This window comes from Amphiprion ocellaris, chromosome 19, assembly GCF_022539595.1.
Source record: "Amphiprion ocellaris isolate individual 3 ecotype Okinawa chromosome 19, ASM2253959v1, whole genome shotgun sequence".
Taxonomy (NCBI): Eukaryota; Metazoa; Chordata; class Actinopteri; family Pomacentridae; genus Amphiprion; species Amphiprion ocellaris.
This window is the reverse complement of record NC_072784.1, coordinates 9,453,320-9,516,349: the sequence shown is the minus strand read 5'-3', so window position 1 is coordinate 9,516,349 and position 63,030 is coordinate 9,453,320. Positions and strand designations below refer to the sequence as shown.

The following is a 63,030-nucleotide window of genomic DNA, read 5'->3' as shown; positions in this document are numbered from 1 at the left end:
TTAATTTTTCCTCACTGTGGGCTCATTTTTCCCAACTGTGGGCTTGTTTTTCTTCACTGTGGGCTCATTTTTTTCACTGTGGGCTCATTTTTTCTTACTGTGGGCTTATTTTTCTTCACTGTGGGTTAATTTTTCCTGTGGGCTCACTTTTTCTCACTGGGCTCATTTTTCTTCACTGTGGGCTCATTTTTTCACTGCAGACTAATTTTTCATCACTGTGGGATCATTTTTACTCACTATGGGCTCATTTTTACTCACTGTGGGCTCATATTTTTTCACTGCAGACTCATTTTTCATCACTGTGGGCTCGGTCTTCTTTACTGTGGGCTTATTTTTCCTTCATCATGGGCGCATTTTTTCTTCACTGTGGGCTCATTTTCCTTCACTATGGGCTCATTTTTTTCTCACTGTCGGCTCATTTTCCTTCCCTGGGGGCTAATCAGCTGTAGAAAGATGTTTCACCATGCTGAATGTATCTTCAACAACTTCCTCCTCTGTTCACTGTTCCTGAGCCATGCTGCGTTTATTTTATTGATATTGATACTTCTAAATCTTGAATTCGGTTGATTTTACTGATGGAAACTGAATTCAGCTGTCCTAAAGTTGTGTTTGATTCTCTTTGGATATCCATCTTTCTGTCTATTTTAATTTTCATATTCAGTTTTCAGTTCAAATCCAGTGATTGTTGTTGAAATTCAGCTTTGAACTATTCACATGCAGCAGTTCAAATTCAAGTATAAATGATTCAAACTGACTTTCTAGTGGCTCATAGACGTTTTCAACACAAACACCTTCAGCTGGGACTGAAGTGATGAGCTTCATGTTGAACCTGCAGGTCAGACTGTGATGTTTTACCGCCACCATGTGGAGAATGAAGGACATGACTCCAATAGAAACAACACTTAGTTTGCTGTTATTTCAAGGAAAAATTATGTATATTAAGGATTCCAAATGATCAGTCATTTTTAAACCTTTGTTTTTCAAATTACAGATAATATCATAAAATCACTGAGACAAAGGATTGATTTACATGTTGACTGTGAAAAACAAAAACAAAACAACAGCAAACAAAATACAAGTCAAAACTGTGAATAATGTCCACAATAAAAATCTGTATTTGTACAAATAATAATAATTTACTCCTTTGCAGAATTTGAACATAAAAAATTTTAAGCAAAAAAAAGTTAAAAAAATCTTTTTTTTTTTTTTTAACAGATATTTGCTGTTATGTTATAGAAAATTATGTGTATTTAGGAGGGAAAATGACAAATCATTTTTGAGAATGTATTTTACAGATTTTCACGGTTTTGGTTAATTACTGACAATAGCACATAAAATTATAAAAATAAGTAAAAATATACCTTCAAAAGAATGAATTTGAAAAAAGTTACTGTATTTATTTATTTATTTTGGAATAATTTACAGTTTGGGGATTTAAAAAATTTTTTTTCAGATAATTATTTTTTTTAGGTTCACCATAATAACAGGTCAAAATTATAAATAATAAGTAATAAAATCTGAATTTTTCCAACTAGAAATTAATCCTGTTTCAAAGTATGACTATATATGACCAGACTATTTTGTTCGATTTAAATCTACTATAAACATCATTATTTTACACGTTTGCTGTTATTCTCATAGTTTTTAATATTTTTTGTGGCACCAACACACAGAAATGTAAAATCAGAAAAATGAATCAATGTTCATTTTTGTAAACGTATTCAAAATTTTTGTCTCATCAAAGTAGCCACCTTTTGCAGATATAACAGCAGAACACACTCATGCGTTGTTTTCAGACCCTTTGAATTCTTTACTCTCAAATAAACCTGTGGAGCATTTTGAAGGTTCTCTAGAAATAAAACCAAGACAAAGTAGTTCCATCAGATCAGAATGATTGAATGGATCCAGCAGCGGATACATTTTTAATTATTAGACCTTGAAAATGGGAGAAAAAAAGTATGAAATGTTCACACCAGGCCGGCGTTGTGTCTCCAGAAGGAATTTAAAATAGTTTTTCATCTAAAGCTGCAGATGTTTCTGGTTTTCCTCATCTCTTCTTCTGTTCAATTCAGTCAGTTAAACTCAAAGAACCATTTCAGGTTTTCCTGCTAATACAGTGAATAGTGGAAAAAGGAGGAGGGAGGAGGAAGCCTGTTAGAATAAACTGCTGGTTTACAGGAATCAGTGAGAGCACCTCAGTTATTTTACTTCTTATTTTCACTTTCTGTTGCTTTATTTAGTTTGTTTTGCAGACACAGCAGCTGCTGGGACTCAGTGAGTCTGCACATATGAACCACCTGTTCTGATTCAGTCCATAGGACAGCAGAGGTGGTTCAACAAACAACTGTGAAGGCAAGACGCTGGTTTCGAAGAAATCAGTAACAATTTGTATGTGCAGTTCTCACTGCTGTTCCTGTCAGCTGCAAACACTTCACACTTTCACTACTATGAGCTTTAGAAACAGAGTAGGAGAAGAAAGTGGGTTCAGGACTAACTGGACAGAAAACGTCCTGCTGACCGCTGGCTGAGATCCCACTTTGTGTTGCTTTATTTAGTTTGTTGTGCAGATCCATCAGCTGCTCAGTGAGTCTATAAATACGAGCTGCTCTGGTCACTCAGTGGATTCTTCATCCTGATCAGTGCTGCTGCTGGATTCATATCATCACTGCTGTAAGTTTGATCTGATTCTAGCTGCACCTTCATCAAGTTCACTCATTAACATTGCTTCTTTCTCCATCTTTCTCTATTTTTAAAAAGTTGTATGTTTACAGTGCCATGAAACCGTATTTACAGAAATCTTCTATTTTTGCACATTTCTCACACTTAAATGTTACAGATTATCCACTTAATATTTATATTTATTTAATAATAGCTAACCCACAAAACAAAAAATGTGTTTTTTAAAGGATAATTTATTAAAGATTTATTGAAAATCTAAATCATCCCTGTGAACCTAATTTGGCAGCAATGTATTTGTATTCTATGAAAAAAAAGTGCAATAACAATTAAGAATAAAGAGCAGAACTCCAAAGTGCAACTACTAACATTTATGTCTGGAAATGGCTTAATTTGAGCTGTTTTTACACAACCCTCCTATTCCACATGACGTTTCAAGTAAGGTCCTGAAAAGACGCTGCCTCACCTACGCCTGACTCAGCAACATGTGACCTAATGAGATACCTGTGGCCTCCTCTGCTGCAATATTCTGAATGGCAATTTTTATGCTTCCAGTTTGCATGAGCTTGAATAGAGTTTCACATGTCAGCCTGTTTCTGTCTTTTGATTTAATGTGCTTCATAGTTGAAAAGCTGCTCTCACAGAGCGGGACTCGGGTAGCATTCTCCAGAATGAAATCCTCTTCTCATTCCTCTGTGAGAGAGAAGAGGGGGTCCGACTGTAGTTCGCAGTTCCAGCTGCAGCTCTGCGTGTTGCTCACTGAATAATGCAAGTCAGAGCTGCATGGAGTGGAAGTCTTAGAAGCGCTCATTGATCTGCTGCAGCGGAGTTTCTGTCAGCTCTGTCCTTTGGGAATATTTTCTCACATTCATAGACATTGTAGTATCTGACCTGAGACATGTGTTGCAGTTTTTCTCAACTGATAAGACACTGTTCCTGAAAAATAGCACACATTTCCCAACACACTGCACACTATTTTTTTTTATTTGAACACAATTCACAAAGCACTCCACACTTGTGTCAAAAGCGCACTTTACTATCAAAATCTGAATTTTGTTTTCAAAATTAAGACACACGAAGTAAAAGTAGGACACTGCACTGCTAAATACAACACACTGTGTTTTCACATGAAGTATAAAAAAATGATACAGTCCTCAAAAATGACAACTTAAACACAAATGCATCCTATAAATGACTCAGAGGGAGTCATTGCAGTGCCTGACTGTACATTACAAAATAAAAATAATGTTAGACAGAAAATACAGCACTGTATTGTACACAGTACAGTATGCAGATATTTACACCACGTCTGGATCAATTCTTTCAGCCTGGTCAGACCTCAGGACCTCATCAACATCACAAGCTATGTTTTCTCTGGAAAGAAGGACCTAGTGTGTCTGATCCATCCCTGACATGCATCAACAGAAACATCACCACATGCCAAGACCACTGATGGCAAGAGATTTTCCCAAAGTATGGCTGCTGCTCATATACCTTCCACCTCCATGTAGACAAGAATTCTTCTATAGGATTCAGAAAGGGAGAATATGGCAGCAGAAAAACCACAATAACCTGAGGGTTCATACTGAACAATTCCTGAATCAATAGTCCTCTAAGAAAACTAACATTGTCCTAGACAACAACAAAAACCGTGTCTTCTTACCAAACGTCCTGCTACATCCATGTCAGTCGACCCTCTAAGTCCATCTAGGAAAGTCAACAAATGCTGGGTGTTCTATGGGTCCAGAACTGTATGACGGTGAATTACTCCCAGATTGTTTATTGCAGCACAGAGGGTTATGTTGCCCCACGCTGACCTGGACGTTGACTATAGCCTGTTGTCCAATGATGTTTCTCCCTCTTCTCCTCCTCTTGGCCAGGTTGAAACCAGCCTCATCCACGTAGATGTATTCATGTGTATCATCAGAATCCAACTGAAAAACTCTCTGGAGCAAACACACACAAAGCACAGAAAAATTCAGTCATGTACACTTTCTGTAATTTTACTGGCACTTGTGAACCAGAATTATGCATTAGATTTTTTACAGTATTCTCAGAACATTTCTGACTGCTTGTATTGTTCCAGTAAAGACATGTCACTGAAGTGACAAACAACATTTACATACCATGTAAAGTAAACCACAATAAACCTGAAACAGTTTACTTGATGCACCATCTTTACCATCTGCTGACCTTAACAACAGATTGCATTCTGAACAGCTAATGCAGGTTTTATAGTGTGCATTTCATTGGCAAAAGTGTTTTCAGCTTTGACCTGTTGTGTCTTAATTGTGACAGCAGTGTTGGAACAGTGTCCCAACTCTGCTTCCATTTTTGACCTTCCCTGAAAATTTCATCCAAATCCGTTATTTCGTTTTTGAGTAATGTTGCGTGCAGACGAATAGACTAACAGACGGACAAACGTACGCCAATCATCACATTACTCCGCTGCGTTCCTTGGCGGAGTAATGAGTCCAAAACCCCGTCTAAAATCAAGACTTAAACAAAGTTTAGAACCAGGTTTAAAATTTAAAACTAATGTTGAAAACAGCCCAAATCCAATCAAAGAGCAACCTTGAAACTAGTTAAAAAGGAGTCCATAAGTACTTCACAGCTAACTTTCAAACACATCCTACACATGTATGGAACAAAGTTTGAAATCAGTCTCAAATTAAACAAAAGCATACTTTGACAACAGTCCAGATGTTGGCTGATGGTTTCTCTGCCTTCATCCTTCCAGGCTGCTGCTGTTCTTTGAGGCAGGAGGATCCAGAGGACATGGAAGCCTCCATCATGAGCACCGCTGACCAGCTGCTGCCGCTGATCTTCAGCTGGATCGAGAAGAGGGAGCGCTGTGCAGACCAGCTGATTAAACTGGCCAGAGAGTTGGAGTCTCTCAGAGAGAAATGCAACGCTGGTGAATGTGTTGGCAGCTCTGTAGCGGTGCTTGGAGCAGCATGTGTGATTGGCGCTGGTTTGGCAACACTGTTCACCGGCGGAGCTGCTGCTCCATTTTTAGGGATGGCGGGAGCTGCTTATACAGGCGTTGGCATCACAGTGTCAGTGGCTGCTAAAATCACAGAGAACTTCTTATCCAGCGACACCATGAAAGAGGCGAAGAAAATAGAAGAGAAAAGCAACAAAACTGCAGCTGAAATCCAGCAGCTGTTTGACAAACTGAGGGCCGAGGCGAAGGCAGAAAATCCCTCTGCAGATCCTGATGAACTGGATCGACACATCACATCTAAAATCCTGACTTCAATGGCGAGAAGAAGTGGAGTGAAGGGTGAAGTCAGCATTGGCTTCTTTAATGACAAGCCAGAAATCTTTCTGAATGGAAGACCAAGACGGTCAGGGGTCAACGACATACTCGCATCTCAAGCTATGTTTGGAGTTGCTGGTGTTTTATCATTTTTCACATTTCAACTTAGTGGGAAAGAATTTCAGCTGTTGTTTGCTGAAGGAGTTAAACAACTGGTCAAACAAATGTCCACAACCGCCTTTAAAACTGCCCTGAAAGGAGGCGCCAAGGTAAGATTCTAAAATAACATTTGTTAATTGATTCCTCAGAATTACTAACTAATGAACCTCTTTATTTCGGTGATGGTTCTTCATTATGTGGTTCTTTTAAAAGGTTCTTCATATTTATTAGAGTTCTTTGGTTTGATGGCAGGCAATGGTATTAAATTACAGCTGCAACTAACCATCATTTTCATTCTGGATGAATCATGGTTGATAAAACATCAGAAAATAGTGACAAATGTACATCACAGTTTTTGGAAAATCTCAAGGTGGCATCATTGGAAATATTTTTCTGTTCTCTTTGGAGGAAGTAGAGCCTAAAGACTCAGAGGAAGTCTTGCTCATATCCATGTAGAGGTTGCCAAGATAGTTAAGAAGCTCCTCGGTGACGAAGTGCCAGGTCTAAACGAGGTTTGACCTGGGATGCTGAAGGTTCTAGACATTGTTGGACTGTATTGACTGACTTCAGTCAATGAGCCGACTCCAGTGCTGCGTGATCATTCTGGACTGGGGTGGTAGTTCCTATTTTAAAAAAGGGGGACCGAATGGTGGGCTCCATTTGTCAGGGTATCACACTTCTCAGCCTCTCAGTCAGGCTCTGGCTTATTGTTGAATCTCGGAGCACCATTTATGGTTCCTAAAGGAATCATTGTGTGATGGTTCTTCAGGGCACCTTTAGGGGTTGTTTGAAGAACTGTTTGCAACTATTTGCAGGAATGAATCTGTAAACAAGCTCTTGCTAACAGTTAACAGAACTAAAATGAGGGATCATTTTGATAAATGTACATGTGTTTGACTTGAGGCAGTCTGATAATGATGAAGCTAAACCTTGTGTTGATCCATTTCTATCAATCATCAGGTCGTGGGAGGAGCTGTTGGAATGGTGTTTGCGCTTCAGGAAGCAATTGACAACTGGACAGATATGATCAAGAAGAATCACGTGACCGAAGCCAGCCAATCACTGAGAGACACGGCCAACAGTATCCGAAAGGCCACCCAGACTCTAAGGAAACAGCTGGACAGCATCAAGTAAGTTTTCTGTGAAATGTAATCAAACCTCCTCACATCCAATCAGAAACAGCAACATCTTGAAAGATGACAAACAAAATTGAGTGAATGTGACCAAAAAAAATCATACAAAATAAAACAACTGTTTACGACTTAAAGTTTCTCCAAAGTAGTAAAAATGTCCTAAATTGACTCAAAATGCATTCCAAATGATGAAAATCTTGTCCCAAATTACTTTAAATTTGTTCAGAACTATACCTACTTTTTGCAATAATCTACATCCATGCTCCTAAATCTCCTAAATTACCACTGTGGTGGCTAGAAATCAGACAGATTTCAGTGAAAAATACCACTGATAGCTTCAATCATGCTAACTGTACCTTCACTGGTTTTCCTCACAGGAAGATGTTGGATGAGATGGCAAAATATCAACAAGAGCAAGAGGAAAAGGAAAAGAAAAAGAAAAGAAAGGCAAAGGTTTTTTTTGTTGTGACTGTCCAGTCAAACAGCTCAGCCGACGATTCACATGGAAACAATGAGGCTCATCAACGTCGTCAAACAGACGAGAACTATCAAGAAGGTGGTCGATGTGAGCGGAGCAGCAGGAAGGAACAAGGAAGTGGACGAAGTGAAAAGCCTGGAGGCCAACAACCAGGAGGGGGCGATCCAGGAGGTAAGAAGAGTGACAGTGAGGATGAAGACGGCAGTCGGACAGATGAAGAAAACGACAGTGACGAAGACAGCAGTAATAAGAAGATCATCAAAAAACTTTCCAGATTCTTGAGGATGGGGCTGCTCAATGCTCGCTCCATTATGAACAAACTACTCCCAATCTCAGCCCTCATAAAAAAGTACAAGCTGCAGGTCTTGTTCCTGACAGAGACGTGGTTGCGACCCGACACTGGAGACGACATCCTGAGACGATCTTTTCCAGACTTCCAGTTTGAACAACAAGCCAGGGAGACTCCAGGAGGAGGAGTAGCCGTCCTGTCCTTAGGGAAGTTGAAGTTGAAGGCTAAACAAACTTCTTCAAGCTCAAACACGTCCTTTGAATATGTTGTCGCATCGATACACCATGAAACATGGAACCAACCCATCCTGACCATCACTCTGTACCGCCGACCAAGATACAATGTTACCAGGTTCCTGGAGGAGCTTAAGAGGCTCCTGAATAATTTTTCCAACTACAACAGCATCCTTGTGACTGGAGATTTCAACATCTGGGTCGATGTTCAAACCAAAAAACCTGTGAGGAGGTTTATAGAATTCTTAGAGAACAATGGTTTACTTCAACATGTAGAGGAGCCGACGTATTACTCAGGTCACACTCTGGATCTGGTCATCAGCAGAAACATCAAAATCTCTAATCTCTATGTCTCAGGCGAAAGAATATCAGATCATTACACCATTTTATTCAGTGTGAGGCCACTGTCAAGCGAAGAAGAAGAAGAAGGTAGGAAAAGGATCAAGACAATCAGGAAAAAAGAGGAAGACAAAAGACAAATCAAAAAGAGGGAGGAATAAAAAACATCACTGATTGAAGAACAAACGTGATCCAGTCACTTTAAATTTATTTCTAACACGTTTAAATGTTGCTCCTCTGACCTGAAACCAGATAACCAGAGGAAAATGGATGGAGCTTCTGGTGATGAATTGATTTGACTCACACTTGTCCAAAATTACAAGAAAGGAAAAAAATTGTCCAAAATGACTCAAGAATTTGTCAGATATGACAAAAACTGGCCAGTTTTCCCAAAAAAACCTCAAAATTGTGACTCAAAACTTGTTCTAAATTACTTGAAAATTGTCCACAATGACAAATATTTGTCCAAAATGATTTAAAACAATCTGACATTTCTCAGAATTGTTCAGAACGATTAAAAATACATACAACACATAATGATTTATCCTAATTGACTGAAATGTTTTCCTACACACCAAAATGTATTTAGAAGAGCTGAATAAACAAATGAACTGTAGCATTTCCTAAAAGTTTTCAGAATCATTTCTCTAAAATGACTCAAAGTTGTCCAAGACAAAGTCACATGTTCAGATGTGAAGAAGCGTTTGGATGAAGATGAACCACCTGGAGATCCTCAAACAAACATTCAGCTGATTTGGCTTCATGAATCCTCTTGATTCTGGGCTTGGATTAGTTTCTGATGTGTTGCTGTGGATTTCCCACTGGGACTGAGTGCCGTGAGCGCCCCCTGCTGGTCCTGTTGCAGAGGAAATGCTGAGCTTCTCCATGTTGTCTGTGATTTACAGCTGGATGTTTTAGTCTTTTATGGAGTTTTTTAACGACCAATGTAGTCGGTTGGAAATGCCGTATTTAAAGGTTATTATTTGAACAGACACCCCTTCTAATTTTTATTTTTAACTGAACTGCTTTAACAGTATGTTGAGGTCAATTCCACTTTTTCAGCAGTAGGTGGTGATCTGGTTCTGTTGTGGATCCATCAGAGAGACTATATCTGTAAGCTCTGCCCATGTAGCCCAGAAATGAATGCATGAGGCCTGAGGAAGACGCTAACTTGGTCCTCTCTCTGTTCATCCACAGGTAAAGCAAAACGTAGCTTTTCTAGCTTTATTTTGGTACCGTATCAACTATGTGAGTACAGTGTTAAGTGTTTATGTGATGTAAACAAGTGTTTTGAGGCGTGTATTAAGGTTAATGAGTGCTGGTTCAATGCCGAGAGGCTCGACGGCGTTGTGCTAAGAAACACTATAGTTTCCATTTAAGTGTAAGTGTTGTACAATGGCATTAACTGTGTTCAGTAAAATCAATGTGTTCTACATATTATCCAGTCTTAGCTTGCTAGAAGTGAGTAAATCTTATTTTTTTGGCAAGAAGCTCCATGTTATGCTAGTTGCTAGTAGTTTAGCACACTCCCGGGTAATGTAGCGCTTCTGGTAAAGTATACATGTGCGTGTGTGTGTGTGTGTGTGTGTGTGTGTGTGTGTGTGTGTGTACATGTGTGACAGCAAATGATGAGTAAATGTCTCAGTAAATATGAGTTGTTATTTTGGTGTATTTTGTGAGTTTAGCCCTTCTGAGTTTATGCTAAATCAGTGTAGATTCATGTGCTCTTATTTGGTTTGAGGAATCTCAAGACAACTCTCTTGAGGAATCCTATTAGTTTGTTACTCAGTTTGTCATTTTATTTTTGAAATGTTCTAAGTATGAGATGTAGAGAAGCCACACTTGAAAGCCTATTATGGGGAATGCAATTAATTGATTGTTGTTTGTTAATCGTTTATAATGATAATGATGTCACTATCTCAGTTTAGCTGAAGACGAAGTTCGTCATTGAAGAAGCTGCTGTTTCCATAGATGCATCATGTCTGCTGCTGGGTTGAGATTAGATTAGATTTTAATTTGTCACATGCATATAATAAAGAGATCTACCTTTGAAAAATATCAGTCTTCATTTTTTTACATTGTTTTACACCCAACATGTGAATCCACATTCCATACTTTTAATCACATTTTGGTCCACTGATAAATACTGAACATATGAACTTCAACTGTTTGACTATTTAACTATCTGTATTTTATGTATTTGCAAGAAATGTTGTTACATTTTAGTTTTTTTTTATATTCAAAACTATAACAGTAACAACCTGCTAATACTGTTTAAAATTGTGTAATTGTGCGGTTAAAAGATGAATTCTTGTAAAGTTCTAATACTTTGTACTTTCACACCAGATTTGTTTGAAATAAAAGAATTTTATTGTATTTTACAGATATAATCTTTTAATGTGAAAAATACAGAAAAAACTTGTATCTTCTTAGGAACCGTCTATAAAAATATTCTTTGAAAGTACAGATTTCCACTGTTTTTAACATTTTTCAACCTTCTATACTGTTTTTAACATACATAATCTTATTATAAAAAGATGAATTCTGTAATGGAAACTGATAAGAATTCTGTATTTACTTATGACAAACTTATTTTTTTAATTCTATTTTCAGAGTTTTTAATGATTTTTTTGAACAATGCAGTGTGTGTTTTACCATCAGTTTGTTTTCATGCACTAATGAAGGTTTGAGATCCTGGTGTTGTTTTAATCTTACCTCAATAAGTCAAACACAGCAGTGACGGTGAAAGTGAAGTTTTATTATTCAGCAAAATGCGGACAGAAGCTGGAAGCAGGAAAAGCTGGTTGGTGGTTTAAACTCTGTCCAGTCAGATCATAGTGAAGGAGGAGTTCAGCATTTACAGAAATCACATCACCCTGATTTTACATCCATACAATTCACTAACAGATTTGTTGATGTCACGTCTTTGAATAACTCTCAGATTTTCTTTCTCAGCTGAAGTTTGCAACAGAAGTGAATAAAGTTTTTAGATGTGAAGTAAATGGTCCCTCCAGTCTGAGGACAAAGGCTCTGTTCACTTTGCAGTTTGCGTTACAGCTCAGCTCCACCTTAGAACTGACAATGCATCAACTTCATATGTCTGTATGCAGACGATGCTGCTGCTTATATGTCCAAATCAACACGTGGCTCTAGGAGCCCACATTCTGATCTTTGGCTTCTTTCTGCAGAGATCTTTTAAAAATCATATGTTTCTGACCATTACAGCAGATAAATATTCTAGTCTAACCCCCCAAAACAATAACAAAGCTGTAAATGTGCATAATTTGCACATTTACTAAACATGATCGATTAATATTTTATGAATGATTATTTGTCTGGGAAATATCCAAAAACTTTAAAAAATGTCTGTTTGCTGGAGTCTGAGATGAAGAAATATACATTTACGATAAGATTAGACAAATTTTTTTTAGATTTATGTTCCAGCTTTTGTGTGCCTTTGAACCAAGGTTGATTAACTTATAAGTTGATGGACTTGGAGGTCGTCTCTGCATCGCCCTTACATGGACACTAATTCTATTGCTGCTGTTCTGAAGTGTATACATCATTAGTTGCAGAAATATTAATATGAAGCTAAAAAAAATTAAAGATATCAGGAGACCTCAGGACATTTCCACTGCAGGAACTTGTTTCAGGTGTGAGGAATTGTTGTTTCTGTTTCTGCTGTCGGATCAAGAGCTTCATGTTACCTCTGCTCTGACAGACCAGAACAAACAGCAGCTACTGGACAGAACTCTGGTTCTATGAAGGAAACACAACTATAAAGGTTGGTACCTGCAAGAGACACATTTCTGCCCCTGAAAATAGCAGTGAAAGAGCTTCTACATGGTTCGGTTAAAAGGTTCCCAAAAGCTCGTTTTGGGAGCCACACTAAAAAAGGCCTGACAGAGATTCTAAAGGGTGGATCTCAACATCAGAATCTACAGGGATACTTCTTGCAGTCAGAACAAATGCTATGTCCAACCTTAAACAGGCCTGATAGAGGTTCGATAAGGGCAGTTCTTGCAGTCTGAAAGGTTCAGCCACACCAAAATGGCCCTAAAACAACTTCCTGAAGTGGAAAACAGCCTTCAGACACCTAAGTGCATCAGAACCGAGGTCTGTTCCGGGTCCTGTGGTCCACCACTTGTAATCCACTCTGTTGCTCTAAGAAACTCTTGTAATCTACTAAGCTGCTCTCACAGTTGCGGCCGTAGAATGGCATCTTACAGCGACAGATCCCCACATTGATGCCCTGCACCTCGATACAGCGGCCTCTTTGGTTGCCTCCACAGTTGAGCTTGGCACAGGGATGTTTGTTGAATATTTCTTCGTTACTTTTAATCAAAACAGCAAACTTGCCACCTCGAATACCTTTGGATTTCTGACAGTCCCCTTCATAAATGAAGGGAGTCTGGCCTCGGCTTCTGCTGATGTCGACGTAGTAAGATGCTTTATTGGCTTTGAAGCTGTCGTGGGGTTCGCTGGTGTAGGCATGAACTGCTGTGATGGCATCAGACACTGGAATACCTTGACCCACACCTTGTCGACACACTCTGAGTTCCTCTGCCACCTTGTAGCACACAGGTTGCTTTGGGAAGCATCTCCTGATGGCCTCTACAATGTTGTTAAACATGGTATGAGTGCCCTTCACCTGCCTGGCTACAGCGACGCTAATTCCCTGTCTCTGAGCAAAAGTATAGAAATCTGTCATGGTGTGTTTGTTCAGGGTTTCAAGTATTTTATGACCTGAATTTTTGGTTATGTAGGCGACCACCATCCAGTCATACCTGTCGTAAGTTTTCTCCAGAAAAGCTTGCACTTCGTTTGCCAGGACATCACGCTTTTTGGTTTTGTCAATGAGCGCCTCTATGTCCTTTTTAACGTAGTCCTCGCTGTTCTCCATGCAGGCCATCTGGACCTGGAACATGACGTCGGCGGCTTCGTATGCGATCCTAGCTGCTTCTTCATCCTTAGCTGGAGAGCCTGTGCCCTTCATTTTGTAGAAGAACTGATTCATGGTGTTGCCCTTGCAGATAAGTTGATTAATGAATACGGTGTATTCTCGGATTTCCCTGTCATGACATTTAACGTGTTGAGCCAACAAGTCTCCCAGGTTGTAAACGAAGGTCGCACCTTTAGCTGTCAGCAGCCTGCGCAAAGTGTTGGTGGCATCCAGGTACTTTTCGTAGTAGTTAACAAACTCACTGATATGTCTCTTGTTTTCACTGTCACTTCTTGCCTGCAGCAGAGATCTTGCTAGCGTTAAGTAACGGTCCCAGGCCAGGTTAATGTCCATCTCAGGTTTGTGGTAAGCTCCGGCCGCCCAGGTGTCCCATTTATGCTCCAGGTGATGCTCCTTCATCGTGGATCTGATACTGTCTAATTCAGATATGATTGCTTCGAGTATCGGTTTGTTATTGACGTTGTTGTTGATCACTGACACTCCCACCAGACCCATGTTGACCATGGCACTGATCAGCGGTCCCCAAACAGGAATCAACGCCAGAAAAGGGGTCAGCGTGAACCTGAGTTCACTGATGCTCTGAAGGATAAACTTGCCCACAGCTTTAGCACCTTCTTTGGCTTTGTTGATTTTCTGTGGAGAACCTCTGGCCAGCTGGTTCCGAGGGGGTGGCTGAGAGAAGGTGGAGATGAAGAGGGAGGACGACATCAACAGCAGGAACAGCAAACTAGTGGACGCCATGACCTGCAACACACAATGACACAAACACGCAAACTCTGGAATGTTAATTACTTGTTTATTACAAACAAGCAGCAGCCTGCAAGGCTGAAAAGTGAAGCCAATCATGAAGTAACCGTCAGTTAACTGAATGTCCACTTGAGGCTCCAACAGCGAATGAATCCCAAGAGTCCCCTGTCTTAAACTGTCCAACTTTACAGTAGAAATAAACATGTTTACAGCCTGCTATAAAAGTGATTTTGGTCTCTATGGTGAGTTTTCCGATTCATGAATTGTTCTTTAACTCATCGATTTAAATCAAGCTAAGGCTCAAATATGATTTAATAATAAATAAGGGTGTGGATACTGACCCTGTTACATCATTAGGCTGTTACCTTGTTATCCTGTTAGATCATTAGCCCATTAGCTTGTTACCTTGTTGGTCTATTAGCTTGTTACCCTTTTATGTCATTAGTCAGTTAGCCTGTTACTGTGTTAGATTGTTTTTCTATTAGCCTGTTACTCTATTAGATTGTTTGTCTATTAACCTGTTACCCTGTAAGATTGCTAGCCTGTTAGCCTGTTATATCATTAGCCCATTAGCCTGTTAGATCGTTAGCTTATTACCCTGTTAGATTGTTGGTCTGTTAGTTTATCCTGTTAGTTTGTTGGTCTGTTGGCTTGTTACCCTGTTCAATCACAGCCTGCTAGCTTGTTAGTCCATTAGCTTACTCTTAGTCTGATTGCATTAACCTGTTTGCTTGTTAGCTTGTAAACAGATTAACTTGCTAGCCGTTTAGTCATGTCATTTGTTAGCCTTTCAGCGTTTTAAAATGGTAGCTGGTGGGTATGTTAGCCTGTTAGTTGTTTATGTTGGTAACCTGTTAGCTTATTAATTTGTTCACTTATTGCTCTGTCAGTTTGTTAGCCTGTTAACTTGCTAGTCCATTACCTTGTTAGCCTGTTAGTCTATTAGCCTCTTCTTTTTATTATTATTATTATTACTATTATTATTATTATATCAAATGGTTTGTTAGCCTTTAGGCTGATGAATTTCTTAATTAGCCACATTCTTTCAGCATGTCCGCTGATCCACTTGGCGGTCTGGTGGGTTTCTCCCCTCAAATGCAGCAGCGTTTACTAAATTAGCGCCCCTCCTGGTGGCAGGAGATACTGCAGAAATCCTCCAACATACAAACAGCAGCTGATCATGATTTTTTGAATGGCTGCTTGCTGCTGCTCCCTGGGCCTAGTTCTGCACTTTGTTCATCAGGAGGAATTTCATGTTTTAAAAACTCAGAGAGTGACTTCATTTATACATGAGCAAGTGTACAGTTGATCTCCTTCTTTTATCGTTCAGTTGGAATTGCTGCATGTTATTATAGACTCTTTCTTATACTCTGTAAAACCACACAGTAACAAAGCTCCGTTGACAGAAAAAATCTAACAAAAATTAATACATTAAAAAATGGTTAAAAAAAAGAAGAAAGAAAGAAAAAAGCTGAAAATCTGACAAGAAGGGTGTCATAAAAAAATAATGACAATATTCAAAAACTGCAAAAACATTGAACATCTGCTAAACAACTGTATTTTAGCAATTTCATGAAGTAAACAGTGAAAATTTGCTGGCATAAACACATTAAAATGCTTCATTTAAAAGAACAACATTAAAGAACTCTTCAAATACAGTATATAGTTATTATAAACTTACTTATTCATTTATTGCAGCTTAATGAAAAAATAAATGAATAAGCCTAAAAGGAAAGCTTCTGCAACAGTAACCACCCTTAAACTACAGAAATATAATATAAAGTTGCATGAGAATTTGCATTTTAAATAGAAAACATTTATAATTCCTTATTATAAAGTCCCTTCAGTAGACAAATGGTAGCAAAGTTACTGCAAAATAAAACGTGATCAAAATTAATTGTATAACAGAAATTACACTGAGGAAGAAATGAGACATTAAAAAAAATACTTGTACAGCAGCACTTATTGTGGATATGTAGCCCATTTTCTAGGTTAGTATGTAAATTAAATCACAACAATCTAAAAGTTCTGCTTTTCTGATGACTTTTTATTTTTTCATTTCCATTATTGCACCCAATAAAGAACAATAAACCTCAGTAAAGTAAATTTCTTTCATTTCTCTTTATTCTCAAATTAAAGTTGTGAATATCAGTCAGTCAACAATAAATGCAGAATAACAGAATGCGTAATTTTGTTATTTTTGGTCAATTATTTACTGCATTAATTTTCATTTTAAAGTTGAAAAACAAAGTCAACCTCTGGAAAAATACATGAATATTTATATTTTTCAATGATAAAATAGTATATTGACAGATTCCTAATACTTTACTAGATATTATCTGTAATTTAACAAAACATGGAAAAGCTGTAAAATAACAGTAAATAGGTTTTTAAAAACTGCATTGGAAAGCTGTTTGAACAATTCTATGGTGTATTTTGATGTGAAAAAGAAATGATTTTGGTTCACAAATGGCAATCAAAAGGTTATATCCTCTGAAAGATTAAAAATTTGTTTGAGTTTGATTTGAGCTTTTTGTAATTATGTCATTATAATTCATGTGTATTTCCAAAATATAGAAAAAAACAGTACAATAAACCTGAAGACTTTCATAAAAGTAGAGTTGTTGATAAAATGTTTTGACAGTAAATGACATGAATCGCTGTTTCTTGTTCTGCATTTTCACTCACTTGTGAGTTAAATTTTGTTATTTTAAGCCAAAGTGGTCCCAGAAGGAATTAATACTGTGAAAAATGTAAAAACTCTGACAAGCTCAAAGACAAACCTGAAGATGGAGACGCCTGATTGGCTGCTGGTTGGTTGGATGGTTGGTTGGTTGGTTGGTTGGATGGTTGATTGGTTGGTTGGATGGATGGTTGCTGGCTGGTTGCTGGATATGTTGTCTGCAGGCTTATCAGAAGAAGCTCAGATCTCTGAGCTCAGTGGATTTTATAGGAACTTTTCTGGCCCCCGCCTCCTCATTAGCTGCTGCAGTAAAGAGCTGCAGTGAATCAGAAATTAACCTTTTAAGGTGAAACACAAGAAGAGGAGGCAGGAAGGAGGCCTCTGTGATCTCCTGTGTCCCACTTATTCATGTCTGCGTGTTAATATCCAGGTTTCTTACACTTTTGTGTGTTAATATCCAGGTTTTGTACACTCCTGTGCATTAATATCCAGGTTTCTTACACTTTTGTGCATTAATATCCAGATGTCTTACACTTCTGTGCATTAATATCCAGGTTTCTTACACTTTTGTGCATTAAAACTCAGGTTTTGTACACTCTTGTGTCTTAATATTCAAGTTTTTTTACACTTTCATGTGTTAATATCCAGATTTCTTACACTTTGTGCATTAATATAAAATTATATATAATTTTATCATTATACTTCTGTGCGTTACTGTTCAAGTTATTGACACTTTTGTGTGTCAGTACTTATGCAAGTTACATTTCTTGGTTGTTTTGTCTTTTTGTGGTGTTTTAGTGTGCATTATTCAGTATTTCAATGATTCTTCGCTTTCGTGGTTTCATGTTCTGTCAATGTTGTTTAAAGGTTTTGTAGAAAACCAAGAATTTAAATTGAGTTTTCTGCAGCATCTGGCACAGTCCTGTTGTATTTCTGAAAAGACAGAAGTGCTGGAATATTAATATTCATATTTCACAACAGTTGCATTGTTCAGCATCGTCTTCGTCATCCTGGTTTTGACAGTGAAGCTTCAGGGATGATGCAGCATCACGGACGAGGGTTCAGTGTTTCTGCATGTTCCAGACACACAAAGTATTCACAGCACTTCACTGAGGAATAAATTAACGCATGAATAAAAAATAAATAAATAAAAAATTCTGCCAACACTAGAAAAAAAAACATGTTCTCCATGTTTTTAGGAAAAACATGGTGAAGAAATCAGGCTGTGAATGGACTCTGAATAAATTCTGAGAATACAGACAGAAATGAACCAGGAGAGTTCAGGTGATATCCAGGTGTGTGTCTGTCTGAAATCTGTCCAATCAGTGGAGTTTATTTGTCTCAGGTGGACTGCAGTCATTAATCATGGAAACAACATGGATGAACTTCTTGGATCAACAGTGAGTGTAACAGCAAAGGAGACAAAGGACTTTATCAGTATCACTGTATTTATGTTTGTTGAGCTTTTACTGGTGGTTTTAAGAATCTCCCTGGTGGTTTAGTTATTTCATTGGTGGTTTGAAGTACTTCACTAGTGGTTTGAAGTATTTCACTGGTGGCTTTAAATGCTTCACTGGTGGTTTTAGTTGTTAAATGATGGTTTTAGATGTTTCACTGGTGGTTTAGTTATTTCATTGGTGGTTTTAAGTATCTCACTCGTAGATTTAGCGATTTTACTGGTGGATTTCAATGTTTAACTGGTGATTTTAGTAGTTAAATGGTGGTTTTAGTTGTTTCACTGGTGGTTTTAAATGTTTGACTGGTTTCACTGAGGCCTGTTGTGGAAATCTGGATGAGCTATAATACAGCAATCAAAGTACAACAGCATTTGTCCTTTGTATTTTATTCAAATATAATAAAGTGGAGAAATGCAGAGTATACATTTAAGCAGCGCTCATACATCAGGACTGATCAAGAATCAAACAACAAACCCCACAGCTTCAGCTTGTCATGGAGATAGAGGAACTCCTCAGCCCAGGAATGCAGATAAAGCTGGAATGTCTAGATCAAGGTCATGATCGATTGTGCTTCAACAATGGTTTTAGTTGTATCATTGATATTTTTCTTCTTTATCTGGTTTGTTTTCTTCCACTGATGTTTTTTGGTGTTTCTGCAGCATCACTTCTGCTTCACGCAGCCAGAAACAAAAGCAGAAGTTCAATTGCAGTATATCATGTTCTGTCATCTGCACATTTCCCTTTTCTTGCCTTATCTGCTGTTGCTCATCATGACTGTTTTCTAGCATCATGCTGTGTGCCGAAACTGAGCTTTAAAGGTGGTAATCTTTGTGTCCTGGAGTCTACTGAGCAGCTTGAGAGATTCATCTTGAAGATTGTTCCACAATCAGCAGAGTGCAATGAGCTGCATTTAAAGCTTCTCTTCAGCTGAACACCGTCTCTGGTTGTTGTCAGTAAAAGTTACAGCAACAAGAAACAACTGGAGTACAAGTTGTTACAAGTGTAGCATTAAAAAAAACATCTGCAGGAACATGGGACAGCTGACCTGATGGAGAAGAAACCTTCAGAATAAAGTTTCATCATTTAAGGTTCAGAGAATCTAAACACTTTTCTCATTACTGTCTGCAGCTGAAATAATCTGGAAACTCCTGAAAAGTAACTGCTTAAAACATGATTTACCTTTTTTTCTGTTCTTTTTTCTTTTTTTCCCCAAATAACACCAAACATCTGCAAAAGAAGGATGTTTTAGCAGATTTAAATACAGTAAAACGGTTTAGTTCTATGGCAGTTAATAAAATTGTAGTAAGTAAAAATACAGATTACTGATGTGGACGTTCAGTCTTTTTACAGTCAACATGTAAATGAAATGTAAAACAAAAAGTCATTTGCATATCATTGACAGCTTTGTCTTTACAGATTAACATTAAATTAATACTTTCATTATATGATTATTCCACATATCTGTAATTTAATAAAATAGTAAAAATCTATAAAATATCAGTTAATTGTTTTTAAAAAATTGCAGTTAAAATGTTAAAAACATGATTTTTTTTTACAGTGCAGCTTGTGATTGTTAAACGGTGATTTAATTCAGCTGATCTTCATGGTTTTGGATCTTTTCTTGTAGACTGATGGAGGCCTGTTGGTTCTCTGTAGAACTCCTCAGAACCATCAGGGGTTCCTTTATGCTTTTGATGCTGCACAGAACGCTGGTTAAAAAAAAAAAAAAAAAAGATTCTAAAAGGAACCATTTTCAGGGTAGGTTTTTTTGAGTCATTTGAGACACATTCCAAGTCATGTTAGACAATTTCAGAGTTAAAATATGGTCAGTTTTAGACAAAACTTTGCCATTTTTTAAAAACATTTTCTGTACTTTCTTCTTCTGTCTTTGTTTATTCTTCCCTGTCTTTAGATTGTTTGCTCTGCGGGTCTGGAGACTTTTTGTGTTTTCTTTTTCCTATGTTTGGACACGCCCTGAACATTACTGCATAATGATCTGATATTGTGGTCTTTGTCTTGATTTCCTCGGTCTCCTTATCGATCTTGGTCTTAGTCTTGGTCTTGGGCTTTTTCACATGGAGGTTGGAGATTTTGACGTTTCTGGTGATGACCAGATCCAGAATGTTATGTTTGTGCATCTTTTCCTTTACATGCTGACGGAAGCCATTGTCCTTTAAGAGTTTTTTAAACCTCGTCGCAAATTTATGTTGCTGTGGATTTTCCGTTGCGGAGTTCTCATTGACCCAGATGTTGAAATCTACGGTTATGATACTATTATATATTATCTTTAGGGCACTTGTTCAGGAGGTTCTGAAACTCCTCCAGGAACTTGTCTATGTCGTTGTCCTGTTGTCCTGGTGGATGGTAAACAGTGATGGTCCACATGGATTGGGGCCACTTAAAATAGTTCAGATCTGCGGCCACGTACTGAAAGGGCTCGGAGGACTTGTCTTCTGGAACCCTTCTTCACTGCAGGTCATTTAAGAACAGAATGGTGACTCCTCCTCCTCTCTTTTTGATTTCCCCTCCTTGTCTACCCTTGGCTGCTGAAAGAATTTGAACTTTTCTGGCAAAATTTTACCCAGGCGTTGGTCTCCGTTTCCCGGTTTCACCCACGTCTCAGTCAGTGTTAAGACCTTCAGATGGAATTTGTTTATGAGTTTAGAGATCCTGAACTGTTTCTTGTTAATGGAACGAGAATTGAACAGCCCCATCGGTATTTCATCCTCACTGTTGCTCAGCTGATAGGTGGGATCACGGCTATCATCACTGTCGATGTCTTCCTCATCACTGTCGCTCCTCTGACCTCCTGCATCACCTCCCTGCCGGTCGCCTCCAGTGTCTTCATTTTAAAAAAATGGACAGATTTTGAATTTTGAGACATTTTTGTCATTTAGAAGGTTTTGACTCAAAATTTGGTCCATGTTGAAATAATCTGTCATTTGGACTATTTTGACTTATTTTAGATACTTTTTATTAAAAAAAACAACAACAAACAAACAAACAAAAAAAAACCTGACAAATTTAAACTTATTTTACATCATTATTTGGACTTTTGAGTCATTTTTGGTCCATTTCTGAAATAATCCTAGAACTCTGGAAAAGTTTTGAGACATTTGGATAATTAAGACATTTTGGAAAGTTTTATTTATTTATTTATTTATTTTAAATGTGCAACATTTTGAGTCATTTTAGACAAATATACACAATTTTGCAGAAGTTTTTGTCATTTTAAACAAATTATGAGCCAATCCAGCTATTTTTAAGTAATTCTGTAAAATTCTGTATCAAAAAATTGTCAATTTAGACAAATATTTGTCATTTTGGACATTTTTTGGTCATTTTAGACAAATTTGTGAGGCATTTTAAACAAGTTTCAAGCCATCTTGGAAAGTTTTGAGTCAACATTTCATGAATTGTGGACTATTTTGAGTCAGTTTGGACTATTTTATTAAATAAAACTTGTCACTGGAACAAAAATAAACAAGAAAAATGAACAAATTCCTTTAAACAGACAAAATAAAGCAGTAAAAGTTGATTGCAGACATGAAAACCTGGAACACAAACAAAAAACTGAAGAGAGAAATCTTTATAGCAAAGAGAAAAGAAAGGTTGAGATGAAAATACTCATTTGGAGTCAAACTTACGTTGCAGCAAGTCTTGTTGAGAAAAAACTCGTCTGACAGTCGACTTTGAGTTTATCTGAGTTTCTACTTGGGTGAAGTGGGGCTACAACTGAAAGAGGAAGCAACTTGGATTAAAATCTGGATCCACCTGGTTCTATGCTAACATGAGGACTTAATGATTATTAAATAATTTAACAGCCAAAAACATCAAATATATGAATATACAGGAGTCCTGGGTTCCTTCATTAGAACACATTTAATATTCTGGGTTCTGGACTGTTGGACAGACAGAACAACATGTGGGTGTTGCACCAAGTGAAGCAGGTTAAGTTTTCTCTTGTTTATGAGTGTTGGGAAAATGAAGCATGAGATGGACAGGTGACTTGGTGAGTATTTATTAGGAGAAGTCAGGACTCCACCACAGAATTTTCCTGACATTTTTGGTCCTTTGAGCCGGATCCCAATATTTCTCCTCTGGACAGGCTTGGGGCTGAAACTGTACATGGTCCAGGACTCCAGAAACAAAGACCTCCATCTTAAATTAGACACTCAAAAGATGCCAGCTGCTGCTGTCCGCAGGAAGGTGACGGGATCCTAAAGATCTAAATCTGAGTCGTCACAAGTCAAAAGGTAGGCCTAATTTCGTTGTGTCTTTCCAACAATCACTGGGATGGTAGTTGTCCAACAGTGTCTCAGCAAAACAAACCGACAGAGGAAACCTCAACTATGTAAATTGTAATGGCGCTATAAATAAAAATTAAATGAAGTTGAATTGAACTGAATTCAACAAAATGTCGGATTGTGGACCTCAACAGTGTAAATTGTAATTGGCACTATATGAATAAAATTGAATTGAATTCAACAGACTGTCAGATTGTGGAAACCTATGAGTGATAACAAAGCAAAAGTTTCACTGACTGGATCAGTTGTGAACTCCATACGAACTGGTTGGCTGCTGAACTACCACAAGGAAAGTGAAACCCCTATTTCTGGGAACTTAAAGATTTACAGAGAGGGAAGTGAAACCTATAGTTCTTTGAACTTTAATAATAATAAAACATTTTATTTAAAGTGCCTTTCAAGGAACTCAAGGACACTTTACAGAGACATAAAAGTCAACAACAATAATTAACCACTATACAATAAAAAATATCAATAACAGGAATAAAACAAAGAACAACAAAAAGGGAGGGTGTCACAGTTTCTGATACCTGGGGGTAGTGAGTTCCAGAGCTGCTGAAGGCTCTGCTCTCCATGGTGCTGAAACGGGCGGAGGGGACACTGCAACACAGAGTTTTCTGATCACTGCAGCACTTCAAGCCAATGGTTTCACTTCAATATAAAACATGTTGCTGTTAGCACCAGAGCTAACGTTAGCTACGACAGTCCTGGTACCGGCAAACGGTGTAGCCATCCCATAATAGACCACTTTTCAAGACACTGAAAGTGTTTGAGTTTACAGAAAGTCTTAGAATATAATTGCACTTTGAGTTTGCAGTAATCTGTGAATGTAGTACAGAGGAAAAATGCACAGATGAATATGAATGAAACAAACATTTTTGTTGTTTAAATTATTACTCTGCCAAGGAGGCAGAGCCTCAGGGTGTGACGATCGGCGTTGGTTTGTCTGTCTGTCTATTAATAACTTAAACATAAACTTTCTTTTAGTTTATAAAAAAAACATATATTTTATTAATAAAATAAATTTATATTCCTAAATAAAAGAACCATCAAAATTACACCATTTATCAGACCCAGAAACTATGAAAACAGAAAGAATCTATGGAATTTCAACATTTTGAAGGTCCTTGAACTACTTGTGCTTATATTATGTGCCGTACGGTGAGAAAACCTAACTAATCCAGGCTTTAAATCACCAAAATCACTTTTTAATATATGTCCCGTTTTAACATTTTTATAAATTTTAAATTCTAAACACATATATGTCGATTCATTGATTCATCTGCCAATCAAAATTTATTTGAATTGAAAAACTTTACTGATTGTCAAATATTTATTTTTTTAAAAAATATAAATTAAAAAAATATTGCTATTTGACAAAAAATGCAATTAATATGCTATTAATCACGATTAATTCATTACAACGCCTTAATTAGATTATTTTTTAATCACATCCTACCACTAAAAATAATCTGATGTCACAGCAGAGAAATACGAACATAAACAAGACAAAACTGTGTTAATCCTGAAGGAAGTCATTGGATCAAATTATATGAGGAGTGCAGTAAGAGGCAAAATAAAAATAAGCTGAAATCAGAGCAGAATAGAAGAATGAGAAATAATACTGAGGCACAAAGTGCTATCACTCAACTGCCACATTACATTTACAGTGTTTTAATTCAGTTGCATTCTGTCTTTGTCACGTGTCACATGTAGAAAAGTGTATTGGTGTCACGTGACTACAACGTCCTCGTGATCTGTGAAATGTTCTGGTTCATACTTTGTTGTTCATTTACTTTATTGGAATACTGCAGTACAGAAAATACACTTGAACTCAGCTGTAATAAAGTGAAACGGGTTTTTATTCAACAGAAGAAATCCGAAATCCTCAGAAAGTGCATCGGTCTGAACACGTCACACATTAATAACACAACAATTCATCGATAAATCTGTTTTAATATGGCACACTGTCATTCAGACTCCATCCACAGACTCAGCAGCTCTGTTCGGTTCTTTAGAAATGTCTGAGACTCTGTGAGCAGCTGAAGTCCAGATCAAGAACATGAGAACGTGTCACGTGAAGAAAAACAAATCTTTTCAGTCTGCGCAGAAGCAAAGCAGTAAAAAATTAGCTTTAAAGTTCTACGCTGAGTGTTTTATCGAGTTCTGGAACACAGATTTAAAAAGCAGCTGAGGTTCTTCTTTGAGGTCTGAAAGACGTTGAATGTTTCCATCAGTTTTTGGTGTTTTTGTCTCCGTCAGTGTTTCTGAAAGTTTTGTTGAAGAAGCTGAGTGTTAAATCTGTAGAACCGACTGAGACGAAACTCAGCGTTTTCTTGCTAAAGTGCTAAAACATCACAAAAATGTGAAAAATCTGGAATCAGACTGAACATCTTCCTGAGAGTTTCTGTTCCAACCAGCAGAGAACGTTCCCACAACGTACGGCAACAGTAGCAACAAGTTCTAATGATGTTTCAGAGTTTTAATATAATGCTGAAAGAGCGTTTTACGAACATTTATCATTTCAAACAATGTTCCGATGAAAACCTTAATCTGAAACATTCAGAGAACGTTGTCAGGAACACAGGTGATAGTCCATGAGAAAAAAGGAGGAGCGTCCTCAAAACAACATTCAAAAAATGTTTCCCAGATGTTATTAAGGCCTCAGATGGCAGAACATTCTTTAAAAGACGTTCCTGTCATGTGATTTATTAATAAAGGTTGAACATTCTGGATGCGATGTTCTGAGGATGTTAAGGGAACACATTACAAAATATAGAAAATGTTCCCACAATGATCCACAGTGTTCTATGATAACAAACGAAAAACATTCTCAAAACAACATTTTTAAAAAAAGGTTTTCCAGGTATTATTGAGTCCTCAGATGACAGAATGTGTCTTAAACGGAACGTTCCTGTCATTTGATTTATTAATGCTAGAACATGCGTCTTCTTAAAGTAACACTTTATGGAACGTTCTTCTAAAAAAACGTTTCCACAATGATAGTAAATCAAGGATGTTCTCAATGCAACATTCAGAAAACATTAACAACATGACAGAAGGTTCTTTTTCAATGTTCTTGTGCTGTGATATATCACCAACGTTGTTCCTGTAATGTTCTAAAGACATTCTGAGGATGCTGTTGAGGGAACACGTTATAGAATCTATAAAACATTCCCACAATGTTCCACAAGTTCCATGACAACAAAGGAAAAACATTCTCAGTGTGACCTTCAGTTCTGAAAATGTTAGAGCAAAATGTTCTTTGTTTTCACCAAACATTTTTAGAACATCTTTATTATCCTGCCTTTCAGAAGAACGTTCTGGGAAGCGTCAGTAGAACTTTGCAGAACCCTCTCAGAACGTTTGTGAAACGGATGAAGTTCTAGCTGTGGTGAGTCGAATTCATCTCGTCTCTCACTGGAAGACAAACATAAAAGTTCACAAAACAAGTGGCATGAACGTGAGGTTCTGATTGGACGGTTTAGTTTTTTGATTCTGACAGCTGTTTTCTGTTTTGTGATGACAAACGACCTCCAGACTGTCCTGACTGTTGGGTGCTGCTTGTACTGGACTCACCATGCAGCTGTGTCCAGGAACGAAGCTCACGCCTTTCAGTATTCGGTCCTGAGAACCGCCGCTACCACCGCTGGAACTCTTCCTCATGATACCTGAAGCACAGACACACAATCAGACACATAATCAGACAAGCACACAATAAGATACACAATCAGACACACAATATGACACACAATAAGACACACAATAAGACAGACAATCTGACACACAATCAGGTGAGTGCAGGCGGACTGCTGTGTCTGCAGGCTGCAGTTTGTCCTCCCACCTGCAGGGGGCAGCAGCTCCAGTCTCTGCAGGCTGTTTTTGCGAGAAGGAGGATAGTTCCCAGACATGGACAGGCGGCGCTGGCGATGGTTCAACATGGCCGCCGGCGGGACGATCCCAGGGGGCGGGACTTTACCCATCCTCTGGTACAACTCCTCGATCTCTCGCTTCTGATTGACCTGCAGGTTCTGCACCTCCACCTGGTGTCTGTGAGGAAGAGGCGGAGTCAGACCAGAGTTCAGGTGAGCAAAGGTAGAAAGTAGTAAGTGAATCCTGTCTATAGATGATCTTTTTTTAAAAAATCTTTTTTTATTGTCTAGAACAAGGGTGTCAAAACTCATTTTAGCTTAGGGGCCTGATCTCCAGTGGGCAAGACCAGTAAAATCACAGCATGATAACCTATAAATAACCACAACTCCATATTTTTCCTTTGTTTTAGTGCAAAAAAAGTACATTCTGATAATGTTCATATTCAATTCACTATATTTTTACAAAACATTATGAACCACCTTAAATTGGTTAAGTAAAATAAATTCAATTTCAACAATATTATGCCTCAGTTGATCAGATACACATTACAACTTCCAGATCAGAGTATTGACAAAGGTACAAAATGTTTAGTCACAGGTATCTGGAACTGAACGATGTAGTATTTTACTTTAAAAAAACAACAAACACAAGACAACATATTACAAAAATGAGACACAAAACGACGAAAATGAGACAAAATTACAAAAGCAAGAAACAAAATGGCAAAAAATGAGACAAACGACAAGAAACAAAGCAGGAAAGAAAAAAATTTGACAAAAAATGTTAGAAAGCGACAAAAAATAGACAAACAACACAAGTGAGACAAAAAAAGCAGAAAATGATACACAAATAATGAATAAAAGTGACAAAAATAAGACAAAAACACAAGCGAGACAATAAGGAAACACAAAATGACAAAAGCGAGAAACAAAATGACAAAAACATGAGACAAACAACAAACGTCAGACAATCCACCAATCACCTTTCACGAAGCTCCTGTAGCTCCTCCCACATCTCCTCACACTCTGATTCATCGGAGCTGTAGGTAGCAGAACGGCTCCATGATTGGCTGAGAGCTGGCCCCTCCCACTGACTGACGCTGACCCGTACCCCCCTCCTCCTCTCGTCCTCCTCCTGAGTGTTGTCATGGGAACCCAGAGGACGGCCAGCTGGGTGGACGGTGACCGTGCTGACGCTGCTCTCTGATTCGCTCTGCTCCTCCGTGCTGGTGTCAGTGCTGCTCTCTGATTGGCTCTTCCTGGAGGGAGGTGGTGAGTGTGTGGTGGGCGTGGCCTGGTCTAGGGGGCGGGGCTCCTGAAGATGGACAGCAGCAGCTTCCTTAGAGGGCGTCACTTGGAAACGACCGACAGTGACGACTGGAGGTTTCCTCACTGAAACAGAGGAAAAAGCTACTTCAGGCTTGGCACAGCGGTTATCAATGGAAATCAGAGTTTGTGTGAAGCTCAGACAGTGTGAAAGACGAAGGACAAGAACAAAACCTGGCTGCTGCTCAGAACTAAACTTCCAGATGAAAGTTTGCTAAAGAACATGAAAAGAACCCTGATGAATGTTGGAGAACATTCTTTGGTCAGATGATGACAAATTAGTTGGGCTCAGATGGAATCCATCATGTCTGGTGTGAACCTGACCAGGACTACCACAGTGAATGCAGAGTCCTGACAGTGAAGCACGGAGGTGGGAGTGTGATGATGTGGGGCTGCATGAGTATAAAAGATGTTGATGACATTTGTAGATGCACCAAGAATGTCTGAGGATAAACCAACACACTGCACAGGTAGAAGCATGTATGACTGACAGGTGTGTCTTACCTTCATGTATGGGGGAGAGCTGGGGTGAGGATGAGACAGGGGGAGACACCTGGACGAGACAAAGACCTGACATTTACCCTGATGTGCACCTTGTTTCTGCATTCATCAGAACTATTTATATGGTAAAAATAACAGCAGAGAAAACACATTACAGTAACACCATATAATCACATATTAGTTTTAAATATATTCAGATCTACAGAAACTTGAGCCCTTACCTGACCACAAAAACCAGGCTCCTCTAAGGCCCTACCTCTTCTAGTTTCTAGAACGCTGCCAATCAGATAAACACACTGAAAGCTGCTGAGATGCTCCTGAATCCGACACCTGATTTCAGGTGAACCTCTGTACTATTTGAACAGAACCTGTCCTCACTCGTTCCTTACCTGAGGCGTGGTTGCGGAGCAGCCAGGTGACGCCCCCTGCTGGCTGTCTGGGGCGGAACCTGTTGATGGTGTCGGGGGACTAGGGGGCGGTCGGGGTGTGACGGCAGTGGATGAGGGGGTGGGGTTTTGGGGTTGGAGCTTCGGACCAACGGATGGAGATGATGGAGGGGAGGCGGCAGCTTCAGGGGAAGTCAACACCATGGGGTGAAAGCCTTGGTTGGCGGCCCCAGCGGGGGGCATGAGGGACTGTGCCACGGTCATGGCCAGAGAGAGCACATTGGCCAGAGAGAACAGAGGTTGGTCAGGGGGAGGCCACTGAGGGAGAGGGGCTGGTGGAGAGGGGGACGTAGGGGTGGAAAGGGAGGGGTTACTGTGGACACGGGGCAGGTGAGGGGCGGAGCTTAGCGGGGGGAAGGAGGGGGTGTAGGTGGAGTAGGGGGGAGGAAGCTGATGGTACTGCGGGGCAGGGGTGAGGGGGGAGGAGGGAGGAGCATCGGGGTAGGGGTAATGGAGGGGCAAGGGGGGAGGCTGATACGAGGAAGCTGTGGACAGACGGGTAAAAACATCATGTTAAAAAACAAAAAAATGTCCACGTATGCAGATGATTCCAGTTTTTCACTTTTTAAATGCATTTACTTAAAATGTTTTATTCAATCTGTTTGTGTCCAGGGGCCTGTTCAATGGAGCTTTCCAAATAAACCAGGCTTATTTCAGTTATCCTGACTTATTATAATGTTTTTTTAGGTCCCTTCAGCAAAATCATACAAACTAAGTAACCTGGGGTCTGTCCCATAAACATGCTAAGAAAAATCAGGAGTAAAGTTTAACACCTTACTTGAAGAAACAATCAGGCAGGGAGTCCCTAAACTTGAGGTAAACTTGAGGAAGTTCAAGTAAATTTTAACTAATTTAATAGAAACTTTAGAGGACCCAGGATGCTTCCCTGAGGAACTCCACATGTTCTTGAAAACAGAAAATATAAGTATTGATTAAATGGCAGAGCTCCTTTAACTCTAACTCACTTTTAATAGAAAGTTCAGGAGCCCCATGAGGGTTCCCAGAGTAATAGTGCTGGAGACCAAGAATGAGAGGATTTACTTAAATGTGCCAGGTTCTTTATGTCTATCAAGGTTTAATGTAAAGTTCAGAGGACCCAGGATGCATCCCTGAGGAACCCCACAAATCACTGAAGTTATAAAACGGGAGGATTACCCATTCATGAAGTCTTTAAATTTAAATTCTCTATTCGCATGGTCATGCATGAATATGTTCTCATGTACCTGATGAGGTGTGAAAAGACTGCGACCTCAGTGGTCTGACAGTGTTCGTGGCCTCAGTGTCGATAAGGAAGTCAGCTCCCTTCAAGGGGGCGGGGTCAGCATTGACAGTGTCTGATGAGGATCAATCAAAGCAGGCATGTCCCAGGTGATGAGATGAGCGTTGAAAGTAAATACAAGAATCAGAGATAAACTTACTTCCATGTCAGAACAGAGCTCTGCATTAAAATTCAGTTTTCTTTACCAGGTAATGATGAAGCGGATAGAGTTCTGGAGAGGCCCGGTTCTGACAGGTTCGACTGCAAAAATCATAAGATGGATGAAAGTTATCAGTCAGCAACGAAAACAGAAGAAGACTAACATATGGAAAACTTCCATCCATCCATCATCTATACACCACTTAATCCTCATTAGGGTCACGGGGGGCTGATGTCTATCCCAGCTGACTTAGGGTGAAGGTAGGGGACAACCTGGACAGGTCACCAGTCTATCACAGGGCTACACACAGAGACAAACAATCACACTCACATTCACACCTATGGACAATTTAGAATCCTCAATAAACCTCAGCATGTTTTTGGACTGTGGGAGGAAGCCGGAGTACCCAGAAAAAAACCCAGGCATGCACAAGGAGAACATGTTAACTCCATGGAGAAGGATCCCAGGAAGGTCGGGAAGTGAACCAGGGATCTTCTAGCTGCAAGGTGACAGTGATAACCACCAATCCACTGTGCAGCCCGCATAAGGATAACTTGACTTATTTAAATGTGTTTAAATGTTAGTCCAAAGAGTTTCTGTGTTCTAAAGACGACATGAAGAATCAGAACTTCAGGTACCTGAGAGTTGAGCACTGTGGATGCAGTCAGGTGAGGTAACCTGTCGGTGTCAGCTGGCTGCGGCCGATGCATCATTGACTCTGCCCTCTCGATGATGTCATACATGCGGATGATGAATCCTTCACGTTCCGATGGCAGGATGAAGTCTCTGTGGATCTGAGCAAAGAAATTACAAGATAAACTGTGCACTGAGCTGAACTGGAGCTAAAGCACCCGCCCAGTACTGCGCTCTGATTGCGCATTGGTCCTCACCATTACAGATGCGATGTCCTCTGGATTGTCTCCGTCCAGGTCGAACTTGAACGTCACCATCTTGCTGTTGTGAGTCTGCAGCTGACACTCCACCACTCGGTCTGCCATGTCGGACACCTGAACGAACATGCGGCGTTAACGCTTAGCATGACGCTACATGTGACAGGTAAGTGACAGGTGAGGTGGCATGTGATATTACAGGTGATGTGGCAGGTGAGATGACCGGTGATGTGACAGTTAAGTGACGGTTGATAGGATAGGTAAGGTGAGGTGACAGGTAAGTGACAGGTGAGGTGACAGGTAAGCCACAGAAAACTGACAGGTGACATGACAGGTAAATGACAGTTGATGTGATAGATGAAGTGACAGGTAAGTGACGTGAGATGACAGATGAGTGACAGGTGAGGTTACAGGTGAAGTGACGAGGTTATAGGTGAGGTGACAGATGAGGTTACAGGTAAGTGACAGGTGAAGGACAGGTGAGGTTATAGGTGAGGTTACAGGTGAGGTGACAGCGACTGACCCCAATGATCCTCAGACGAGCCCTCGCCCTCCTCCTGAACTGTTTGGCCGCCACCCTTTTAGCTGCCTCCTGGATGCTCTTATCTGATTGGCCGTCGGTGCCGTCACTCAGGCCTGAGGTCACATCTGAGGCGTAACTGCGAACAGACGTAAACACAAGTTGTAAATTGAAATTTTCAAGCAGCAGTTTCTTGGTGCATTTTTGCTCCTGTCTCATTTTTCTTTACTGTGGTTCATTTTTTCAATCTGAAGTCCTGCAGCTCCATAGAAACAGAACAACATGAAGAAGGACAGAGAACTCAGAAATGTCTTCAGTCAGGAGGACACAGTTAGAAAATTATTTTTAAAAGTGTCAAAACGACTGTCAGTCTTTCTAACAGTCTGTCTTACTTGCACGATCCATTATTTATTATAAAAATCTGTCTTTATTGCAGTGAAAAATGAACCACAGTGAGGAAAAATGAGGATCAGAAAAAACCCAACAACTTAATTTAGAGTTTAAAGAAAGTGAAGACACTTTTTTGCAAGATTTTTTTTTTTTTTTGGATTAGCCACAAATTAAAGTTTAGTGTGAAGACAGTGTTTTTGAATGAGTTAGTCAGTGTGCGTTACCTGTCGACAGGTGAGGAGAAGCCACAGATGGATTCCAGCAGCGGTCGTTCAGCGTTGTTGGACACAGCGATGCTCTGCAGACACCAGATACGACTAAAACTCAAGAGTTCGTATTTCAGCTCAAAAATCTACAATCTGGTTAAAATTTGATTCACCTTTGGGAAACGCAACACAGGAAGGGGCGGCGCTTTGGATCTGACCCGAGTAACGGGGGGAGGAGCCTGAGGTTGAGGTGTTTCCTGAACCACAGGAGCAGGGGCAGGGCTTATGACAGAAGGAGGCGGGGCTTCAGCTTTTTCTGAGACACCTGAGGAATTGAAGGAGATGTCCGTCTCACAGTCGGCTGCCATGGAAACAAGGAGGGGGCTATATTTACTCATATTTGCATTTTTTTTAAAAATATATGCTATTAATAAGTGATCAAACATGTCATGAAAGTAAAATAATAAAACATTAATGGTGTAAATTAAAATATTTAAAAATGCATATTATTGATAAACAATCATAAATTCATCATGAATAAAAACATTTTAAAATAAAACAGTAATAATAAATGTAAGTAAAAATATATTAAAAACATTATCAATAGATAACCAAGCATACATATTAAAAAATTTCCAACATTAATAATATAAAATGTAATTTTAAATATATTAAAATACAATTCTTAAATAAATAATCACAAACATCACAGATGAGTAAAATACTGAATTAATATTACAAATTTTAAATGAACATATTTTAAAATACACACTAATATGTATAGATAATCATAAATGTATCAAAAATGAAATAATTAAAATTAAAAACATGTTATTTATAATCAGTAATTCAATTCAAAAAACATTAAAAACAAAAAACATCAACAATAATAATAATAATAATAATAATAATAATAATAATTATTATTATTATTATTATTATTATTATTATTATTATTATTATTATTATTATTATTATTATTATTATTATTATTATTATACATATAAATAAACATGAATGAAAGGAGCTCACAGGCGATAGAAGAGAACAAGGTGAGTTTGGTGGTTTTCTCGTTGTCTTCGTCTCCGTCTGTCCTACTGGAGACGCTGCTGATCCCAGAATCCACCTGGCTGCCGCTTGACGACACCGCTGATGATGTCATGGACATCGTGGGCGGAGCTTGAATCCAGGTGGAGGCCGCAGCAGCAGCTGAGTCCTGTTGACAGTTAGTGTGTTTGTAATCGGCTGCTTATCAAATCACTTGTTTATCTGATCCATAAGATGATAACAAATAACCTATCAATCAATATGTTCAATGATCGGAAAACATTACAATCACCCCTTTATTGCTTTTCTAGGAAGTACTTTAAAGTCCAGTGTTTATACATGGAATAAGTACATATTTAATAAAGATCCAACAAATAAAAATGCTGAAAAAACAAATGTTAAACATCAAATAATCAAAATTTCAATAGTACAACAAACAAATATCACTGAAGCCAACATCAAACAAAAAAATATCAAGCGAAATAAAGACAAACATCTAACAAACAAGAATCGTAGAAATAAACAAACATCAAACAAACAAATCTACAAATAAACAAATATAAAACAAAACAAAGCAAATGTGTAGTCAATTTAAAATGAAAAACATTTACAATGCAGAGCTCAGCCTTCCTGACTTGTTTCCATGACAACAGCTTCACACACACCTGATTGGCCACCTTTCCAGCAGCAGGCGTGTTTGTGGAAGCTGCAGGCCTCTGACTGGATGGCTCAGCTAGCTGGGAGGCAGGGTCAGGCTCTTTCTTCTGGCGGCTGATAGCTTCATCCAGCAGGCGGCGCTGTTTCTCCCGCTGATGCTTTATGGCCGTCACTTGGTGTCGGATCGCCTTGGCAACCAGCTTGTAATCGGCCTCGGACAGGAAGCCCAGAACCACCTGAGACACAGAGAGACACAGGTGAGATGGACGGCCAGGTGGTGGCGCTGTCAGGGTGGTGGCGCTGCAGGTACCATCTCCTGGGCCACTTCCTCGGGGACGTCCTTGTACAGCTCGAACAGGAACTCGATGGCGTCATGGTCTTTGTATTTGCCGTGAAGCTTCTTGTTTCCGTCCATCCGGAGCCAAAGCTTCAGCGCCGCCTTCGAGCCGTCGTCGTCCTCAGCGAGCTCCACGTGGACGCCGGGCGTCTCCTGGAAGAATCGGTGATTCAGCAGGTCCTGAACCGTGAACCTGCAGATGAATCAACAACCAAGTGATCACCGAGGCTGGACTGTCCCACGTTTTTTACAGAAAGTGAACTAACCACAGACTCTAAAATATTCCATCTGGTTTTCCAGAACTGCAGAACATTTGGGAACCAAAACAAACACAGCATTCAGGAATTTCAATGTTGTGAAGTGTTTGGGACCTAAAATAAGTGTGAGATATTCAGCACTGGACATTGGGGAACTAAAATACTGTGGAGACGTTCGGAACTAAAATGAACTAAAATTAAATAAAATGTTGTGGAATAATTAGGATCTAATATGAACGTGGGGTATTCAGGGACTAAAATGTGTATTGGGCACTGGAGAACTAAGATTTGTGATGCAACTAATATACCAAGAGCATTTGGGGTCTACAATAAGTGTGTGGGAACTAAAATGGTGCAGGTTGACAGGGAACAGAAATGTCTGCATGGAATTTAGGAACTAAAAATTGTGTCTGTCTTTCCAGAACTAAAGTTTCATGGTGTGTTCGGGATGTAAAATGCACAAAGGGCATTTGGGACCGAAACTACATTCGGGAACTACACTATGTGCAGTTAATCAGAGTAGACGCTGGGTTTTCCTGCTGTCATTACAGACAGTGAACTAACCACAGACCTCTCGCTGCTCTTGGTTCGGATGCATCCCTCGATGATCTCCTTCAGCTCTGGGACTTTTACTTTGAAAATACTGTCCGGTTTGATTCCCTGAGAGACAAACAGACTGTCAGACGTGTGGACTAGAACAGGAAGTAGGCAGTGCTCAGGTGGGCGTGGCCTTACATTGGTGACCTTGCGGTAGATCTGGGCGGCGTTGTGACACTCAGAGTACGGATACTCAGACGTCGCCATCTCCAGGATGCACATACCGAAGGCGTAAACATCCACGGCCTCGTCGTACTTCTCTTCATACATCTCTGGAGCCATGAACTCCGGAGTCCCTGAACAGACCACAAGTCACAACATTACACCACAGCAACAGCAGCTAATCTCCTGGATTTTATTAAATTCAGCTCACGAAGGACCACATGCCGCCTCTTACCGATGACACTCTTGGCAAAAGATGCCCTCTTGAGCGTGGCGAGGCCCAGGTCTCCGATCTTGACGGAGGCTGTGGGTCCGGTGATGAAGATGTTGTCACACTTGAGGTCTCGGTGCAGGATGGGGGGGCTGCGCGAGTGCAGGAACTGAAGCCCCTTCAGGATCTGGAAACTCCAACGCTGCAGCAGCTTTAGCTTCATCTGACGGAACCTGCGCAGGTACCTGGACGGGTTCAACATGAAGAAGTGCACTCAGGTGAGGCGTTCAGGAACCTAGATCAATATGGTGCATTCAGGTACGAAAATGAGTGTTTGGGACCTAATGAGGAGATTTTGGGAACTAAAACAAACGTGGAACATTCAGGCTCTAAAATGTGTGCTAGAGTATAAAATTCTGTAGAAATTTTGGGAACTAAAATGAACACGCGATGCTGAGGATTTAAAATGTTGGGGAAATTATGGGAACTAAGACAAACAAGGGGTATTTGGGAACTAGAATGAGTGCTGCACATTCACAAACTAAACTTAGTGCAGGACATTTGGGACTCTTTGTATTGTTGATCCATGAAGTTTGAACATTATTGTTGATGTCGAAATCAACGAAAAGACTGAAAATTGATAGAAAAGGTGATTGCATCAATAGAATGTGAACCAGAAGTGGGTTCTGGTTTTGGTTCTGATTCTGGACTCACGTCTTCAGGGTTCCGGATGTCATTAACTCCGTCACCAGGATGGTGCATCGGTGTCCCTTCAGCGTCGATTTCCAGGAGTCAAAGAACCGAACGATGTTTGGATGCTGCAGAGCTTTGAGCATCTCGACTTCCTCGCTGAAACGCTGACGCTCAGCTTTGGTCAGACGGTGAGTCTGTTCACGAAAAATATAAAGTCCATCAAACACCAAAGTATTAAAAAAGATAATAAAATAATATTTAAAACAGACCAGAAAATTCTCATTTAAAAAATCTTAATCTAATAAAGCAAAATTAAACGAGGTGCAGAACAAAATATCATTTTTTTCATTGTTGTCATTTTCTTTAAAAATATAGAGTAACATTTAAAAATACAAAATCAAATAAACTGAAAGCATAAACAACAAAAAAGAAATCAAATTAAATAAAAATAATTCAGAAATTCATACTATATTATTATATTCTATTCTATATTCTTGATTGTTTAAAAATTACAACAAAAACAAATGCAAATTATAACAAAATTCACATCGTTTATATCGTTTAAATTGCAGTTTAACCAACCCTAAAACAAACAAAAAATGCAGAAGAAAAATAAAGCACAAATGAAATACAGTAAAATAAAGTATAATTTTAAAAGTGTAATTAAAGTATATATGAAGAATTTAAAAATAAAAACATACAAACATTTGCAATGACATATAAAATACCGCAAAGGAAAATATTTAGTAATAAACATTAAACAAAATATATATCAAAATGTTATTGTTTTAAATAAAATGCAAATTGAAATAAATTATAACAAAAAACAAAGCAATAAAAACTGAAAACACAGATAAAACTAAAAATAAATATGCAAAATAAATAAAAGTTATATGTCACACTAAACCATATTAACCCGAATTATAAATTTATTTGTCTAATCTGATTGAACTGCAGCTGTTTAAGCAGCTGGAGCCAAAACAGGAAGCTGAAACTCTGCTGCTGTCTTTAGTAGAATTTAATTAATTAATCATTTAATTATTTAGAGCTGTAGCCAATCAGAATCAAGAATTCATTCAATTTTAAAGAACAAAATCCAGTAAAATAATGGCACAGCTGCTGAATCGATGACTCAGCTGGAACAGATTTCAACTTTTAAGGCAGAAAAAGATGGAAAATGATTTATCCACTGTGTTTCTTATTTGCCTCTTAATCATTCTATATCAATTAATTTATCATACATAATTATTCTATTAATTACTTAATAATTATCCATTTGTTGTTCCTTATGTATTCACTAATCATTCCTTTAAAATCACTTAATTACCAAATTATATTGATTAATTATTGATATTAACATTTATTTCCAAAATGCACCCTAATAATCTAATAATTATTAATCTACTACCCATTAATAATCTAATAATAACTGATTTATGTCTAATTTATTATCTATGAATTATTTCTTTAATACTCATTTACCCCCAAAAATCACAAAGAAACTTCCTCTGAGCTGCTGCCAGTGAAGAGTTTCAAAACAAAAGCTCAGTCTTTCACATTAAAAGCATGAAACCAGCAAACAAGTGTTTTGTGTTTGGAGCTGCCGACCAATCAGAGCGAAGCACAGGTAGGACAGGTGAGTGTTTTATGTAAACACACCACGGAAGTGACCTTTGACCTGCTCAACTCTGTGTGTGTGTGTGGAGGGTGTGTGTGTGTGTCTGTGTGTGTGTGTGTGTTATCACCAGCAGCCTTCTGTCCAATCAGATAGTGTTTGGTCCAATAAACTGCTGAGTTACTGTTCACACTTTATCTCTGTCTGTCACACACACACACACACACACACACACACACACACACACACACACACACACACACACACACACACACACACACACACACACACACACACACACACACACACACACCACACACAGAGTTGTTGGTCTGTTGTGTTTACAGCTGCTGAGACGAGTTAGAGGTCACAGATTAAAAGAGCAAACAAACACACAAAAAGACACAAAATCACCAGAAAGAGAATAAAACTGAATTAAAGACACATTTAATGAACACAAACTGAAGCAAATCATCCACAAAAACACACAAAACAAACACAAACAGATGCTGAATGAAGCGCTAACTGGACCTGAATGGTTCGAATGGAGCCACAGAAGAACCTGTCAGCAGCAGGTTCTAGCAACAAACAGTGGCTCCAACAACAACAACAACAAGTTCTTTAAGGAAACACTAGAACTCTTTTGATCAAACTATTAACAGATATTCGATTAATTTTTAAGAACCAATGATTTGTCCAGAGTAAAATCATGTTCAGCTGCAGCTCTGGTTTCTAACAACTCCAACAAACACGAGGAACCTCTAAAGAACCCCAGACTGAAGAACCTCCTGCTAAATAAAGAGGTTCTACAGCTGGTGATGGAGCTCTGCAGAACCTTTATTTTTCTGATAACAGCCATTTTTCTATTGATCCAATATCAGAGGATAATCAGTTTGTAGTTCATTGATCAGAAAGAAACACTTCTGACCCACAGGATCAATAAACAGCAGCAATAATTGATCACACGGTGTTAAATATTTACCAACACTCATTAACTTCCTCATTCTGAACCAATCGGAGCCCTCGGTCGACTTCAGCAGCCAATAAAACCATAAAATCTGATAAGTGTGTTTGTCAGACTCCAGGAAATAATCACAGATTCTACACGTCTTTCTGCAAATGTTATTATAAAAAAGCAACTAATCTTTATAATCAATAAGCTAAAATAATTAAAACAGTAAAATAAACAAACAATAATAATGTATTAAATAAAATATGAATTTCACATGTTGTTATTTTATTGTGGAAACAGTAAAGATAGAATCCCCTGTAACCATGGTAACTGTAAAGATGGTTGTGTGTATATTGTGTACCTGTAGCACACACCAGGTCACCTCCAGTGTGTTTAGTGTGTTGTGTGTATGTGTTGTGTGTGTTGAGTGTGTTATGTGTGTGTTGTGTGTATGTTGTGTGTAGGTTATGTGTATGTTGTGTACCTGTAACTAACACCAGTCCACCTCCAGTGTGTTATGTGTGTGTTGTGTGTATGTTGTGCATATGTTGTGTACCTGTAACTCACACCAGGCTATCTCCAGGGTGTTGTGTGTGTGTGTGTTGTATGTATGTTGTGCGTATGTTGTGTACCTGTAACCCACACCAGGCCACTTTCAGTGTATTGTGTGTGTTGTGTATGTGTTGTGTGTGTGTTGAGTGTATGTTATGTGTGTATTGTGTGTATGTTGTGTATATGTTGTGTACCTATAGCTCACACCAGGCCACCTCCAATTTGTTATGTGCGTGTTGTGTGTTTGTTTTGTGGTATGTTGTGTACCTGTAACTCGCACCAGGCTATCTCCAGGGTGTTGTGTGTGTCTTGTGTGTATGTTATGTGTGTATTGTGTGTATGTTGTGTATATATTGTGTACCTGCAGTTCACACCAGGCCACCTCCAGTGTGTTCTCTGTGTCCAGTCCTTTGTAAACCGTCTTGAAGGATCCTCTTCCGATCTCGATGTTGAACTTCAGGAATCGTCCGTCCGGAGATGAAGCCACCGCCCGCGTCTCCTCCTCATCTCGCTCCGCCTCCTCCCGTTGCCACAGTAACGCCTCCCGGGTGGAGTCGGACAGCGTGGCCCCCGTCTCCTCCCCCGAGTCCGAGCTGGCATCCTGGCTGTTGGCGGATGTCATGGCAACCTCCTCCTCTTCTTCTTCTTCGTCTTCTTCATCTTCTTCAGGTGTTTTTCTGGCACCATCGTCGGGGGTCCTGGGCAGCATCACCTCCTGCCCCCACTAGCTGTGATGTCAGAGTGGGCGGGTTGTGGGCGGAGCTTTTTATTTAAATTAAAAGAGAAGTAGTTTTTAATTTAATTCATTTCAATTGTTTCATTTTTTGTAATTTAACTCAGAGTTTCATTAGAACAATTATTATTGTTGTTGTTGTTATTATTATTATATCGTTCTGTGACCTGTTCAATAATAACAAAACTAGTTTAACTTTCTTTTGATTTATTTATCATTACTGGTATTGAATTTGTTTTCTTTATTTGACTGATCGATTATATATATATTATATCATCTATATTTACTAAAGATTGTGTATTAGTTTAGTGTAGCTTGTTTTTTATACTGTGTTAGGTTTTATTATATAAAAAACTCATAAGCTTTACTTATATTTTGTTGCACTAACTATATTTTTATTAACTTAATCTAACTTACAGTATGTATAGTATGTATATATAAATATTATATATTATAATATACATCATATTCATGACATTTTTATTTATTCTTTACTTTGATTCAATTTGATTAGAAAGCTGTGTTATCATTAACTTATATATATATTTTAGGTTGTCTTTTTAATTCTTAAATTAGCTCATATTATAAACTTCATTTAACTTGTAAATATAATATAATATAATATAATATAATATAATATAATATAATATAATATAATATAATATAATATAATATAATATAATATAATATAATATAATATAATATAATATAAAGCAATACTATATTATTAACTTAACTTTCCATATATTATATATTATATTATATTATATTATATTATATTATATTATATTATATTATATTATATTATATTATATTATATTATATTACATTATATTATATCACAGTTATTATCAGTTGAGTTTGTATGATGTGATATTAAACTGCATTACATGACCTGATATTATCTTGTGTGATTCTAAGAATACGTTGTGTGTCTATTGTTGTGTTGTGTTGTGTTGTGTTGTGTGGTGTTGTGTTGTGTGGTGTTGTGCTGTACTCACTGTGTGTCTGTTACTGAGGCTGAACGGAAAAACTGGAACCAGTAACACCAGAACAGAAGAAACCAGAAACCAGAAGCAGATTTAAACTTTAAACTGTCAGTCAGTTAGTCCTACTGTCTCTTTTTCTTTCTTTCTTCTTCTTCTTCTTCTTCTTCTTCTTTTTTCCAACACGTCCTTTCGAGCTCCAGGCGCCGCAGAGCTCTATCAGCTGAGAACAGACGGCACGAGCTGCAGGAAGCCCCGCCCACCGCACACCTGTCACCTGCCTGATAGTGAGCTCAGCAGCTGCTCTGTCGTCACTCTGCATGACGTCATCAACACACCACAAGATCAATAATAATAATAATAATAATAATAATAATAATAATAATAATAATAATAATAATAATAATAATAATAATAATAATAATAATAATAATAATCAGATGTTTTTTTCTGCCCTGGGTTTGACCTGTCAGGCTGCTGCTCTCTGATTGGTGGAGGTTTGTTTACCTACAGGCGCTGCTCAGGGCAAAAAACTTTCTATTTCTCATTTCAGAAAGCATTCATTGAATTTTTTTTTTTTTGTTAGTTTTTTCTCCACATTTTAAAAATACTTTAAATGGAAATGAATGACATAAATATGTAATAGTTTGCATTGTTTTACTGCTCTAAGCACATGCAATCTTTCACTATATTGATTATTTATTGTTTTTTGTGCAATGTTTTATTACTTCATTATTTTTAGAATATAATTTTATCATAATTTATTATATCTGTTATTAATGTGTTTAGTATTTTTTGATAGTAAGATTGAAATATTGGAGTATTTTATTGTAAAATGTAACATATTTTATTAGTCATTTATTGTGTTTGTTATTTTTTACATTTACATTTTTTATATTCTGTTAATTTTCATTTGGGATTATTTGTAAGATTTATTTTGATTTGTTTTGAAGATTTTAACACAAACACTGAATGGTTTTATCCTCTGTGTTGTCATGTGGCGCCATTTCCACTGGGGGGCGCTGCTCTGATCACATGACCTGAGAAGATCAAACATTATTTCTCACATCACAATTGATCAGATCTTTTTTTTAAATAAATGTAATTTAAAATTTCATTTGTTCTTAATCCAACTAAAGCACTGAAATCCTGCAGACAAAACACTGCAACTCCTCTGTTATTTATTTATTTATTTGTTTATTTATTTATTCATGGGGCAGTGCGTCACACTCATCTGTTCCTCCTTTCTCTGTCAGACTGCTGCTGCTTCCCTATAAAGGACCAACAACATGTGAGTCTGAATCGTCTCTTCCTTTGTTTTTTTGTTTGTTTGTGTCTGTTGTGATTGTTTTTGTTTGTTGTTGATGTGTTGCGCTTTCTGGTCTGTTTGTTGTTTTTGTTGTGTTTTTAGGCTGTAAACAGTCACTATTTGAAGTTAACAACTGACCAAAGGATTTAAAGACAAACAAATGAATAAAAACAAAGTGTGACTATTTAAAGTTGTGTGACTCCAACGAACACGAAGATGAATGATGAACGAATGAAGATGAACTGAAGTCAGAATTGTACTGCGTTTTTTATGTACACAGTTTGTCTTCATGTTGTGCAGCTGTGAGCAGATTTAAACTTTCTAGTCTTTCATCTGTTTTTAATCCCTGCAGGAGGATTAATGTGATTCTTCTTCTTCTTGTTATCCCTTTGTTTCCTCGTCTTATCCTCCTCCTATAATCTCTCTTCTTCTGTTCTCCGCTGCTGCTTTAGGTTCATTTAATCACATTTAGTTCTAATATTTAGTTCTAATGACAGTAATTGATAATGAAATTGATGGTTCATCCTCTTGTGACCAGCATCACTTTATTAACAGTTATGCATAAAAAAAACTTCATTATAGACACAACTTGTGTTGATTTAGTGTTCTGTTCTCAGGAAATGTAACCATCAATAAATCTGATTGGTTCCATCAGAGGTCAATAATCTCAGTTCAGGTCCTGATTTGTCTCAGTGAGGTTTGATAACAAACTGATCTGAAACTTTTATTACATTTGTTTAAGGTTTGACAGTTTTTGTTCCAGAATTATTAAACCATTATTTCTACTATCGATTATAACTGCAGATTCATTCTGCTGTGAATTGTCTGATTTTATGGTTAACAGAATATTGATCACCGGGTCTGATTCCTCCTTTCACCTGTTTTCCTGCAGACAGGCTCCGCCTCCCTAATGATTGGTTTGAAAATGGCTGCCAGCAGCTGAACATCATGTCCCACTCTGAGAGTCCACCTTCTTCTTCTTCTGTGGTGGATGTTTCATCACAGTGGAGGCTCCTCCTCCTCCTTCTGATCCTTCCGTTACCTGGCCTGGTGATGACATTATCACCGCGGTCCGTGGCCCTATGGCGCCGCAGCAACAAGGTGTCCACCATCAACGCCTGTCACTGGTCTGAGCTGGCAGACGGAGCTCTTATGGTGCACTGCAGTGGACTCAGACTGACTGAGGTGAGTTTACCTGGTCAGCTTTCAAACAGTTGGCAAAGTTGCACCTGCTTAGGTGTGCTTGTGTCCTCAGGTACCTGTCGGCCTGACCAATCGCACCACTCGTCTGTTTCTCAACAAGAACTTGATCAGTTCTCTCCCGGCTGATTCGTTCTCTGACCTCTTCCTGCTCAATGAACTCGACCTGTCACACAACCAGGTACACACACCTGACACACAACCAGGTACACACACCTGTCACACAACCAGGTACACACACCTGTCATACAACTAAATACACACACCTGTCACACAACCAGGTACACACACCTGACACACAACCAGGTACACACACCTGTCACACAACCAGGTACACACACCTGTCATACAACTAAATACACACACCTGTCACACAACCAGGTACACACACCTGTCACACAACCAGGTACAGACACCTGTCCACACCTGGAAGGTGATGCTGGTTCATTTTCTCACTGTGTTCCGTCTCCTCTCAGCTCTCCTTCTTGGAAGTCGGTTGTTTCAATGGTTTGGCGTCCTCTCTTCGCTTCCTGGACCTGTCGTCCAATCAGCTGTCAACGTTGGACCCGGCGGTGTTTGACGGCCTGCAAGTTATCACGAATCTCACACAGAACCCGTGGCACTGTGACTGCAGAATGCAGGTGAGCTCCACCTGTCCAGGTGCAGAGATGTGTTCACAGTCAGTGTTAACAGCTTTCTGTTCTGTCCAGCTGTCGATGCCTCGGTTGGATCTGGACTCTGCCTCTCTGGCTGAAGTCATCTGTCAGACCTCCGACCTCCCGAACCTCGGTATGCTTCCTGCCAGCACGTCACATGACCTTACATACTGTGATGTCACATGTTTGTGGTCCATGTTGTCACCCCTTATCTGTGTGTGTGTGTGTGTGTGTGTGTGTGTGTGTGTGTGTGTGTGTGTGTGTGTGTTTGTGTGTGTGTGTGTGTGTGTGTATGTGTGTGTGTGTGTCTGTTGCAGGAGCTGTTGGTCTGCCGATGCTGCTGCTGATGGAAGACTGGGATCTGTGTCGCTGTGTGAGGAGAACCCATGACTTTCTGACGCTGGTCACCATGTTCCTCTGGTTCTTCATGCTCATCTCCTACCTGGTCTACTACATCCGGGAGAACGAGGCTGTCGCTCGCGAACATCTGGAGTACCTCAAGTTTCTGGAGATCCTTCGTCCTCCCTGCGATTGAAATGCATAAGGAACTCCCCAAGGATTTCTGGAATCTTTCCAAAAACAATAGAGTTTCTCTAGATCTTCACCAGAGACCCCTGGAACTCCATTCAGTACCTTTAGAAGCCTGCAACCTAACGAATGACCAAATCCACTTTATGTTCCAAAGAACTCCTAGAATGTTCTTAAGAGCCTTTAGAAATTCCACAAGGAGTTTTTTTATCCTAACCAAAGCTCATAGAACCACATAGAAGACTCACCAGGGACTGACTGGAGAACCTCGAAAACTGGAATCTCTACAGTGACACATGGAACATCCTCAGGGACCAACAGAGCTTCTCTACAACTTTATCAACAATTCCTAGAATCTCCTCGGGAACACCAGATCTTTCTGAAACAAATCTACAACCTACTAAAGAACGATCAGGTCCACTTCAAGGCTCAAAGTTCTTCTACAATCTTCTCAAACCTCTTAATATGACTCAAGACACTGTGAATCCCATTCAGGGTTCATAGAACCAAATGATGGACCTTTATCATTTGACCTTTGTCATGTTCCGGTGGGACTCCTGGAACCTCCTCCATGACCCTTAGGTATCGGTCAAGGAAATCTCAGACCAAATCAACTCTTATAGAACCACATGAAGAACTCAAACAGCTTATAGACCTGAAAACTACTTATATGACCTTACAGCTTTCTAAAATAAATCTGTAACGTTTAGGAACCATTAAATCCAAAGAGCCATGAATCCTCTTCAGGGCCTCGACAACTTCTGAAACCTTCTGAACACCTATTACAGGTTCTTTGCAACATCTAGAACCTCCTCACGGAACTTAACCTTCTCAAATGTTCCTCTGGGATTCTTGGAACCTCTTCAATGATATTTTAAGAATGTCTCAAGAAGATTTGGATCCAATTTGACTTACAGAACCACAAGAAGAACTCTTCAATGGCCTGTGAGAATTTCTCAAAGACTGTTAGAACCAGGAACCAGAGGTAACCTAGAGCTTGAAGAAAGACCCTGTAACGTTCTCACTTCACTCCAAGGTCCTTAAATTACTTCAAGGAACTCTAAAACTTTCTGGTGTCCCAAAGAACCACATGGTGGATGTTTAAAACCTCCTGAAGAACCTAATAGAGCTCCTCAGTGACATCTGGAATCTCCTTTGTAGCCTTTAGATCATGCTCGAGTAACTTTGTATCTTTGAAAACCTGCATGAGGATTTTCAGATACACCTCAAAGAATTTAATTTCCTTCTCAAAAGTGTCCAAACCCACAACATCATTTGAAGGACATCTGGAACCTTCTCAATACCCTGAAAATTCCCTGAATGTCTCTGAATTCTCCACAGAACCATGTCAAGGTTTTTTTTAAACAACACCAAGAACTCCCTCAGACAAGGACTCCTTGAAATTCCTTAATAACATCACCAGTGTGTTTAAGGACTGTTGGAACCTTTACAGGAACCCAGAGCTTCTCCAGGTTTCGTGACACATTAGATCTGCTCAGTCGTTCAGTGTTTCTGTCTGATTATTGATCCTGTGAGAGAGTAAACTAAACCTTTGCTTCATGTGTGAAATAAAAGTTCATCAGCAGGATTCAGTTTGTTTGTCTACATCTCCTCAAATGACGAGTCAAAGTTCAGCAGAAAATCAATTTTCATTCATTTTAATAACTGATGAATTATTTAAAAATAGTTGCAGCTTCTCTCTGAGTTTTATATGATAATAAACTAAACATTTTGAGCTGTTAGAAAAAAATGTAAAATGTAGAGGCAGATATTTAACAGAATCCATCTTCAGATGCAGAAGTTGAAGGACAAAGGAGTATTTTATTAAATAAAATGATCTTAAACATGTACACTACCAGTCAAAAATTTGGACACAACTTCTCATGGTTTTCTTTATTTTCATGACTACTTACATTGTAGATTCTCACTGAAGGCATCAGAACTATGAATAAACAGATATGGAATTATGTAGTAAACAAGAAAATGTGATATAAGTCAAAACAAGTTTTAGATTCTTCAAAATAGCCACCCTTTGCTTTGATTACTGCTTTGCACACTCTTGACATTCTCTCGATGAGCTGTTTTACATCTTCTCCTCATATGTATACAGATTCTATAAATATATAAATATTTTAAATGGATTCATACTCAGACCTGCGAGGTGTTTACATCAAATAGTTTATTTTTTTAAAACAGAATTTTCTGTAGCTTTTGTTCTATTTTCCATGGTAGTTTTTCACTTAGAGATCGATCTCTCTGCCTTCGACTATGTGAGTCTCCCCTGCTGTTTCTGCCATCAGCTGCTCCTGCCTGCCGTGTGTTTCCCACAATCCCCTGCGCCCCAATAGTTGCCAGTCATTGCGGGTTTAGCGCAGTTTAGCGGAGAGACTCCAACCGTAAAAACACTGACTGTCCTGTCCAGCCACCGAGGCTTCTTCTACCGCTCACTGACACGCTTCGTCCCCGCTCAGCATGAAGGAGACAGCGGCCAAGCGACGGGACAAGGGCCGGGACTCCAAGCAGGAGAAGCCGAAGGAGCCGAAGGAAGCGGGGCCCGAGCCGCAGGACGTGGAGATGCCGGAGGAGGAGGCGGCGGCTTCTGCGGCCAAGCAGCCGAAGGAGCTGGACAGCCTGACGCTGGACGGTAAAAACACTCTAAATAACGTTAGTTTAACCCCCTGGAGGCTCCGGTACCGGAACCGGTCCGCTGTCGGTGACCGAAAATAACGTACAGTCATCGGCGTTAGCTTTTTAGCATGACAGGCTAACGCTAGCTGTTGTTGTAAACCCGCTGAGATACCGAACAGACTGGAACCAGAGCTAGATCTAGAACTAGAGCCACAACTCGAACCAGAACTAGAACCACAAGTAGAATTGGAACCAGAACTTGATCTAGAATTTGAGCCACAACTAGAGCTAGAATTAGATCTAGAACTATAATCAAACAACTCGATCCAGAACTAGAACTGCAAGTAGAACTAGAACCACAGCTAGATCTAGAACCAGAACTAGATCTAGAATGTTAGCCACAACTAGAACCAGAACCACAAGTAGAAGTGGAACCAGATCTTGAACCAGAATTTGATCTAGAATTTGAACCACAACTAAATCTAGAACCAGAACCAGATCTAGACGTGAGCCTCGAAGACTGGAATCTCTACAGTGACACCTGGAACATCCTCAGGGACCAATAGAGTTTCTCTACAATTTTATCAACAATTCCTAGAATCTCCTCGGGACCTAGAACCATAACTAGATCTACAACTTGAGCCACAACTAGACCTAGAACCAGAACTAGATCTAGAACTAGGACCACAACTCGAACCAGAACTAGAACCACAAGTAGAACTAGAACCACAAGTAGAACTAGATCTAGAACGTGAGCCACAACTAGACCTAGAACCAGAACTAGATCTAGAATGTGAGCCACAACTGAAACCAGAACTAGAACCCCAAATAGAACTTGAACCAGAACTAGAAATTGAGTCACAACTCGAACCAGAACTTGAGCCACAACTCGAACCAGAACCACATCTAGAACCAGAACTAGATCTAGAATGTGAGCCACAATTTGAACCAGAACCAGATCTAGCTTTTCTGGACCAGTTTGTGCTCACATACACAACGCTAGAAACATCAGTGTTGTTGCTGCAGGTGTGATCGTACCTGAGCAGTGATGATGTGTTCCTGTGCAGACATTAAGGAACACGTGAAGCAGATTGAGAAGGCTGTTTCTGGGAAGGAGCCTCGCTTCGTCCTAAGAGCTCTCAGGGCGCTACCGTCCACCAGCCGCCGCCTCAACGCCAATGTCCTGCACAAAGCCATCTGCGGCTTCTTCACCAACAACGCCACCACCAGAGACTTCCTGCTGGGCTTCCTGGAGGAGGTGAGGTCATATGTATCGATCATTTCATCCCAGCAGATATTTAGCACTAATTCACTGTAACCGATCAGACCTGAAGTCTGTTCAGATTTTATCTGGGAAAGAATCAGTTTATCTGCCAACAATCAGACAGTAGTTTTGAGTTCTTTTTTTCAGGCATAAAGTGAGTAGGTAGATGTTGATTACCTTGACAATTTTGGCGAGAGCTCTCGCCTTCTTCAGAAGCGTCTCACTGACAGCGTGTGACATGTCAGCTGACAGATTTTGACAGCCGACATGTGCGACATGCCCAGTAGAGCCACCAGATTTGCTGGGCCAACCACACTCACGCCGTAATGGCATGTCGTGGTGAGCCCAACAGATACAATCGCCCCACCAGGCATGCCGCAACCCTGCTGTCCTGTTTTATCTGGAATAGAGTGTCCCAGGTGTGGGAGAGCATGAAGGCCCCTCGTCCCTGTTCATTGCCCTCTCCACCCGCCTCCTGAGCTCCATCACCTCCTTAATCCAGCGTTTCAGTTTGTTTTCTTCCGTTCGGATGATTCTTGACCCGTCCTAGTCCATAACATGATGGTTTCTTTTGCAGTGGTCTGATATTGCAGATTTGAGATTTTCTTGTTGTGCTTTTTCTTTGAGTTCTTGTGAGTCGTGTTGCTGTTTCCTGTTCGCATTCCTTCTGATGTTCTTTTTCCTTGTGTAAAATGTTCTCCCTGTCTCCCTGATGTATGTGTTATTGCAAGAGTTGCAAGCTATTTGGTATATGACGTTGCACTTTTCTTCCTGCTCGATATTGTCTTTTGGGTGTACTAGTGGTTGTCGTAGTTTTCTGTGTGGTTTTATTGCGGTACCTATGTTGTGTTTTTTCATGGTGCGTTGGATGGGTTCAGTTATACCCGGATATACAGTAATGTAACTATGGTTTTATTGTTATCGTGTGTATCTTGTGTTTGTTTTGGTTTTTGAACAAATCTGCCAGCTGACAAGTCACATGCTGTCAGTGAGATGCTTCTGAAGAAGGTGAGAAACTTTCAAGATAATCAACATCTATCTATTCACTTTATGTCAGAACAAAAGAACTCAAAACTGCTGCATCAATAAGAAAACACGATGAAGATGAACATTTTTGAGCCAATAATCAGGCAGTAAGTTGATCAATAGAAGATGTGAGATCGATACAGAAGCTTTAAAACTCGGATCAGTTGTATCAGTAATCAATTTAAATATCGATTTCTGATCAGATCATGGTATTGATGGGTATTGATCAGTCCTTTTATCTGTCTCAGCCAATGGAGATGGCGGACGGAGATGTCCAGTTTCGTCCGAGGACGGGGAAAGCAGCGGCGACTCCTCTGCTGCCGGAGGTGGAAGCTTATCTCCAGCTGCTGCTGGTGGTTCACCTGACCAATCAGAAGAGATACACCGAGGTGGGAGCTCACCTGTTGGTCTACCTGTCTATTGACCTTGTTTATGTTGTTTGTCGTTAACGTTGTTAGTTGTTGTTGACATTAGTTTTTTTTTTAAAATTTATTATTGATTTTGTTTGTTGTTGACGTTGTTGGCTTTGCTTATAGTTGACATTGTTTATTGTTTATGTTGTTTGTTGTTGACATTGTTTATTGTTTATGCTGTTTGTTGTTGACATTTGTCTTTGTTTATTGTCAATGTTTGTTTTTGATGTTGTTGACATTTGTTTTTGTTTATTGTTAATGCTTGTTGTTGTTTTATGTTGTTTATAGTTGATGTTCTTGACATTATTGTCATTTATCATTGATGTTTATTGTTGAAGTTATTTATTGTTGATGTTTTATTGTTGTTAATTGTTCATGTTCATGTTGTTTGTTGTTGACGTTGTTTGTTGTGTTTCAGGCTCAGAAAGTGTCGGACGACCTGCTGCAGAAGATCGGTTCTAAGAACCGCAGAGCTCTGGACCTGGTAGCGGCTAAATGTTACTATTATCACGCCCGAGTGTACGAGTTCCTGAACCAGTTCGACACCATGCGCAGGTAAAAGCTCACCTGGTCACACCTGAGAGACACATCAGCACTCAGAAGTCATTACATTCTTTCATTTCATTTTCCATTAATGTCACGACTGAAATTCTCACAAGTTTTCCAACTTGCCCTGACTTTTCAAAAATATCACAACATTCTAAAAATGTCAGAAGGTTTTAAGGAGCGATGCAGCATTGATTCATTTGTTAATATTCTTGTATCTTATATTCTAACCTGTGGACTTTCCATACAGATCGTGACACAACACTGAAACTCTTTCTGTTTGCCACTCAGCTTCCTCCACACTCGGCTGCGGACGGCGACGCTGCGCCACGACGCCGACGGTCAGGCCGTGCTGCTCAACCTGCTGCTCAGGAACTACCTGCACTTCAACCTCTACGACCAGGCCGAGAAGCTGGTGTCCAAGTCCGTGTTCCCCGAGCTCGCCAACAACAACGAGTGGGCCCGCTACCTCTACTACACAGGTGAGACTCACACCTGCCCCACACAGGCGGAGCTCCTCCCACCTGCCCCACACAGGCGGAGCTCCTCCCACCTGCCCCACAGAGGCGGAGCTCCTCCCACCTGCCCCACAGAGGCGGAGCTCCTCCCACCTGTCCCAGACAGGCGGAACTCCTCCCACCACTCACCTGTGTGTCACGTGACCTCCTGCAGGTCGGATCAAGGCGATCCAGTTGGAGTATTCTGAGGCTCGCAGGACTCTGACCAACGCCTTGAGGAAAGCTCCTCAACACACAGCAGTGGGCTTCAAACAGACGGTCAGTAAACACTGATGTACTCTGGTACTACACAGATATACTCTGATACTACACATTGATATATTCTAGTATTACACCAGTGTACTCTGGTTCCACACACCAATGTACTCTGGTACAACACTGGCACTCCAGTGGTAGTGCAGTGATACTCTAGTAGTACTGCAGCGGTACTGCAATGATACTCTAGTGGTCCTGCAGTGATCCTCCAGTAATACTCCAGTAGTATTCTAGTGATACTGCAGTGATACTCCAGTAGTACTCCAGTGATGCTCCACTGGTACTCCAGTAGTACTGCAGCGGTATTGCAGTGGTATTGCAGTAGTACTCCAGTGGAGTATTTTTAGCGGCTGTGGTTCTAACAGTTAGTGTGTTTTCAGGTCCATAAGCTGCTGATCGTGGTCGAGCTGTTGTTGGGAGAAATTCCTGACAGACTTCAGTTCCGGCAGCCGTCACTCAAAAGGTCTCTGATGCCGTACTTCCTGCTCACACAGGGTCAGTATGTGTGTATTTCTATGTGTTCATGTTAGTACTTCTACTCTGAGTACTGCATCCAAACTGAACCTGGAACTCGTTCTGATCCGAACTCTAAAACCAAGTCTGGACTTTACAGAAAGTCTCAGCAAAGTTCAGAACTATTGGAGCATTTTAGAAAAGTTGTGACTCATCATAAATATGGTGACTTTAAAAACAAAAACTTTTAAAAATGTCTCAACTTTCCAGATGATAGTACGTGAAAAAAAACAGCACTTTTAAAAAACTTTTTACAATTTTCAGAAGTAATTGATGTTTTCAGTTTTCAAGAATTTTCAAATGTGTCTCCAATGTCTAAAAATGTCAGAACTTTTAAAAACCTTTAAGACTTTTCTGAAATGTCCTGACTTATGATGGTGACGTTTCAGGAGAGCTACTTTATATATTTGCCCTAACGTTGAATAAAGTCACTGCTTTTCAACATCACGATTTTTAAAAATTGTCGTGACTTTTAAATCGTGTCATGACTTTTAGAAAGTTTCTACAAGTGTTGAACACTTGAGACGACCATATGGTAACGTTTCCTGTGTGGACCTGCGTGTGGTGCTGAGCGGGTTCTAACGGCTTTGTGGGTTCTCAGCGGTCCGGACAGGAAACTTGGCCAAGTTCAACCAGGTGTTGGAGCAGTTCGGGGAGAAGTTCCAGACCGACGGGACGTACACGCTCATCATCCGCCTGAGACACAACGTCATCAAGACCGGTGAGCCAATCGCACGCCTCGTCACCTCTGACATCACATGAGTTGTGTGAGTGGGCGGAGCTTCTGACCAATCACATTGGCTTTGTGTGTCCAGGTGTGCGGATGATCAGCCTGTCGTACTCTCGCATCTCTCTGGCTGACATCGCTCAGAAGCTCCAGCTCGACAGCCCTGAGGACGCCGAGTTCATCGTTGCCAAGGTAACCAGGAAACGCTCCAAGTGTAGCTCAGACTGCCGTACGTTGGTGGCGGAGTCATGTGACCTTTGTGTGTCTGCAGGCGATCCGTGACGGCGTCATTGAGGCCAGCATCAACCACGAGAAAGGCTTCGTCCAATCAAAGGAGACGATGGACATCTACGGGACCAGAGAGCCTCAGCTGGCGTTCCACCAGAGAATCTCCTTCTGCCTCGACATCCACAACATGTCCGTCAAGGTAACACACGAGAGGTCCAGCAGGAACCAGAACCGTCCGTCAGAACTGTCCGGGTTCTTTACATCTCCATTAATGTTCAGTAGCAGCAGCGTTTAACCTCCACTGAGCTATTAGAAGGTAAAAATCAAGTTTTAGCTCAAAAATATCACGAGTTTAAAAAAAAAAAAAAAAAAAGTAACTTTCAAAATGTCAACAAAAAAAATCTCTTCAAAAACGTCAACACTTCTTTACGAACAAGGTTTTAAAAAATATCAGCATTTTGAAGTGTTTTTAATTTGAAAAATATCACGACTTCTGACAAATTTCAAGATGCCAAGGCTTTGATGACGTAAAATGAAAATCAGGTTTTAGTTAAAAGATATCCCACTTAAAAACATTCAGATACATCAGGACTTCTTTTTTTTTTTTTTTTTTTTTTAAGCTTTTGGCTTTATTAGATAGGTACAGTTGAGATGCAGACAGGAAGTAGGGAGAAGAGTGGGAGGAAGACCTGCAGTAAAGGGCTGTGAGCGGGAATCAAACCCAGGCCGCTGCGTCGGGGACTAGCCCCCGTTCATGAGGACTGTTTTTTTAAACAAATGTTTTTCAAAAATATCAAGAGACAAGAGGATCCAGCTGCTTCTACTGATGCTCTTTAAAACAGATGAAAGTTTAAAATGTCACATAACCTTTAAAAAATGGCAATATTTAAACACGATAAACTTTAGAAATTCAAAAATCATAAGTTTTTTTAAAATATCACTGCTTTTTGATGATGTAAACATCCAAGTTCCACACTGATGAAGTTAAATGAACATCCAGCAAGTTTTAGTTTAGTTCTGATCTGATCAGCAGGTATTGGTCCAGCAGCTTCCAATCACTTATTCATTTCTGGTCACATGACCTGAAGTTTGTCAGCTGCTAATAACCAGTAATTGTCTCCTCCTACAGGCCATGAGGTTCCCTCCTAAAGCTTATAACAAGGACCTGGAGTCAGCAGAGGTAACACACACACACACACACACACACACACACACACACACACACACAGAGAAAGTCCTGCAGAGTTTAACTGTTGTGATTCTGATGTTGTTGACTGACCACATGGTGGCAGCAGAGCCTTGTTTTGCTGAACTGAAACAAGAAGAAGGATCAGAACAACAACGTTTTTGACATTGATGTTTGGTTTTTAACTTCCTGAACTCAGCAGTTTGTCTCATTTTTCACTGAAAAAAAAATTTATTAGTTCTTCTTAATAAATGCAAATAAGACCAACAAAACTGTCTGTTTCTTCCTGCGGTTCATTTTTCTGTTTGTGTTCAGGAGCGTCGTGAACGCGAGCAGCAGGATCTGGAGTTCGCCAAAGAAATGGCCGAAGACGACGATGACAGCTTCCCATGAGCCTCTGCTCTGACTTCCTGTGCAGACAGGAAGTGGCCGCGTGTCAGTAGATCAGTTATAACCCACAATGCCCCTCTCCTGCTTTGTGTTTTCCTGCTGTGGCGTCACAGCTCTGACTCTGCTGCTGTTTGTTGTTTCTGTCACATTAATAAACTACTTTTGTTTACACGTCTTTGTTTGTGGTTTTCTGGCAACGAACTTTCTGTTGGTGGATAATGGACCGAGGTTATTGGTGGTGAGACTGCTGTGTAGGTTTGGAAGGTTGAAAAGTAATACTTCAGATTTAGATTTGTTTAACTGAAGAAGGTTCTGAGCCATCCAACAGTTAATGTCATTGAATCAAGAACAGCAGCAAGGCCTCAGTGGAAGCAAAAAGCAAAGGCTTTAGTAATTGCTTTTACTTGGTGGACTCAGGAATGACAAAAGGAAATGACAAAATGGAAAAATAAAAGGGAAAGAAAAGGGAAAAGCAAAGACAAAATTTACCGTTATTTATTTATTCTTTTATTTATTCCTCTTTATATTTACACATTTATTTCTCTTTATATTTATGAATTTATTTCCTTATATATTTATTTATTTATCTCTCTTTATATTTACTAATTAATTAATTAATTTATGTATTTATTTATTTATTGTGGCACTCCTGTGACTCCCAAAGTGTAAAAATTACAGAGAAGATTTTAACTGCAAATTGTAAATTTGTAAAACTGAAAATTTAAACTAATTTCTAGACCATGACAAGTTATTTTTATCATAAAGAAAAATACTAGATTGCTCATTGTTCTTTTGTCTTTTTGTGTCTCATTTTTGTGACATTTTGTCTTTTTTTTGGTCTGACTTTTGTTCATTTTTTGTTGTTTTGTTTCCTTTTTGTTTTGCTTGTGTTTGTTTTAATTTTGTAATTTTGTGTTTTCCTTTATTCGTTGTTTTGTGAAGCATTTTTGTCATTTTGTGTTTTTTTGTCTTGCTTGGGTTGTTTGTCCATTTTTTGTTGCTTTGTAACTTTTTTGTCTAATTTTTTAGTCTCTTTTTTTGTTTTGTTTCGTGGCATTTATCTCTTTTTTTGTCATTTTATGTCTCATTTTTGTAGCATTTTTTTGGTTTTTGTTGTTCTTTGGCCTTTTTTGGACTTTTGTCATTTTGATCATAAAGTAAAATAGTATATTGTTCAGTTCTAGTTACCTGTGACTGAATGTTTTGTGCCTTTGTAGAAACTGTAATGTGTAAGTTGAAATGTGTAAATGATTGCAGGACACCACAGGTAATGGGGACTCAAGACAAGGAATGATTACTTCTGGCGTCCGAGTAGGTTCTGTCTAAAACAGGAGTGTCAATTTACAATTTGCAGTTAAAATCTTCTCTGTAATTTTTACACTTTGAGAGTCGGACTGGACCCTTTGGAGGGCCCGTTTTGGCCGCGGCCGCATGTTTGACACCCTATAGATTGTGTAGAACCACTACGGCTTCATGGTGCATTCACAAGCATTCGGACATCGGAGTTTCACTCGTTATTTGCTCTCTCTGGACTTTCGCATATTTTTGAATTAGATCGTTCAGAACTGGGGTGGCAAGGCATCTTGTAGGGGTAACAGTTGCCACCCTATGCTATTCCAGTAGATCTGCCCCTGTGTGTGTGTGTGTGTGTGTGTGTGTGTGTGTGTGTAGTTTTGGCTTCCTGCATTTCGTCATGTTTCCTTAATCCTTTAAGAAACTCCAGAGAACTGTGAGTCAGCAAAAACTCCAGTTGGTGACGCTGGATCTGTCATCGTTTTTATTGTCGTTCCTTTAATTGTTGGTATTGTTTTCATTTTATTGTGATTTTTATTGTTGTTTTACTTTGCTGTTGTTTTGCATTTGTTGTTTTTATTGTTGCTGTTTTTTTAATTTAGGTTTTTTATTGTTGTTTTACTTTGTTGTTGATTTAATGTTATCATTGTTTTTATTTTTGTCAGTTTGTTGTTTTATTTTGTTGTTTTGTTTTAATTTGTTGCTGTTTTAATATTGTTGATTTTGTTGTTTTTACTTTGCTGTGGTTTTTATTGTTATTGTATTTTATTGTTGTTTTGATTTTGTGGTTTTTGTTGTTGTTTTTACTTTGTTGTGGTTTTGCTTTTTTACTTTACTAATTGTTTTAATTGTTGTTGGTTTTACTTTGTTGTGGTTTTTGTTGTTTTGCTTTGCTATTGTTTTAATTGTTGTTGTTTTATTTTGTTGTTGTTTGATTGTTATAATTTGTTGTTGATTTTTGTTGTTTTTGTTGTTGTTTTCATTGTTGTCACTTTGTTGTTTTACTTTGTTGTTATTGCTGTGTGCAGATGAGACCCCAACAAACAGAATATTTGATCAGATGAACTGAAATCAGAGCTGCAGCTTCACTGTAATAATAATAATAATAATAATAATAATAATAATAATAATAATAATAATAATAATAATAATAATAATAATAATAATAATAATTAATAATAATAATAATAATTAATAATAATAATAATAATTATTATTATTATTATTATTATTTCTTATTTATCCAGAGTGAAAAGTATCACCTATATTTATTTGTCATTTATGTTTCTGCATAAATAAGAATTATAACACTAAATTTATTTCTCTGCTCAACTTCACAACTTCTTGTAGCTGATTTAAAGATTGATCATTTAATAAACCACTTTGGAAATATTATCATCGTGTAAAATCATCTAAAACTCATGAAACTGATTCATGAAGCTATTTAGATTCCATACTGAAACACTCGTTGTCCTGCAGTGAAACAGAAACTCTGATTTACTACTGAACTTGAATGCAGCACGAAGCTTTATAATAATGAACTGTGTGTGTGTGTGCGCGCGTGTGTGTGTGTATTGAGCCCCTCCCTGTGTGTTGAAATCCTGGGAATCTGACTCAGCAGGAAGCAGGAAGTTCCTGGGTTGATCTCTGCTGACAAGTTTCTTCATCAGCAGAGATTCATTTCTAATTTCCTGCTTTAATCCACAATGCTGAGTTTTTCAGATTTTTTTTTTTTAATTTATGACGTGTTGCATTTATGCATTTAATCCTAAAGCAACAACAACAGAAATCAGTTTTTCTGGCTACTGACGGGGTTCTCTGATTCATGAAGGGATGAAAATAAAAATCTCCTGTAAAAACCTGCAATGTGGCATCGAGATGAAACAAGACGTCTGAAGCAAAAGTTCACAGTTCTACTCTGGAAATGAAAAATACTTTCAAAACAAATATTAAAACGAATATTCAGCAACTGTGACACCAAAAACTGGTGTAAAAAAACAGAAAAATATCTCAAATCATTTAACAAGATTAAACTGCAGTCTCCAGCTTTCGTTTTACATAATGTGTATTTGTTGAATGCTGAATAGAGGATATTTAAATGTGAAAACAACAATTTAATTAGAAATAATCATGGTTGAATAGTGTAAGACAGAATCCGTGAACAGAGCAGCTCCGATGAAGCAACTGTTAAATATAAGCCGGTAATTTTCCAGTCAGACTCCAGCGAGCGTCACGTCTACTGAGAGGCATAAATTAGTGGGAAAAAAAAATCCTTATTTGGTGAAAAGTAACTAAAGTTTAACAGAACTATTCAGATTTGTTTTTAAAACTGTTGATAAAAGTCTTAAATATCAATAATTAGCTGTATTGATCAAATGTTTAAAAAAGTATTTAAAAGAAAATGTACATGTATTAGTTATTTTTTTATTCAATAAATAATAATCATAATAAATTGTCCAAATGTATAATTCAAATGTATAAAAACATTAATCAAATGTCCACAAATCTAACTGAATTGTCAGAAAAGACTAAGGAACAACTACTGGGTTGTTCATTTACAGAAAATATTGATACTTTACTGACATTTTATTAAATTATATTTATTTCTCTCTCTTTGTTTTAATGAATTTGTTTTGTATTGTGATCATCCTAAATAGTAAATCAGGAATTATTATTATTATTATTATTATTATTATTATTATTATTATTATTATTATTATTATTATTATTATTATTATTATTATTATTATTACTAGTAGTAGTAGTAGTAGTATTTTAGCGCTATTAAGTAAATGAAAGTGTTCCAACAGAAAAAAAAACTATTTCAAAAATAAAATCATCATAATAATTTGTTTTAGAAGTTTCCTTAGGACTCAAGTTTTATTTTGATTTTATTCTGGTTAATTCTGGTTTATTCTGCTTTTATTCTGATTTATTCTGCTTTTATTCTGGTTTATTCTACTTTATTCTGGTTTATTCTGGTTTTATTCTGGTTTAATCTGGTTAATTCTGGATTTATTCTGGTTTATTCTGATTAATTCTGGTTTTATTCTGGTTAATTCTGGTTTTATCTTGGTTTTATTCTGCTTTATTCTGGTTTTATTCTGGTTTATTGATTTAATCTGGTTTTATTTTGGTTCATTCTGGTTTATTCTGGTTATATTTAGTTTAATTGTGGCATAGCGGAATTAGCCTCAAATGTGGAAATATAATTATATGTAATTAAAATGTGTAGCCTAATGCTGACGCGTCACATAATTATAGAAATTACACTTTATGATTAAAATTTCACTTTTTTGCAATCAGGGACACCATTCAAATATTTAATTTATTCCATGTGAGAGACTTTATCAGGAATATCTGAGGTTGAATGATCATAATTTTATCAGATCTACTTGTATTTATCAGCCTCATTGTCAAAAGTCATAAACTCTTATTTCATTGACAAGAAATACACGGTAGAACCGATGATCATTATATACAAATTTATTAACTAATACTGTGAACAAACAACAGACAGAAAAAATGAATGAATTAATGCAGATAAACAAGCTAATTAACTGTGATCATCACTGGAAGCAGCTGGTAGGAAGGTGATGAGTTTAGAATCACTGTGGAATTGGAAAACCAATTGTAATTTAGCAGAAGGAAAATGATGGTTGTTTAGCCTTTAGGAGTGAGAAGGATCCTGCTGTAGGATGTGAAGCTGTGATGATCTGCTGGATGAGATGTTGAGGAACACAGAGACAAGGAGGAACTTTGGCAGGTCTGTGTTTCAAAAGTGTGCCGAAGTAAAAACACTAAGAGTCGATGCTCATAGTTATAAAGGAAATGTTGTTGCATTGTTCAAGTTAATTTAGAAGTCCTACTTTTACCAAAACATAGAAAATCAAAGTCTAGCATAAACTGTGGGGAAGAATCTTTAAGAATTGTAGGAAAAAGTCGTGGAAAATTCTCAAGTAGCAAGATTTAATTTAAAGTTAAACTATACGTTTCTTTACGCCACCATAAAAGAACTCAGATTTAAGCCTTTGTTTTAAGCCATTCGTAGTTCAAACCATCGTTTTAAGTCCTGGTTACATACCAGTGACTTTCTTTTATACTGAAAGTTTTGGAGCCAGATTCAAATCAGCATCTCAGCAATCATGGATGTATTTATTGTGGTGTTGAGCTTCACTGTCCAGGAGGTCAGAGGTCGAATACCTTTAGAACTTACTTTGAGGTGATCTCTTAAACATACAAATCCAATTATTAAATGTCTATGATGATCACAGATCTAAAATACCACTGAATAGGTGATTAAAACAATATCAAACATATATTTTTGTCCTACTGGTCCTGAGATAAAATTAAGTGTAAACATGCAACAAACTGTGGAATTTCAAGATACATGAAAGCAAATTTCTAATATAACTAAGAACAAAAACAAATATACTCAATGGCAAGAAAAATAAGACTTAAGAAGTCTATATATTGTATATGCTACTCAGGTTCACCACTCTCCATGACTGAATCGTGGATCGTGACTCCAGTGATGCTGAATTTCTTTATTTTGTGCATTTAAAACTGTTTGGTTCATTGTTGTAAAGAAAGCTCCAGGTGTGAGGGACAGAGAGAAAGATCAGGAGGTCACAGTGAAGAATCCAATCACTTTATGACTCTTATCAGATTCTGGTGGAGGTAGGAGACATCCTGTTAACTGAGTGGTCATTTTGAAGTAAACACCAGATCTGCAGATGTTCCATTTGCATGTAAGTGTTGGGCTAGCTGTCTTCTGAGATGGTTTCTTACCAAATTTACAGCTTTAGGAAAGGGTCTCTGCATTCTCTGTGTGTTGCTCTGGAATGTTCTGCTCCTCAGTCAGCTTTTATTCTGTTTTTATTTAGTTCTATTCTGGCTTTATTTAGGGTTCAATCCGTTTTATTCAGTTTTTTTTATTGTGGTTTTATTCTACTTTTTTTGTTTTTATTCTGTTTTGTTTTTTATTCTGGGTTTTATTTATTCTGGTTTCATTCTGTTCTTGCTCTGTTTTTATTTAGTTTTATTTAGGTTTTATTCTGTTTTTATTCTGGTTTTATATGGTTCATTTCTGTTTTATTCAGTTTTAATTCTGGTGTATTATGGTTTAATTTAGTTTGTCTGGTTTTATTCTATTTCTTATTTAGTTTTTATTTTTTTATTCTGGTTTTATTCAAATTTTATTCTATTTTTGTTTTATTTTCTGGTTTTATTCTCGTTTTCATTCTAGTTTTATTATATTTCTATTTTGTTTTCAATCTGGTTTTATTTAGTTTTATTCTCTTTTTATGTAGTTTTAATTTCTGGTTTTATTTAGTTTCATTCTGGTTTCATTCCATTAACATTTTGGTTTTATTCAGATTTTATTCTGTTTTTATTTGGTTTACTTGGTTTATTCTGGTTTTTAACGTCCTCCATGCGGATACGGACGAGGTGCGCTGTGACGCAGGAAGCAGTCAGCGGCTTCGTCACTCAGGAAGTTTATCGGTGATGACACCTTTTGACGGAAAATCCCTCAGCGGCGCATAAAAAGTCCAAAAATCTGCAAATGGAAGCTAAATACAAATCTGCACAGTTGAGCGACAGACAGACAGACAGACCCACAGACAGACGGCCGCCCTGACATACATGGACCCCCGCACAGGTAGGAGCCGCTCGGCACGCACAGGTAGACACGCACGGGTAGAACCAAACCCAGCAGAAATGCACAGTCCGGTGCCACAAGAGTCAGAAAGTTAAAAACCACACTTTGCACGTAAAGCTGCGCTCACCTGGAGCTCCTTTTGTATGGAAGGTCAACAGTTTGCAGGGCAGCAGTATAGGAGGTTATTAGTGCCCCAAAACAGGAAGAGCAGGAGTTTGTACTTTAAGAAGCGCTGAGAAGATTCTACCATGTCTTCATCTGAAAACTGGTGCTCCATGAGACTATAAATATCAATGTATTAGGTTTTTGCAGTAGATCCTATAAGATTTCTTTAGGTCTTGACATGGTTGTTGTTCACTCTGTGGGTTTGTTTACATTTTTGAGGTAGTTTTCTTGTTGACTACAGGTTTGCTTTAAGTCTGGTTCTTGCAGTTTTGAGGGGTTTTTGTTCAGGGTTTTTCTATGTCTTGAGGTGGTTCTTGTGGAATTTATGAAGGTGGTTAAAGTGGTTTGTAGGGGTTGATTGAACATATACTGAGTTTTTGAAGAAGTTTTCAGGATTTTTGTACATGGTTCTTTGGATGACTGTAGGGTTCAATCTGTGTTTAGGTGTTTGTTTGCCACTGAGGTGGTTTGAAAGTCTTTCTAACGTCATTCGCGTGAAACAGATTTTTAATCCCGTCAGATTTAATGTTGCCTTTAGTTTTTGTCTCCTCAGCTTCATATTGAATATTGCTGTGTGCTACTATTGATCCTCCATACATCACTAATTAAACATGCTTCCTCCTCCAGCAGCCCTACTACACTGCTTCCTGTTTGCAGTTCTGGTCCAATCAGCTCCCATCAGCTCACCGACTGACCTCACGCCGGCGTTCAAAGAGGCGGCCAAGCGAGCAAAAACGCTGGTGGAGAAAATCCTGAGAGACATCCCCACCGTGCACCGCAACACCGTCAACACCGAGGTAAACTGGCACGTGATAGGCCGGCTCTGCTGGGCTCTGATTGGCTCTTCTCCTTGTCTTAACGCCTCCTGTCCCCTTCAGGGCTTGAGCCTCGACCCGTCCAGCCAGAACACGAACCTGCACATGATGGTGACGTCACTGGGAATCCCTGCCGCTCCCATCCTCAAACCGCTGTCCGAACACTTCACTCTGGTGAGTCTGAGGGGAACCAACTGGGTGTTTGGAGGGTTCTGTCAGAGGGTGGAGGGTGGGAGGTTCCTGAGGTGGATGTAGGAGTGACAAAGGGATTGTTCAGGTTCCTGAGGAGGTTTCAGATGTGACTTAAATGGTTAGCCCTAACCTCTAAGTAGTTTAAGGGGTTGCTCAAGGGTTCAGGGACCCAGCAGCATATTAATCAGCAGCCCAAAGCCTGAACAATAAGTCACCACTATCCCTACTGTGGTTCTAAGGCAGGTTCTGAGGGTCTCCATGGGTTTTATTTGGTCTTTTAAGTGGTTCTTGTAGTCTTTAGGTTTTTTTAAAAAATGTATTTAGGAGTCGCTTTCTGTGGTTTTTGTGGCTACTAGATGGTCTCTTTAGGTCTCAAGGCAGTTTCCATGTAGACTAGAGGGCCTCTTTGCGTATTTTAGGTA

General features: G+C 38.8%; 6 protein-coding genes across 8 annotated transcripts in view; 4 read left to right on the top strand and 2 right to left on the bottom strand.

The window, feature by feature from the left end:
- Window positions 1-2,585: 2,585 nt before the first annotated feature.
- Window positions 2,586-10,619, top strand: LOC118469723 (uncharacterized). Its single transcript, XM_035944294.2, has 4 exons — window positions 2,586-2,670; window positions 5,417-6,207; window positions 7,058-7,227; window positions 7,608-10,619. The coding sequence occupies exons 2-4, from the start codon at window positions 5,455-5,457 to the stop codon at window positions 8,728-8,730; spliced, it is 2,046 nt and encodes a 681-aa protein (XP_035800187.2). The 5' UTR covers window positions 2,586-2,670; window positions 5,417-5,454; the 3' UTR covers window positions 8,731-10,619.
- A 687-nt stretch (window positions 10,620-11,306) lies between these two features.
- LOC111563051 (uncharacterized) lies at window positions 11,307-17,197 on the bottom strand. Its single transcript, XM_023261940.3, has 2 exons — window positions 17,063-17,197; window positions 11,307-14,276 (listed from the first exon to the last, which is right to left on the bottom strand). The coding sequence occupies exon 2, from the start codon at window positions 14,271-14,273 to the stop codon at window positions 12,675-12,677; it is 1,599 nt and encodes a 532-aa protein (XP_023117708.2). The 5' UTR covers window positions 14,274-14,276; window positions 17,063-17,197; the 3' UTR covers window positions 11,307-12,674.
- A 7,373-nt stretch (window positions 17,198-24,570) lies between these two features.
- LOC111563055 (serine/threonine-protein kinase WNK4-like) lies at window positions 24,571-41,304 on the bottom strand. Of its 2 annotated transcripts, none has more exons than XM_023261943.3 (22): window positions 41,110-41,304; window positions 39,737-40,137; window positions 36,278-36,450; window positions 35,588-35,808; window positions 35,329-35,486; window positions 35,165-35,253; window positions 34,310-34,529; window positions 34,008-34,235; window positions 33,328-33,511; window positions 32,469-32,656; window positions 32,314-32,387; window positions 31,703-31,838; window positions 31,180-31,296; window positions 30,928-31,083; window positions 30,336-30,390; window positions 30,095-30,205; window positions 28,815-29,356; window positions 28,429-28,477; window positions 27,582-27,990; window positions 26,571-26,776; window positions 26,306-26,397; window positions 24,571-26,146 (listed from the first exon to the last, which is right to left on the bottom strand). In XM_023261943.3, the coding sequence occupies exons 2-22, from the start codon at window positions 40,082-40,084 to the stop codon at window positions 26,144-26,146; spliced, it is 3,759 nt and encodes a 1,252-aa protein (XP_023117711.2). In that variant the 5' UTR covers window positions 40,085-40,137; window positions 41,110-41,304; the 3' UTR covers window positions 24,571-26,143. The 2 variants fall into 2 exon arrangements, with proteins under 2 accessions (XP_023117711.2, XP_054861143.1); XM_055005168.1 differs by having other exon boundaries at window positions 32,469-32,620.
- Window positions 41,305-42,137: 833 nt separating this feature from the next.
- LOC111563043 (leucine-rich repeat-containing protein 3B-like) lies at window positions 42,138-46,375 on the top strand. Its single transcript, XM_055005383.1, has 6 exons — window positions 42,138-42,385; window positions 43,296-43,588; window positions 43,659-43,784; window positions 44,080-44,244; window positions 44,314-44,392; window positions 44,577-46,375. The coding sequence occupies exons 2-6, from the start codon at window positions 43,352-43,354 to the stop codon at window positions 44,792-44,794; spliced, it is 825 nt and encodes a 274-aa protein (XP_054861358.1). The 5' UTR covers window positions 42,138-42,385; window positions 43,296-43,351; the 3' UTR covers window positions 44,795-46,375.
- Window positions 46,376-47,119: 744 nt separating this feature from the next.
- Window positions 47,120-54,652, top strand: psmd3 (proteasome 26S subunit, non-ATPase 3). The gene is made up of 12 exons (XM_023261933.3): window positions 47,120-47,431; window positions 48,483-48,673; window positions 49,954-50,094; window positions 50,537-50,673; window positions 50,956-51,146; window positions 51,337-51,440; window positions 51,818-51,932; window positions 52,552-52,671; window positions 52,766-52,869; window positions 52,949-53,104; window positions 54,035-54,085; window positions 54,407-54,652. Exons 1-12 carry the CDS (start codon window positions 47,260-47,262, stop codon window positions 54,482-54,484), a joined length of 1,560 nt encoding a protein of 519 aa, XP_023117701.1. The 5' UTR covers window positions 47,120-47,259; the 3' UTR covers window positions 54,485-54,652.
- Window positions 54,653-61,246: 6,594 nt separating this feature from the next.
- The window catches only part of LOC111563059 (uncharacterized), a 5,250-nt gene continuing 3,466 nt past the window's right edge, over window positions 61,247-63,030 (top strand). The window contains exons 1-3 of one of the 2 annotated variants that reach the window (XM_035944296.2): window positions 61,247-61,436; window positions 62,232-62,398; window positions 62,480-62,590. In XM_035944296.2, coding sequence (XP_035800189.1) covers window positions 61,421-61,436; window positions 62,232-62,398; window positions 62,480-62,590 — 294 coding nt within the window. In that variant the 5' untranslated portion in view covers window positions 61,247-61,420. Of the gene's footprint in view, window positions 61,437-62,228; window positions 62,399-62,479; window positions 62,591-63,030 lie in introns of both variants that reach the window. The other variant, XM_023261947.3, reaches the window with a different exon arrangement.

What these genes read in the sequence shown, in the direction of transcription:
- LOC111563051 (XM_023261940.3), bottom strand. Translation starts at nt 14,273, where the DNA reads ATGGCGTCCACTAGTTTGCTGTTCCTGCTGTTGATGTCGTCCTCCCTC.
- LOC111563043 (XM_055005383.1), top strand. Translation starts at nt 43,352, where the DNA reads ATGTCCCACTCTGAGAGTCCACCTTCTTCTTCTTCTGTGGTGGATGTT. An exon ending in GTGGACTCAGACTGACTGAG is followed by an intron (nt 43,589 to 43,658) that starts GTGAGTTTACCT and finishes TTGTGTCCTCAG; the next exon opens with GTACCTGTCGGCCTGACCAA. An exon ending in CTCCGACCTCCCGAACCTCG is followed by an intron (nt 44,393 to 44,576) that starts GTATGCTTCCTG and finishes TGTCTGTTGCAG; the next exon opens with GAGCTGTTGGTCTGCCGATG.
- psmd3 (XM_023261933.3), top strand. Translation starts at nt 47,260, where the DNA reads ATGAAGGAGACAGCGGCCAAGCGACGGGACAAGGGCCGGGACTCCAAG. An exon ending in CAGTTCGACACCATGCGCAG is followed by an intron (nt 50,674 to 50,955) that starts GTAAAAGCTCAC and finishes TTTGCCACTCAG; the next exon opens with CTTCCTCCACACTCGGCTGC. An exon ending in CCGCTACCTCTACTACACAG is followed by an intron (nt 51,147 to 51,336) that starts GTGAGACTCACA and finishes GACCTCCTGCAG; the next exon opens with GTCGGATCAAGGCGATCCAG.
- LOC118469723 (XM_035944294.2), top strand. Translation starts at nt 5,455, where the DNA reads ATGGAAGCCTCCATCATGAGCACCGCTGACCAGCTGCTGCCGCTGATC. An exon ending in CCCTGAAAGGAGGCGCCAAG is followed by an intron (nt 6,208 to 7,057) that starts GTAAGATTCTAA and finishes ATCAATCATCAG; the next exon opens with GTCGTGGGAGGAGCTGTTGG. An exon ending in AAACAGCTGGACAGCATCAA is followed by an intron (nt 7,228 to 7,607) that starts GTAAGTTTTCTG and finishes TTTTCCTCACAG; the next exon opens with GAAGATGTTGGATGAGATGG.
- LOC111563055 (XM_023261943.3), bottom strand. Translation starts at nt 40,084, where the DNA reads ATGCTGCCCAGGACCCCCGACGATGGTGCCAGAAAAACACCTGAAGAA. An exon ending in ACATCCGGAACCCTGAAGAC is followed by an intron (nt 35,809 to 36,277) that starts GTGAGTCCAGAA and finishes GAACCCGTCCAG; the next exon opens with GTACCTGCGCAGGTTCCGTC. An exon ending in GGAGCTGCTGCCCCCTGCAG is followed by an intron (nt 26,398 to 26,570) that starts GTGGGAGGACAA and finishes TCTGTGCTTCAG; the next exon opens with GTATCATGAGGAAGAGTTCC.